The sequence below is a fragment of the Impatiens glandulifera genome, chromosome 6 (assembly GCF_907164915.1).
Source record: "Impatiens glandulifera chromosome 6, dImpGla2.1, whole genome shotgun sequence".
Lineage (NCBI taxonomy): Eukaryota > Viridiplantae > Streptophyta > Magnoliopsida > Ericales > Balsaminaceae > Impatiens > Impatiens glandulifera.
In genome coordinates, this window is record NC_061867.1 from 45,762,007 (window position 1) to 45,834,095 (window position 72,089).

The following is a 72,089-nucleotide window of genomic DNA, read 5'->3' on the forward strand; positions in this document are numbered from 1 at the left end:
TATAAATTTGAGTTTGAACTCGACTCGAAAAACTTGAACTAAAATTAAATTTTCAAACTCGAACTTGAGTTAAAATTGAAAATCGAGCTTAAATAAACTTTATAACAAAATTATCAAATAAAACACCCCACTCTCAGCACGAAGTAGATGTGAGTAACTTGAGTTGATTGATTCTCGATTTTTTTTTTAAGAAATGAAGTGATAAGAAAAAAAAATATTGTTTATGAATAAGTAAAAAAAACGATGAAACTGAAATAATATGTAAAATTGTATGATAGGATGGTTAGAATAAATTATATTATTATAATATATATAAATGGAATATATTTATGAAATGTATTATATTATATCAATAATATCATTTTAATTTTGAAGAGAGATGGAGTGAATTAAAATATTTATATTTGTTATATATTTTAGATTTTAATATTAAAATAAATAAATATATATATTATTAAGTTAAAAAATTTCAACAAGTGATCGAGCAAATATTATATAATCTCGAGTTCAATTTGAATATTAAACGAACAAGTCATCGAGCAAATATTATATAATCTCGAATTCGATTTAAATATTAAACGAGTCAACTCGAGCTCGACTCAAATTTGATATAAATAAGATTTGATTGGCTCAAGCAATTTGACTCATTTGTAAATTCTCTAAATACCTAATCAATACTCTCACACATCAATCATATAGTATTTGGCTCACTACAATGGTATAAAAACGATTTGTATAAATGAAAATGATCAATAAACAACATTTAAAAAATAAAATAAAAAATCATATAATTGGTCAATAAATTTGAGTTAATATTTTTGTGTGAAATGAAATTGGTACATAATAAATATAAATTTGCAATAAAAGTATTACATGCACTAAAATACTGTTCAATTAAATAAAAAAAGGTTTAAAACAATATAATAAATCTTATTTTAAGATGAAACAAATTGTTGGGATATTGATATTTTCAATTATATATATTTATAATTATTTATTAAAACTATATTCATGTTATTATTTATATATATATACTTTATATAGATCTTGTACATAACATATAACATAATTTAAAATATAAATTAAACAAAATTAATCTCAGAAAAAAAATCAGATGACTATTAAAATATGTAAAGATAAATTAAAGGAGAGTAGTGAATTGAAATTATAATTAAATTTCAAAATCAAAAGATTATTATTATAATAATAATGAATTAACATATAATTAAAGTACAACATTTCTAAAATTGATATAATGTTAAATATATATTATTATTAATTTGAAAAATAATTAAAATATCTTATTATATAAAATATTTTAACAATTTAGTTTATATTTCTTTAATAACAATTTTTTAAATAATTGTTTTATTATTATATTTTAATTATTTTTACAAATTTCTAAATATATAAAGTATAAACAAATCTATAAATATGATTTATTTAATATATAAATAAATAAATAAGATTTTAATTTTATGCCATTTAATTTTACTGACATAATTACTTTTTTAAATATTAATATATAATAAGTATTATTAAAAATAATTCCTTAATTTTCAAAATAGAATACATTTATCTAATTTATAATAATTAATTAGAATTCTAAAATTAAATTAGAATATTTAATTAGAAATGAAATCAATAATTATAAACATATTTTTGAGTATATAAAAAATAAATTTCATAATAACTAATTAAAATATTAAATTAATTATTATAATTAATAAAAACAATTAAATATTTATTTCTTATTTTTTTAATCTCTAAAATATTTGTTTAATTTAATAAAAATATAGTTGTTTAATTAATAAAGTTTAAAGTAAAATCAATAAAAATTAAAAACAATTAATAGAGATTATAAATTTATGTAAACAAGAAAATAAGTATTATAAAATAATTAAACTCTAATTTATTGAAACTTGTATTTTCTTAGATATCTGAAAAAAAAATATTTAAGATTTATATTATATATTATTGTAATTATTAATTTATTCTAAATATATATTTGTTATATTATTTATATTAAATAGAAAAGAGTTATAATATTTATGTATAAAATATAAAAATGTTAATTAAATAAAATAATAATTTTGTTTTATAAAGTAATATAGAGATAATTACAGTTATTTGATTATTTTATATTAAATAATAATTCAAAATAAAAAAAAGTTGACATTAAATTTAAAATATATTGATTGTCAGTTTATTAAATTATTAAATTTAAAATTTTAATATAAAAAATAAAATAAAAATATAATAATTTAAATACATAATTTATATATTTTATTTTATTAATATTAAAACTAATTAAAAATATTTTAAAAAATAAAAATTATGAAGTTAAATTAAAAATATATATATAAATTTATATTACTAAATTCAGCATTTAATATATAAAATAAAAATTGAAATTAAAATATCATAATAATTAAAATATTTTAAAAATATATTACTTTAAATATTTTAAGAAAATTAATAAATATAACTTAATTACTTATTTATTTATTATTATTATTATTATTATTATTTCTTTATTACAGATGTATTGTAAACGAGATCTCGAAACAATAAAAAAAAAAAACGTATTTATTTGAAATAAAATTCTAAATAAAAATTTATTTTATAATTAAATAAAATCTAATATTTATTTTTTAATTTTGTTAATTTATTATATTATTATTATATAATATATTATAAAATAAATATTTTAAATTAATACTTATTTAAAAAAAATTTAAAATAAAATAATATTTAATTTAAAATAATTTTATAAAATAATATATTTTTTATATAAAACAATACAAATAAATAATCAATTTATTGAAAATGAAATATTAAGATTTAATGTAAATTAAATTATTATCTAATAATATTTATTAATTATTTTCATTCTTATTATACATATTTTTATTAAACTTTTAATTTATTATATAATAATTTTATTTTAAAATAATTTAATATTTGTTTAAATTTTAATTTTTATAAAAATAAAATGTATTTTTAAATAATTATCAAATATTTCAAAATTATCCAAAATACATTTTTAATTATTTATTATTAATATTATTATAACATAAAACTCAAATATAAAAAATTAATTAAATTATTCAAAATTTTAATATTGGTTATAATAATTTTATTAAATTCTATAATTTCATAATAATTTTATTAAATTATTTATAATATAATTTATTATTAAAATATATATTTTATTTATAATTTATAATTTGTAAATATTAAATAAACTTTATATTATATTATTTTTAGTATTTAATTAAGTAAATTAATTTTTTATGAAAATTTATATAATATTTTAATATTATATAATATAATTACAAATAAAATAAAATTTTATTAGATAATAATAATATTAAAATATTTGATGTTTTGAATATAATAATTATTTATAAGAATTTTAATATATTATTAAAAAAATCAGATTTATTCAAGTATAAATAATTTTATTACAATTTTATTATTAAAAAAAAGATATATTTAAGTTTTTTAAATCATTACAATTATGTCCATCTATTTTAATTTGGTGATTAGGGTTGATTAAATTCTGATTTTTTTTAGAGATATATATTAAAAGAGAAATAATTAGGGGATAGGTTGAGTGAGAATATAGTGAATTTAAAAAAATTAAAAAATTTATTTATTTATTTTTTTTTTTTTTGAAAAATCATTGATTTGCAAGTTAACAAGTTGAGTGAGAATATAGTGAATTTAAAAAAATTAAAAAATTTATTTATTTTTTTTTTTTCGAAAAATCATTGATTTTTATTTATTTATTTGCAAGTTAACAAGTTTGAGTATGATTAGGGGAATAAAAACAAAAGAGTATGATGGGAATAAAAACAAAAGAAATGGAAGAGAAATAGTTTCAAATATTGAAGAAAGAGAAATGTTAAGCAAAGTCTTAAAAAAGAAGAAAATGTTAAGGAGTATTTCACTTTTAGTTTGTTTGAGATTTGGAAATTTTTAGTTTGATATACACTCATTTTTACTCTCTCATTATACTTTTAAATATAAAAGAATCACGAACCTATAAAAAATGTTTTTTATAAATTATATACAGGAATTAAAAATTAAATTACTTTTGAAATAATATTCAAAATAAATTTTATCTAACTATTATTAATAAAATAAAATGTTACAAATAAAATAGATAATAGTTGAATAAATAGGTTAAATTTTAAAATATCACAAAAACCACAAAATTTACAACATGAGGTTGATAATGAAGTTCTTTAACCAACCCACAACCCATTTTGTTTCAATTTTATTTTATTTTTCTTAATTTTTTACATTTAAATAGCTTTAAACCAATTTATAAAAATAAAAATAAATATTTTAATAAAAATAAAACTTTGTGTTCATTTTTAAATATTTGTGTCCTCAATATAAAAATTCTAAAATTTGTGGGTTAATTTATTTATAATTATAAGATTAAGTTCAAAGTATTAATATATATTTTTTTTGAATAATTATTATTATACTTAATATCATTATTCTATTTAATAAGTATTACCTCTATATTTAGTATTAAGGTATATGCTATAAATTTTAGATAGAATAAGAATTGACAAATAAACATATCGATAAAATAAGTGTAAATTTTCTAAACATTGCCAAAATATTAGAAGTAGAGATTGTTTCTAACGGGTACATTAGACGAGTGTGAATGCCCTTTCTCGCGTGTAACTAAGTACCGAACTCCTAAAGAATCTATTTTTCAAAGGCGTTGTTCTACACTGCAATTTTTTTTTATTTTGTATGAAAATTTATGTGACGACTCTTTAGTAACAAACTGATTTTTAAACTATTCTCTGATTTGATTTAATTGTATTTCAAAATTTTTGAAGAGATATTTATGTTTAAAATTTATTTTTTAAAAGTCGAAAAAATCGCCTCTTCATGGCAAATGTTTTTAAAAGCGTACAGTTTTCTAACAACTCTGTTGGGGATGTTTGATGCTTAACTTGAAAATAATATTTTGGTCATCCATTTTTAGAAAAATATATTTTACACTTGCACGGGTATTAAAGACCAATTTTTTTGTCTTCTTCAACGTGCATGAACTCTAGGAGCTTATTTATGTTCAGATAGTATATGGTGTGGGTTGTGCGACATCACCTATAAACCTAAATATTTACGTATTAAGAGTCGTCTACGAGTAATGACGATCTTCACCCGCCTCTTAGGCTTTTGTGGGATATGTTCGATGAATATGAACGTACGAAAAAATCCGAGTTAACGCTTTCTACCTTTCCACGATCCCCTACTATTTAAAATGAGGGACTTTTGATTGGCGGTGAGGGGTACGCCCAATTGAGAGCGCTCCTTACATCGACGATCTTCACACTTTCTTTGTCGGTAACACCACTTTCACTTAAAACCACGTCAAGCCAAAGAACAAAAATCTCTAAGACATTTCTACAAAGTCGTTGACATGTCGTGCCCAAACAATAAAACCACGTCGAACAACCAATTATTTGTCTACTATATATATATTAAATACATGTATGCATATAGATGTTATATGCGTCCAAAAGTACATTCTAAAATTCATTTGAAAATAAAAAGGGAAATTAAAATGCCTAACATGACAAGTTGTTGTCTTTGAATCTTTATTGCATATATAAGACTGTTAGCCATGTAGACTAAGAGATTCAAGTGATATCTACGATGTAAGCGAGCTCACCCAAGAATGATAACAATTTGATGAACATTACGAAGAAAACAACACAGAAGTAAGCCACAACTGAAAACCAATGAGCAAATGAACGATGAAGGACCTAAACTAAATTTATATCATCGTTTCTTATGTTATTTTCTCCTTTTGAGTTATTAATGTTTATCTCACATCGAAATACAACACGTTTTAAAACGAATTGGAAATTGGATGCCTAGTGCGTTAGGACACATACATGCATAAGAGTGACACCGCTTGTTCCCACTAAACTTGTTTTTGAACTCGCTCTTCTCGATGGTTCCACAGACTTAACATCTTCACAATGGACTGAACATGAGATCCTACTATTGATCATTTCATTCGTACGATGTCTAAAGGAGAGCTAACATCGCAATATTCCTCCCAGACCAATGGTTGAAGAGAAAACTTCCTTCGACGTTATCTTGGGGATCCAAACGGATAGTCTCAATGAGAAGATGTCTTTACTACAGGACTGCGTGAGGCAATTACTTAATCCACCCACTAGTTAAATGAACCATTTATTCGGGACCACTAACAGACCCACTATCCCACTTGAGCCCAATGTATTGATCACTCGTATGACACATGACCCTAAAGATGAGGTGCTGGTAGAATCATGGTACACTTCAGATGACGTGGAATCTTGGGAAGCTGCTCTCGAGATACTAACTAAGGCTATAACATATCCGAGATGGGAAGAAGTTACGGATGAAGAAGAAAAAAACCAACAGTACAAGGCATGCTTCGAGGATGGAATATAGGTACCAAAAATGAACAATCTCTAAAGACGAAAACATCTTCACCTGATGGAGTACAAGCTACATCACCACTACTCATCCCAGTACCATCGGTACAACCAACTAATTAGAGCGACGAACTAACGCAACTCAAGACTTCTCAAATTAAAATTAAAGCACATATTGATGTCCTAATTAAAGGGAAATCAACACACAAAGCTAAGACTTGGAATTTTGGGTAAGAGACAACTAAGATTATCTTGGTCCCTCACGGACTAAAATTATCACGTCTAACCAAGTATGTCGGGAATAAATATCCAACAGCCTATATAAACATGTAATTGAGAAACATCATGCCACTATAACTCGGGGAGCCCACGATATTCCAGCTATTCCATTATTATCTTGATGAAGTGGAACTTGAGTGGTATATTTGTCAAATCATATCCCAACACTGGACTATTAAAGAGCTAACCAATGTATTCATAAGTCGGTTCGGTAAGTTTTTCAAGGTGGACAAGCTTAAGAGAAAACTCATGAGTATTAAGTAGGGTCCAAGTAAAACTTTTGAATTGTACGTTGATATGTGGAAGGTTGTGGCTTCACTAATCGATAGACTTCCAAATGAACAAACTCAAGTGGACATGATATGCGCTAACATGAATATAGTGTACACCAAAGTCATGTCAGTCAATAAGTATGCTTTCATGAATGACTTGATTGCTTATAGAATGGGATACGATGACGCACTAAAGAAAGAAGTCATCGAGGGAAAGTCTACATACCACGACAATCCTCATTTTAATAAGAAAAAGGTTAAGGCACAAGTAAACCACATCGCCAATGCATGGCAAGGACGCCCTCAAGGATCATCCACTAGCCACTAGCCAACTCATCCCATGTCATCTAAAGGAGCTGCTTCGTTTACACCTAAGCCACCTAGGAAATTTGAAGATCTAGGCATGACAATATATGTAGCTCTCGAGATTTTAATGCAAAAGAACCTAATCCAAGTCCAGACCCCGAATCACGTTAGACATATATAAGTGAGGTTTTCGAATGAGTGGTGTAAATACCATCGGACTAAAGGGAATGCAACTAATTAATACCTTTTACTAAGAGGCGTGATTCAAAAACTCATCGAAGACAAGATCATCCCAGCTCCAAAAGCCAAGACGAATCCCCTACAATAGTGAATCTAATTGAGGTGCATGAATATCTAATAGATGGGAGTGATCTGTCGGATTTTATTGTTAAAGATGAAAAGTTGATAGTTGTTACTAATAACTGTGATGACGATGTTGAAGTCGAGTGCATATAATAGACAATCAGGGTTTGGGTTACACGGCAATAACATCGGAAGCAAAAAACATAAGGCTAAAGGAGGAAGACATTTCAAGACATGGATAATTTGACTTCTTTTGTAAAATGAATTACGCCAAACCTGATTTCTCCTATTATGAGAGTACGTAGGCAGCCTCTCACGAGGTTCGGTCCCCCAATAAAACAAAAAATAAATATATTCATTTCTATTGTAAGCGGTATTATGTTGGACCTGCTTTTTCCTTTTATGAGAATACGTAGGCAGTTTGTTATGGGTTTGGTCACAATAATATTTAAGAATAAAACCCCTTGTGTCAACACTAGGGGAACCGCAATAAGGACAATTTCAATTTCAACTCTTTTGTAACTGGAATTACGTTGGGCCTAATTTTTCCTTTTAAGAGAATACGTAGGCAGCCTATCATGGGTTCAGTTCCAATCATAATAGAACAAAAAACACAAAACCCCTATTTCAACTCTAGGGGAATTTTTATTAAAATAAAAAAGATGGTTAAAATGATAAACTTTTAGCTTAAGTAAAAGTTAACCATAGTTAGGCCACTATATCTCTTTCGAGACTTTTAGCTAAGGTAGAAAGCTAACATAGGCGGGCCAATGCCATTCACTCAATATTTTTATCTTAGGTAGAAAGCTAACTCATGTGGGTCAATGACATTCATCGATACTTTTAGCTTAGGTAAAAAGTTAACATTGACTAGATCAAACGTCAAAGCTCAGCATCGAAACTAAAGGCATAAAAAACAATCAAATGTTTTCACATGATTGATTATGATCACATTGAGACAAGTGTAGACCTTTTAATTCATCTAGAAAATGATAGATAAAGAAATGAACGCGAAGAGTAAAACAAGGATTTAGAAAATAAGTAAGGATAAAAAAATGTCAATCATTTCCTAGACTGTCTCAAAAGGAGCCAAAGTAACTCTTGAAATTTAAATAGAGTACTATCCAATTGAACTCGCTCGAAAGTCTTACGAAGTGCCCGAAACTTGTTAAAAAAGCTTGTGGAAAAATCAAAATGCCCAAATTTAGAACCATTGTTGTCAACTGAGGCGTTTTATCTCTAATGGAGGTTATGCGTGTGAACTCAATGTCTTTAAAAAATTAAGAAAATATGAGAGCTTATATTAAAAAAGACTATGTTGGTTAAGATATTAAAATCACTACTTGTTATTCATCCTAGACTCTTGTCTGGATTGTTAAATGCACAAGAACAAAAATGTATCGATTCTATGAGATATACCCTCGTCATAGAAAAGGAGATGGTGAAAAAGACACTCATAGTGGTTGAGATATTGAATTCACCACTTATTGTTCACCTAGACTTTTGTCAGGTTTGCTAAATATAAAAACAATAGTGTATTGATTCTATCAGATATATCCCGAGTATGTCTAAGGAAAAATAATTTGTGGCCCATAGTTTGAAGCACATAACTTCCAGAAGAGAAGCGAGATCAAACCTCATGGTATGTGGTTGAAAAATTAAGCTTGACGTGAACTTCAAATATTAATGCTCGATCATATGAAATATTTCAAGGAAAATTGGCGTTATCGTTCGTACTAGAGTTCAAATTCGTAATTGATAAACTATGTATCGAATAAATACACTTACAGTAATTAGTCTCCTTCTAAACAGTCAAAGAGACAATGTACTAAACCTATTTCTAAAGATGTTTTGATTCGACGTCACCCAAATGTGAGAAGACAAAGACACTAAGTACCTAGAGGGTTAAGAAGGTTTACACTTTGTTTCTCAAATGTGATTGACTAGTCACGTGATAAAAATATAGAAATCTTCTATACTAGGGAAATTTCTATTAAAATAAAATGGAAAAGTGTTTAATTACTTATCTTAAGTGGACAAGATAAGACCCAACTTAAGTGAACAAGCTATGTCGAATGACAAAGAACTGTGTTTCTTAACTTAAATGGACAAGTTAAGTCAAACATAAAAGATTTTAGCTTATGTGGACAAGTTAAACACAAAAGATGCTTAGCTTAAGTGGATAAGTTAAGTCAAACACATGATACTTAGCTTAATTGGACAAACTAAATCATTTAAAGTTTCTTAGATTAAATGGACAAGTTGAACATAAAATAACTTAGCATAAGTGGACAAGTTAAAAGACTTTTCATGTTCTTAGTTTAAGTGGACAAACTAAGCGGTAATCGGGTCAAAAGTAGAAGCACTTTAGAATTTTTAGTTTAAGTGGACAAACTAAGCCATAATCGGGTCAAAAATATAAGCACTTCAGGGTTCTTAGTTTAAGTGGACAAACTAAGTCAAATGCAAGAGTGTTTTATTTTTTAACACAAGTGAACAAGTTTAGTCAAACACCAGAACATTTTTTTAGTTCTTAGTTTAAGTGGACAAACTATGTCCTGGTCAGGTAAAAAATTAAAAGTGGTCAAGATTTAGATGAATCATATGGATAGTCGTTGCATTTTGAATTCTCCAACAAATATTATACGAGCATCATGTTGGAAATATTGTGAACGTGGACGACGCCATCAAGTTTTATCTCTATATTTTAATTGTTTAATGAATAAAACAAGTCCAAGAAAAATAATAAATTGAGAGATTCAAAAGAAGTGCCTTTTGATAAAACTTGAACATGCGTTTTACAAAAACAAAATTTTCTCCAAACTTTGTCTAAGAGGGCATTTTGTAGACACTCGTTTTTTATCTTCAATTTATATTTTTAAATAAATAAATTCTAAGCCTGCAAAAATATTTTTTAAAATCATATAAGGTTCATTGCACGAGAATTAAAAATTAAATTACTTTGGGAAATAATATTGTATCTATTATATTTAAAATAAATTTTATCGGACTATTATTAATAAAATAAGGTGTTGCAAATAAAATAAATATGATGAATTTTAAATGATTTAATATTTTATTAAGAATGTTAATTTATTTTATGTGTTAATAAAATAACTAAGCAAATAAATATGTTGTATATAATAATGTTAGTTTATTTGTGTAAATAAATAGGCTAAATAAAATAAATATATATTAATTTTGATTTATTTGTTTTTTTTGTAGGATTAAAAAAATAGAGAAAAATAAAAAGAGATTATTTGAAGCCACAAAATACCTAAATGACCAGACAAATTAATAGTAGTATTATTTACGAGTACAAATTCCAAACACAATCCTCACAAGAATGCTAAAATCAATCGGGGAAGAGACAATAACATTGAGATCACCATAAATAACAGAAAAGATATTGAAAAAAGGGAGAATTAAAAAAGGACAACGACTAAAATTAACTAAGATAATTCGCTATTTTTTAGTTTTTCATGCTTTTATCCAAAATTTTCATTTTTTTTGTGTTTGAGGTTGTTTGAGTGTTAGTTAGGTGTTCAAAACATTTCTAGCAATCTTTAGGAAGCATTTAAAACTCGTTATAACTCTCATTTTTTCTTAATTTCATTTATAAATTCCAATTTAAAACATTTGAGTTTGGTATATTATATTTACGGTTTAATTTCTTTAAATTTAAATTGTTGATTGAGATTCACTCCTAACATAATTTAAAGGTTTTTTTTGGTTGAATTAAATTTATTTCATTAACTTTATATTTAAAATATCCAAATTTTAAATTTTGAAATTGGAAAACGTTTTTTTTCTTAAGCTTCTTGCTCAAGAACGACAATCTCAAATATATCACAAAAAACAGTAAAAATTGCAGCAACAAAATGTTAAAGATGAAGTTCATTAACCAACACAACAACCCACTTTGTTTCAGTTTTATTTTATTTTTCTTATTATTTTACATTTAAATGCCTTTTGAACAATTTTATAAAAATAAATAAACATAATATTTTTAATAAAAATAAATCTTTGTGTTTATTTTTAAATATTTGTGTCCCCAATATAAAAACTCCTTGTGATTTGATTTATTTATAATTATAAAATTAATTTATAAATATAATAAATTTTAATTTATCTTATTTTCTCGTTTCTTTCTTATGTTTAAAAGTATTTATTTATTTATTTATTTGTGAATAATTATTATTATACTTAAAATTATTATCCTATTTAGTAAATATTACCTTTAAATTGAGTATGTTTTAGATCGGATAAGAATCGACAAATAAACGATAAACAGATAAAATAAGTGTAAAATAGTTTTTAAAAATGGTCAAAATATTAGGAATATGGATTATTTCTAACGGGTATAACGGCATGTTATACGTAGCGTGAATGTCTTTCTCACGTATAACCAAGCATCAAACCCTAAATAACCTCTTTTACAAATGCGTTATTATTCTACACGCCAATAATATTTTTTTCTAATCTTGTAAGAAAATTTAGGTGACGACTCTTTAGTCACAATCTAGTTTTTAAATTATTCTCCGATTTGATTTAATTGTATTTTGAAATTTTCGCAGAGATATTTATGTTTAAAATTTATTTTTACTTTTTTTTTACTCCATATTGATATTGTATGGTGGATGTCGAAATATATGAAAAATCTACTTCCAAGATGTACATGAAAATCGAATACGACTTTCCACGTCTTTATGAGAATCGAGGTGTAGTAAATTTTTGAATGAATAAATGGTTGTTTTAATTTTATATTAGTGTTTCATTTTGAATTTGAATTTAAACTGAATTAGTTTTTCATTCTATGAATGGATTGTCTCTTAAGTTGCAAATTTATGTTAAATTTTTTAGTTTATTTATTATTTGGTCTGGATTATTTAATTTATTTTCCAAACTGTTAATAATATAAAATAAGATTTATTGCATTTGTATAAAATAAGTTTATCACGATAAAGTGATGAGTTTGTTCAACAAATTTAATTGTTTAATTATTAAAATGTTCTTTTTGTTTTTAGTTTAAATATAAAAACAATAAAATTAAGTTATTTTCCTTCATGATGAAATATGTGATTTCCTATTAGAAAGAAAAGAATGTTAAAGTTTTAAATTATAAAAAAAACGGTAAAAATTCTAGAAAAAAACAGTTATCTAACCATAAAAAATATGTGGCATACTAATGGCTTCACGAGTTAATAATACTAAAATTTATGCATTATCATTCTAAATAATCTTGATATTTTTACAAGTTTTTTTATTGTTTATTTATTTATTATATTTTTTGATTCGTATTAATTTGTAAAGTGATTGATAATTAATTTAATTTTGATGGATTAATTAGTAGAATTTTTATTTTTTAGTTAATAAATGATTTTATATTTAAAATTATAGAATATGAATTAAAAAAATAATAATAAGTATTTTATGATAATCAATTTAAAAATTGGCATAAAAAATTTGTTTAGATTTAATTAAATAAAAAAAACTTCTAGGTTAAACATTAAAAAAATGTTAGATTTTTTTGATATTTTTAAGAAAACAAAATGAGTTTATATATATTGTTTATTGGTAAATCATAGCTTCGGGGTTAATTGTTTATTTATTTATTTATTGGTATTATAGTTTAAAACAAATTAATTTAATTATTAACATAATTTTTTTTGATATAAATGAGAAGTTAACAAATTATGTATTCGGTTTGTTTGGCTATTTATCGAATTGTTTTATTTGATTTTTTTTTTATAAATAGACTAGGTTATTCTATGGGAAATTAGACGAAATGATAATAATCACAGCTTTTAGAGAATGTCTCACGTCTGATAATGTTTTCAAAATGATCTTTTTGATATGTACAAAGTCTAAATTCCCTTTCGCTTCACGCGAAACATGTATTCTCGTGACCCGAAGATTGACATATAAAATGTCCATAATACCCTTAATATTTATTATATTTTCTCCCATTTTTTCATTTTTCCATCTTCTTTCTCATTCTCTCTTCTCGGTCTTCTCCATCTTCTCTCTAAACTTAAACATAAACCTACACCTAATATTTTAATAACCTAATGCCCTAGTTTCTTCCGTTTATCATCTCCAAGTAGGGAGGAGACCATCTTCTTCACTTTAGAGAGGTTGTCTTCATGGGGTCGATTTCAAAGTCTAAGCTTTCGACTTCAAGCAACCAATTCGATTAGTCTGAACCAAAACTCTTTTTCAAGGTGTCGATTCTCTTCGCGTCACGAGAATATCTATTTCGCGTGACACGGAAGAGTATTTTAAACTTTGTAATCTTGAAAAAGTCATTTATGCAAACATTACGAGATTTAAGTCATTTCCCAAAAATCGGCCTTTATTGTGATCATTTTGTCAACCTCTTCTCCTTCAAAACATTACAAAAACAACTTCAATATTCACACCTTATCATATATTTTTCACATTTATCATGTATTAAACTAAACATATTAAATGATAATTTGATTGTTTTTTTATTCATCATGAAGTTAAAATCTTCTTAAAAATATTTTAAGTCTGAGTGAATTGATATTTTAAGGTTACTTCTATTATTTTATATTTTAATATTAATATTAAAATTAATAATAAAATAATAATAATAATTTAAGTTAATTGATTAAAATAATTTATGTTAATACAAATTTTTAACATAAAAAAAAAAAAAAGAGAAAAAATAAGCACATGATTCTTCAACATAAAAGCAAAACTTTTCATGAATTCATACAAAAGCAAGAGAAAATACTAAGGAAGAGAGATCTACAAAAAATTTCTACCAATTTCCACCATGAGAAGGGTTCCGATTTTCATCTCTTCAACACTACGCCAAGCTATTCTCCCTGCTCACGAAGGTTATGCAGTTACTTGCTCCCAATATAGGTTCCTTCAGTCTGCAGAGTATAGCTCTGCCCGCGCCGCCGGTTCCTCTACTGGTCCCCGTTGGTTTTCCACTTTTTTCAATTCAACATTCAGTGCTTCCGCTCGCGTTGCGTCTCTCGGCATCGCCTGTGCTGTTGTTACAACCGTCGGATCTGTTTCGCTGTTTCAGGAGGTTCTCGCGAAAGAGACTCTTTCACCTGAGTTTGCTCCCAAGGACGTTGTTCTTTATCAATATGAAGCTTGCCCTTTTTGTAACAAAGTTAAAGGTCAGTTCTTTCACTTGGGTGTGATAAATATGATTAGTACAATGAAATCCTAATGTTATCTGCGATTGATTGAATGTTGATCCTTGTAAATGTTTGATACAAAGCAGGATTTAGAATGGGTAGGTTTAAAGATCATTACTTCAGCCCTTTGCAATGCTGTTTGAAGTTGGCATTGTCTTGTTTCTTATTATTAAATTTGTTAACATACAAGGCCGGAATACTAATATTGAATTCCTAACCTCTTAAAGGAAGTTGATGATAACTGTAAGGTTAAGACCCTTTTGGTTCAAATATTCTGCTATTTTCTTTACCAACTATGTGACAAAGAAGGAATTTGGATTGAACATAGGTTCTATTTATATTTATTGTTTGACTTTTATGTGTTACACCATGAAGTTCAGTGGTCTACTTTTCTTATTGTTAATGGCTTGATGATATGTAATATCTTGCTATTTGTTATTCTGGTTTATATTCTTGTGCTTTATCTTCATAAATTGGTAATAGCAACTGGTTTTGTCGTATATCAGCCTTTTTGGACTATTATGACATACCATACAAAGTAGTGGAGGTCAACCCAATTAGTAAGAAAGAAATTAAATGGTCTGAATACAAGAAGGTGCCAATATTGGTGGTGGATGGCCAGACGCTGGTTGATTCCTCAGGTCTGCTTGTTACCTTTTCACTGTTTCTCCACTTTCTTGTTTGACTCAAAACTTAAGTATCTAAAAAAGTAGTGTTTCATAGTATTAATTTATATCTAATTATTTTCCATTTTTTCTTTGCTGGCATTTGTCAGATATCATCGATAAGTTATCTGACAGAATCCATCCCAAAAAAACAGCTGGTTCCATACCTGAGGATGACGAAGAGATAAAATGGCGAAGGTACCTCAATTTCTGTGCTACTTTTTGCTGCTCAATGATTGTTTTTTAAAGAAATGACTTATATTTGATTCTTTATGCAATTCTGGATTGATGGTTTAGATACCTCAGCTAGAAGGTTCAAAATGTAACTATAGAAGGCTAAGACCTGAACAAAAGTAAAGTAAAGTATGATGATTGGTCACTCAAAAATAATTTTTTCAGACTTTCTGACTCAAAAATATTTTTTCTTTTACGTGGCATGAGATTTTCGTATTGGTTGCATTGCACTAAAAGAAGGATATGGTCACTCATTTGTCATATACTCTACGAGTGAGACCATTTGCTCCCCGTCACCACCACCATCACGCAACACACAAAAGAAAGCAGTTTCTATTTTGATTATCGTAATCTGTGTCTTCTGCATATATATTGATGTATGTACAAATGATTTATAGAATGAAATAAAACAAGAGTGTTAGGTACTAGGTCAAGAGATGGGCTTGACCTAGTGGGCCTTATTAGTATTAGTTAGTATATCAATTAGGTTAGGAGGAGATTGTTTGGATGGGTGGGCAATTTGCATCCATTACAGTGGCTCGTGGGTAGTTATGCTCTTTTAGGCTTTCATGGGTAGATTTTCCCAATTGAGAAAGTTCATGTGTAACACCCTAGAACTGAATGTGAGAATATATAATATTAGCACCTTAGGAAAAACAACCAGGCCATTCCAACCCAAGCTCAAAAGGTATAAGAAGGTAAAAATAAAACCCAATAAATTGATTTTTCTTAGTTCTTGTTCTCCCAAACTCAACACTGAAATCTCCCAAACTTAGACATATGCTGATATCATCACCCTCCATCACTGGTTGAGACTTGTGTTTGATTAGGACTCAAAAAGTGGCCACTGTGACACTTTGTTTTGGTGGCCACTGTGACACTTTGTTTTGTCATTGTTTCACCATTTTTAACACCTTGGACACTCGACACTACATATGTGAGAAGATAGGCCAACGCTTAGGAAAACAATCAAGTCATCACAACCTAACCCTGAAAGGCACCTGGGAAGGTAACTATAACTTAATAGCCTCAAACTTATAAGTTTTTCCTATTTCTTGTGGTTTCTGATGATGTGAGACACAACATCATGTGTAGATATGCCTTTTGTTCCTAGTTCTTATTATAATTATATAAAAATATTTTCTTAATATATATCCATATGGTTATCAATCTATAATATATATAATGACCTATCTGTTTTGTCCAAATCAATTTTAACGCCCATATACTTTTAAAAAAGCTCTTTCGCATGTTAATATGATGTGTAGTAGTTTCTCAAACTAAAACACTCACATATAAATAGAATGTTGTTAATTAAGTTCTTCCCACTTGAACACCGAGTGTAATTAGTTTCATTTTGTGAGTTTTTGAGTAAGATACTCTTTAATTTTTCTGCAGCTCAAAACACCTAAAATAGGAAGGTGTTTCAGTTTAATTACAATGTTTTGATTTCAGTACATCCACATTGTAAAAAAACATTCTTTTTGAGACTCATGTATTCTACAAATGAGATGAAATCAATTCCAGGTTTTCATTTCAGGACATCCGCATGTTAAAATAATTCTCTTTAGACTTGTGTGTTCTTTAGGGATTGAGATCCAATCTAATTCCATTTTTTTCACTACGTCCACAGAGTAAAATGACTTTCTTTAGGACTTGTGTTCTATAGGGAGCGAGATTCAGTCTATCTCCAGTTTTGTTTTTGTTTTTTTAATTTCAGGGCATCTGCATTCCAAAATTACTCACTTAAGACCTATGTATTCTCTAACTTTTTGTATTTAGTGGAATTTGGTGTAATCTCTGCCTTTCTAGACATAGGAAAATAACTACCACTGAAAATACCAATATACATTCAGTTTCCTTATGAATAATATGATGTATACTAAGTATCTAGAATTATATCTGGCGTTCTGTTTAATAATCACATTCTTTTTCTGTTCACTTACGGCCTTAAAACATGTTCTCATTAAGAGGATGTAAGATCAATCATTATAATCAGATATACTAATTAGTAATTATGCACACTAATTACCTAGAAGTATATATGGCGTTGTGTTTAATACTCACATTCTTTCTGTTCACGTAAGACCTCAAACATGTTTCCTCATTACTAGGATGTACTATCAATCACTAAAATCAGTTTTTCATCAGCCTTAATTCCTGTGTTTTTTTTTTCTCTATAGGTGGGTGGATAATCATCTGGTGCATGTTCTTTCACCAAATATATATCGCAATACATCTGAGGCTTTAGAATCTTTTGATTATATCACTAGCAATGGTAAGTATCTTTAGTACATCTGAGAGATAATTTAGCAAGCTATTGTTCTCCTAAGATCATTCTCTCTTAATGTGTTTTTTGCAAGTTATGAGATTGTCCTTTGTTTTTTCTTAGTAAATTTTCTGTACATCCATGAGAACAAATAAATATACTGTTTTCCCCTTTTTTACTTTTAAAATTTATGAAATATGTGTTACACTTTTACTTGCACGTGTACATGAACATTTTGTAATTTCTTATCCTTTGTCTTTTCATGTAGAACCTTCACCTCCTAAGTACTAAAGTCTTTTTTTTAAATAAAAATTATTTAATTCCGAGATTGTACATGCAGGTAATTTCAGTTTCACTGAGAAACTTACAGTAAAGTATGCTGGAGCTGCAGCCATGTACTTTGTATCCAAGAAACTGAAGAAAAAATACAACATTACTGATGAGCGTGCTGCCTTGTATGAAGCTGCAGAAACTTGGGTTGATGCTTTGGATGGCCGAGACTTTCTTGGTTCGTATTTTACCCCTTAATAATATCTCTTTCGCCTCATCTTAAAGTAAATAAAATAAGGCCTTGGTTGAAATGGGTTATTTGAGATTACTTCCAAATAACTCAATCTAATTTACCATCACTTTGTTCAAATCATCAATTAAAATTTAAAAATATCAAATAAGAACATTTTGGTCATTTTACCCAAATAACCCATTTCGTACATCAACCACTTCATTATTCAAATCACCCTAGATCAAACACGGCCTAAGACTTGATATTCATTTGAATTGTGTTGTTAAAAATTCTCACTGCTAATATATTTACTTAATCCACTATACAGCCGATTTAAAAAAATATATATTTATATTTACTAAAGCCTGAATTTACTCCATTTACTTCTCCTAAATTTGTTTTTACCACCCCTCCATATCAAATTGCATTTGATAATTGTATGCATACCTTTTCTAATTGGAATTAGTTTTAGTGATTTATTCATCAAATTAAAGATTTTTCACAAGTAGAATGTGTCAGATGTCTAGTAATATTCGGTAGGAAAATGAAGTGAACAATAAGACTGTCCAATATGCTCTTTGAATTGTAGGTGAAAACACAAGACTGCCCATTAAACAATTATAAAATAAATAAGAAGAGAGTATTTTAGTTGATGATTTGATTGATGATGGGATAAAGAGTTATTTGAGGGCTAAGATTCAATGCACACCTAAGTAGTCTTGCTTGAGGAATTATTTGTGATTTTTCGATGAATTGAGCTTTAGGTATGAAGTAATGTTCGGCCCTTTTAAATTCATGTACTCATAACTATACATGTTTTTTTTGAAAAAGTTCTTTTATAAAAAATCAAGGCAATTTGCATTCAACCATTACAGGGGGTTTGCCATAACAAATGATTATTTTTTCAGATTGCATCATGAATCCTTTGAGTCTATCAAATCTGTAGATATGTGATTATCCTTTTCTTTTCTTTCTTCCATATCCAATGACACCCAAATATAGTACTTGGGCTAAGAGCTGAATATGGTTGTAATGAAATTTCAAGTATTTTGTTTGAAAATGGTCATGAAGACGCGAAATGTAGTAACGAGCCTTCCGCTCTGCCAACTGAGCTAAACGAGTCTTTTTTTCAATTCTTGTTAACAAAAACAAATTTCTTAGATTTGCTTATGGTTCAAGCTTATAGTTTAAAAAATTATCTTTAACCATGTGTTGTTTCAGGAGGTTCAAAGCCTAATATAGCGGATTTAGCTGTATACGGAGTTTTGCGGCCCATTCGTTATTTGAGGTCAGGTAAGGACATGGTGACACACACGCGTATTGGCGACTGGTATACGAGAATGGAGAAAGCAGTTGGAGAGTCGAACAGGATATAAAGAAGGCTTGAATTGACAAATAAACAAGCAATTTTTTTGAGGAATTTTTTCTATGCATACATACCCCTTGTGATTTTGGGTATGGTTGCACCAATATTTGTTCAATATATATCTTATTAATAAAAAGTCTGCTGCTGGCTATAAAGCTGTTGCTATATACATATTTTAGATTAATCATTATTGAATATTTGGAGCTATTTAGACTCTATTTTAGACATGGGTTAAATACCATATTTACAATTTTTTTACCTTTTTTTTATACATGTTATACCTTTTGTTTTTATTTTTCCCAAAAAAGTTAGGTTAAGTTTGACAGGTCAGGAATCAAATTGACTTACAAATATTGTTTTAAATTTAATTTTAACTTTAAATTATCTTTTATGTAGAAAAAATATTTTTATTTAATCAAGTGCTGTATGCTTTAAAATAAAAATAATTGAAAAAATAAAATAAATAAAATTATATATAGTTGTAAAACTATGTGAAAAATATTATAAGCTATATATATATATATATATATATATATATATATATATATATATATATATATATATATAAATAAACATATTTTGTTTATATGATTCACAAAAAAATGAGAAATTAAGCTTTAAAAAGTTCTTAAAAATGATATATTAATGTGATTGAGTTTTAAAATAATATGTTAGTAATTAATTAGTATTAAGATTTATAACTTTAAAAAATAAAATTCAGTAATTAATATTTTTTTTATTTACATACAAAGCCAAAAATAGAGAGTACTATTTTAATTTTCTTTATTAATCATGACTAAACATTTATTTTTTTATATAAAAAGATTGTTATTTAAATATATTATATAAATTAATTATTTATTTTCATTTGGGAATTTTTAAATAAATTTAAATAAAAAATTAATTAATTAATTAATATTTTAATAATAATTTGTGTATTTTATACATTTAATGTTTAGTGGTAATTAATAAAAAAATTATATTCATTATATAATGATTTAGACAAAATTTTAGGTCAAAATTAATAGAAAAAATAAGGTGATAATTGAAATTAATTTAAAACAATGTTCTTAACTCAATTTGATTTTAGAGGGGATCAAATAATCTTAAGGCCAAGTCTAGGGACTGTCTTAAATAAATTAAAAAGTTTGATAAAAATAACAGTTGAATGTGAAATGAAAATAAAATATAAAAAGAACATCAATATAAATGATTAATTATTTCAATGAAGCCCACTATCATAACCTTCATTTAAACTTAAAATTTTTCTTCATTCACCAAAAGAGATAAATTTATAAGAAATGTTGAATAATTGTATATTTATAAGTGGATCGTAAATTTAATAAAAAAAAATGTAAAAAAATATTTCAAGAGATTTGTAAATACATTATTTCTCTATTTAGACTATGTTTGATATTTTGTTATAATCTCTTGTCAAAGTTAAAAGTAGAATTTTATTTTTGTTTAGTATATATATATATATATATATATATATATATATATATATATATATATATATATATATATATATATATATATATATATATATAATTTATTTGTGATCATAGATATAAATTATTTTGACATCATATTCAAATTATACTCTCTTTTTTTGTGTTTGGAGATAGAGAATGTCTGCTTTTTCCTTTTCTTTTATTTATTAATTAAAACTTAGATTATTACTAAATTTAACACATAATAAATGTAAAATTTATAGATCAATTTAAATATGAAATGTAAAAAAATCATAATAGACTATGTTAATAAAATATCATTAGAATTGTTAATTTGTAGTATTTTAAAACTAAAATATTTCTACATAATAAAAAATAGTCTAGTCTTGTAGCATTATAGTAACTTGAAGTCGTGCTTAAGAACTGAGATTCTATCAATTTATTTATAAAAAATATTATTTAATTTAAAAATATAGCTCATTTTGTATATATTTTTTTGATATCACTAAATAGAGGGATATTTATATATTAAAACAATAATTAGATTTACAAGAAGAATATGGCCCAAATAAAAAAATCAAAACAATAAATATAAAGAGAGGTGATACAAAACGAATCCATCAGTTTAGGTAAAAAATTAATTATTTTTTCTTTTTCCACGTATGATAATTCTAATTCTCTTTTATTTCAAACTCCCTCTAATTTCCTCTTAAACCTTCTCTCTCTTCAATTTATTTCCGCTCAAACTCTCTCTCATTTCTGCTAAAACCCTTCTTCAATTTATCTCCGCTTAAACTCCCTCTCATTTCCGCTCAAACCCTAACCCTAAATATCTACTTCTATTCAAACGAAATCCGCTCAAATCCTAATCTTAAGTATCCGCTGCTCTTCAAACGGGATCTGCTCAAACTCTAATCCTAAGTATCTGTTGCTCTTCAAACGTATCCGCTCCTCTACTTCTTCTATTCAACTTATTCTTCTTCGAACGTTATTCAACTTTTTTTTAAACGTTATTCAACTTCTTCTTCTCCTATCTATAAAACATTTCCTTATACAAACACTAAATGTTTTGTTACTAAATAACATTTGGTTATTGTCATAGTAAGTATGTCAACAATGACAGAGAAGAACAGTAAAACTTTAGGTAAAAGGAAAACTTTAGATAGAGATGAAAGGTAACAAAAACTTATCATTGTTGTACTGTTTTCATTAATATGTTGTCATGTGTCTTATACGATGTTGCATTTGTATAATGTACTGTGTTGTCCCTTGTTGATAAATATTAAGCTTAAACTGTTAATATTGTGTTGTCCTGTGTGTTAAACTATGTCGTCATGTGTTTTTAGTTATATTGTCTTATGTCGATTACAATACTATTGTCTTCTTTTTTAATTTTGAAAAATATTTAATAGGGTGATATATAATAGGAAGATTACCAACAAGATTGTTGTTCTCTCTGACCCTACTAGTACTTGTGAAGGCTGCTTCTAAACCAAGACTACAACTCCATTAAAAACAATATAACCTGTGAGAAAAATTTGATTTAGGGTAAAAAGGAGCCCAATAAATTTTTGTTAAGAACCTACCCAAAAGGAATATACCATCTTGTTCGAGAGCTGACGGACCTACAGATACAAACTATGAGGGATATAGGATTCGCTCAATGCTCTCATTGAGCGTCTCTAAATGTCCCACAAAATTGTGACTTCACCTTCTGAAGTTTTCAAACCCAACAAGAGTTGGTTGTCATTAAGCAACGGGAAGAGACTAAGAATAAACGAAAAGGATGTCTATAACGTTCTGAATCTCTCTCAAGGTGACATTGCAATCGAGGAGTCGATAGGGAAATATGAATACACTGAATCACCGGAATATATATCAAAGTACTGAGGGCATGGAGGTCAAGATGAGTGGGGCAACCGAATAGAGGAGCTCCTTCAACAACATTAATGCCAATATTATTAAGCAGAATCTATCCGCAGATGACAATTTCAAGTGTGATTTTGTCATTTACGTGGCATCGAGTTTTCATTCCACCATTTAGAATAAATCTTGCAGGTAAACCTTAGTCTTACACTATGTTCTCCCGTGTATTATACTATATTGTCTCGTGTACTACATTATGTTGTCTTGTGTATTACACTATGTTGTCCCGTATATTTCATTGTGTTGTCAGTAGTGTTACACTCTTTTGTCCCGTGTAATACTATTATGTCTCTTAAACTATGTTGCAGATTCAAAATTTTAAAATCCCTGATGAATATTGTTGAAATAAAGAATTTAAATTAGTGCAATTTTGTATACACCGAACTTCTTGATAGTGTTATAGAGTGGCAAGAAAAACCAACCTCGTACTTCACAGGTCCACGGTAATGGAATATCTGCGTCAAATATAGTGTAGTACACATGACAATATAGTATAATACACGGAACAACATAGTGTAAGACTAAGGTTTACCTGCAAGATTTATTCTGATTGGTGAAAAGAAAACTCGATACCACGTAGATGACAAAATCACACTTGAAATTGTCATATGCGGATAGGTTCTATTTAATAATATTTGGCATGCATGTTGTTGAAGGAGCTCCTCTATTCGGTTGCCCCACCCCTCTTGACCTCCATTCCCTCAGTACTTTGATATATTCCAGTGATTCAGAGTCTTCATATTTTCCTATCGACTCCTCGATTGCAATGTCACCTCGGGGGAGATTCAGAATGTTATAGACATCCTCTTCGTGTATTCTTAGTCTCTCCCCGTTGCTTAATGGAAACCAACTCTTGTTGGGTTTGAAAGTTTTCAAGAGGTGAAGTGACAATTTCGTTGGACATTTAGAAACGTTCAATGAAAGCATTGAGACGAATCCTATATCCCTCACAACTTGTTTCTGTAGGTCCGTTAGCTCTCAAACAAGATGGTATAGTCCTTTTGGGTAGGTCCTTAACGAAAAAACTATTGGGCTCCTTTACCTCGAATCAAATTTCTTCTCGCAGGTTTATTGTTTTCGATAGAGATGTGACCTTGAATTTAGAAGCAGCCTTCTCAAGCACTAGTAGGGGGTCAGAGCGAACAACATTCTTGTTGGTAATCTTCCTGTTATATACCACCCACTAAATCTTCCACAAAATAAAAAAGAAGACACTAGTTTTGTAATCGACATAAGACAACATAACTAAAAACACATGACAACATAGTTAACACACAAGAAAACAAAATATTAACAGTTTAAGCTTAATATTTATCAACAAGGGACAACACAATATATGACACATATGCAACATCGTATACGACACAAGACAACACATTAATGGAAATAGTACAACAACGATAAGTTCCTGTTACATTTCATCTCTATCTGAAGTTTTCCTTTTACCTAAAGTCTTACTGTTCTTTTCTGTCATTATTGACATACTTACTATGACAATAACCAGATGCTAATTAGTAACAAAACATTTAGGGTTTGTAGAAGGAAACGTTTTATAGATAAGAGAAGAAGAAAAAGTTGAATAACGTTTAAAGAAGAAGAAGTTGAATAACGTTTGAAGAAGAAGAAGTTGAATAGAAGAAACAGAGGAGCGGATACCATTTGAAGAGCAACAGATACTTAGGATTATGGTTTGAGCGGATTCCGTTTGAAGAGTAGCGGATACTTAGGATTAGGGTTTGAGCGAATTTCGTTTGAAAAATAGTAGATACTTAGGGTTAGGGTTTTAACGAAAATGAGAGAAAGTTTAAGAGGGAGTTTAAAATGAGTGAGAATTATCCTACGTGGAAAAGAAAACAAAAATAATTATTTTTTTACTTACATGTCATGCCACGGAGATTCGCTGATGAATTCGTTCTCCCAGATTCATTTCCCGTATGACCCTCTCATAATTTATATATCTTAATGCCTCTTTACAATTTATACCCGTAACAACTTATACCTATGTAATTAGTACCGTTTACCCAACACTACCGTATATAATATTAACTTATTAAGTTAAACAAAATATCGGTTCAACATTTTAACATCTAAATAAACTAAATTTAGAAAAGAAAAAAATTAGTATAGATAAAATTAATAAAATAATAAAATATTTTGTTAAAAAAAATATAAAAGAAGTAAAAATTAGAATTACAATTTCAAATTAAAAATAGTGTAATTGAGGATTATAAAATTACATTAGTTTGAATTCATATAAATTTTAATTATTAATCTTAATTTTAAATAATATATCAACCCTAATAATTAAAATTAGACTCCTCAATTTCATATTCAATTTTAATTTTAATTTCAATTAAAAATTAATAATAAATTCTAATTTTTAATAAATATATATTTTTTTTAATTTTCAAATAGAAAAAATAAATGCAAATTAAAAAAATAATAATAAAGTGTTTTGTGATTAAAATTATAGGTGTAGTTTAAATAATATGTAAAAATATTAAATTTTGGGGATATTTGATATTTTCCTGTAAATTTCTTCTCCCCTGTACTCAGTTTCTTTAATCGTGTCTCTCCTTGGAAATGCTGGTTTCACACTCATACCAGCTAACCAGATCAACTCGAATGGAAACGTGAAATTGCATCGATGATCTGTATGTATGATTGATTGATTGATTGATTTCTATTCCATCTGAGAATAATCATCAATCGTCAATACATCACTTCTCATCATCCAACAACACAGACTCAGATCTGGATGCAAACTTATTAGTCTTCATCGCCCTACTAATTCTCGCTTTCTCTCTCACCCACGAACTTACGACCCCTAGAAGGTGAGAGGATTGCTTGAATGGCTCGACTTTTTGAGTATTTCGTTGTATGTGGTCTGGGTCCGGAGATTCGAACGCTTGATGGCAACAAAGGATTCTATGGGACAGGGATAATGTATTTGCCATCACTTATTGATCAATACCCACCTCCCAATCACACTCTTTATCCGCCACCACCTCCCCAGCTTCCCACGGTTAGTCATTCAACTACGAGACCTGTTTACTATAGTCTGTTTCATATGCTATGCACTTCTGGATTTACTTACACCTTCTAGGTTGGATCACATGTTTAGAAACTTTTAGGTGATATCAGAAGTGGGATTTGTTTCAAATTCCTCATCTTTAATGATATCAGAAGAGGGTATTTCTTAAGAAGTTCTAGTATCTATCATACATTATCAACATTCCCTCATGCTTGATTCCTAAAATTAGGATCATTATTAGTAGTTACAAATAAGTGCTAAATTCAAATTTTAAAAGTTCAGATAATAAATAATATAGAACATTATCTACACTCCCTTCAAGCTCTGTTTTACATATCTCTCTTTGCAAAGTCTTAGTGAATCTAGTTTTTTATTTTGGTCTAGTGACCCCCTAACCTAGATTGGGGAAAAAACTCGAAAACACTGTTAATAGTTGGATGGAAGTCACATTTAGGACTTTGGTTGTGGGTTTTCGACATCCCATCTTAAAAGGTCTTTGATTTTGCACTAATATTAAGGACACATTCTCTTCCCTAACAGTGGGCTTGCAAGAGCGAGCTGTCCTACTTACTTCTAATAAAAAGATCTTTAACAATAGGCTTTCCGTATATTATGATAATAGTGTAACCACTAACAGTGCAATGAAGGAGCTGGTAACACCAGGATGAGGTTTAGTTTGCAAGCACTCATCCATTTTGTGTCATCCTTAGAAACATGGTTGTTTCCCACATATGGTAGTGTTATTACTTTTGATGAAGTATCAAGCTTGACTTATTCCAAACAACACCGTTGTCTTTCCAAGAGACATCAACTCCAAGTGGTTGGAGTTGTGTCTTCCCATCATATGCTAATTTATGCCTATCTTGGAAGGTCTTCTTTATCTATTTGTTTCCTTCTCTATTGCATACATATGGATTTCCCATTGTAGTAGTTAACACATCACAAAATATATCAAATCTAGATTCCCTTAAATTTTCTTTATGGTATCAGATATCTAGGTCTCATTTCGATTGTCTTCCTGACTCCGCCAGGCAGTAGTAGTCATTGATGGAGGGTCCAATAATATAATCTCTTCACGTTTTTGTCGAGCTTACCTTCGTAGTTGAAGATTCGCGGCCCTGATTCTTTGTTTAAAAAACCGTGTTCTTTCTTCCTCCCAGAAAACCTAGAGGCTGGATTTCATCTCTCCACTGTGGTCGCCTTTGGAAATCCTGCTCTTGCTGCTTGTATTCGGGCTTAGAGCTCATTTGTATTTTAGGATGTATTTTATTCTCAGTTAATAAAATAGAAAAAAAAAAAATCCATTTTGTTATTTCAAGGCTTCTGCTGATCTGATGAAGAATTCATTGCTTTTTGACATTTTACTGCGCATATACTAAGTGTCGTTTCTACTAATTGAAATACTGCAAATCTCCACGACTACAATGTGCGAGACATTTTACTCCGCATATATTCAGTGTCGTGCCTCTGAACGGATGCAGACTTCCACATCTCCACTGTGCGCGACTTTTGACATTGATCCCATGCTCGACAATTGTGTCCAAAACCACTCTTTGTGTTGAATCAAGATATTCCGGCCTCCTCATTTAGGTTGGATTTTACCCTAACATGAGGGGGGGAGTTGAAATATCAAGCTTGACTTATTCCAAACAACACCTTTGTTCCAATGGTCATTAACTCCAAGTGGCTGGAGTTGTGCGTTCCCTACATATACTAATTTATTCATATCTTGGAAGTTGTTATTTATTTTTTGATTTTTTTTTGCCTATAAATTGACCTCTCTTTGATTTTTTAAAAAATGACCTCCCATTGTAATATTCCAATTCATTCCAAATATAGGAAATATTCTCTATTTAAAATTCTACACTTTTGTCATAAAATTCATTTGCTTAAACACTTTATTTATGTTGAAGCTTTGTAACTTGTGTTTTGGCGCTCAATGATGTTGATGGTTGACTCCCGAACTGTAGAAAATAAGACTCACCACGTATCCCTATTTTAGCCAATATTAATCCAACTTTACATGTAAAACTTCAAACAGTTGGTGAAGTGATAAGCTTGCTCTTTGGTAGCTTCATTATTTGCTGACAAATCCTGAATATGATGTGTTAATTCAGCATGAGTAACCTAATTGAGTGTATGCTGAAATTTGAGAGGGGAAAGACTTTTCTTTTTATCTTTTTTTTTGGGGGGTAGAATACGATGTAGAGAAATATAATGGAAGAAATTCTACAAAAATTAATGTCTCAATCAACAGCCATGTATAGTAATGTGGTGGAATGCTGTTTACAATCTTATTTATAAGCAAAGCTAGAGTTATAAACAAATGCTGTTCTCATATTGTTGGGTCATTAAAATCTCTTTTGGATAAGACTCTCTACCTTTTTATGTTCACAACAAATGACATCTTATGCCAGTTGAGTTACTTATGCTATCTTCCTGAGAAATCAAGTTAATGATATGTTTTTATTTCCCTAATGGTTCATAAACTTTTCCTTCATTTGGTTATGGGTTGCAGTGTGTTTTGCCAGCAGGCGTGGAGCTTTATGCATCAGGATTTGATGCTGAGGATGCTTTAACATTTCCAAGGTGCTATCCCATTGTCTTAACCGGTATGCATAGACTAGATATGTTTGAAGCAAACAGTCAAAAGTGTTGTTTTAATGAATATTCCCTATATTCGATCTTTCGTTTTCACTTTTCATACTTATAAAAGACTATCTTTCTACTTGAAGATGAAGAATTTCCTTTATTTATGTAGAGAATGTGCTGTCACCAAATTCTGATCATATTGCTGTCTTGAGTTGAGTCTCCACACATAGTTTTCAAGAACACACTTGCCTCTACTTTATTAAAGCTCCATTGAGCTAGTTTACCACTAGAGAACACGTTTTCCTTTGTGCCTTATTTTCCTGATCGAATCTTCTTTGAGCTATAGGTATTACTAAAGTACCTCATTAGATATTTGAAGATACATGTTTTTTCTCTCAACTAGGTGCTATAATTTTTTGGTGCGTTAGAACTGTTATGAAATTATATTTTTCTGTGACTTTGGATATGAAATGAATGCAGAGGGTGATGGTTCAAAAATCTACGTTAGCTGTATTGCATTTAGAGACCCAGTGGATGAGGACATTGCTGAAGCATACCACATATCTGCGAACTCATATGCTGATAAATGCATATGTCTTGTCTCCCGCTCTCCCAACTTTTATATACTTCGAGATGCACTGGAGGAACTATTTGCACTTTGTTTTTCCCCTAGTGGAAGCAGGTAATCTTTGTGAGCTACCCTTTTCAGCGAAAAAAATTGTCATCTTTGTGATGAAGCTTGAGTAATGTAGCTATCACATCAGGATAAGGTGGTGAGATCAAATTCGTAGATCAATGCTAACAACTTTGAATTACTTCCTCTTCTTTTAAAAAAAACTTTGAATTACTTCCTCTTTTTTCTTAAAAAAACTTTGAATTACTTCCTCTTATTTTTTTTTTTTAAAAACTTTGAATTACTTCCTTGTATACATAATAGTATCTGCTGTTATAAATGAAAAAAGTGCTTTTCACAGTAGTACAATAATCAAAATATAATATGATCTTTCAGACCTTCATCTATGTCATGTCATGTCCATTTATAGAAGAATTCCATTTCAGGCTGATTATTGAATTGTAGTTGATCCACTGGGTATGAGTGGCATTTATTGCATACTGCATGGACCTGTTCCGAAATTTGTATCTTCTGAAAATCTTCTCAACTATAACATATCTTAAAATTATTGAAACTGCAGTCAACATATAACTATCAATAAAGGAAAATGCTCCATGACTACAGAAGTATCCTTAAGAGAAATCTTCTAATGTGGTATGAATCATCCTAACAAAAGTCTTATCCCTCGTGCATACAGCAATTACCTTTTCTTATTGAAGCTTCATATAAAAAAGACAAATATTGTGGAGTAAGTCATTAGTATTTTAGTGAGCTTGCACAACAATTAAATGTAATCCTTAAATGACTCTGATACGAGATACAGCTTCCAAGTTCCAAGGGCTAATCAGATCAGACAAACACATGGTCAGAAGATTTGTTTTTAGTCAGAAGATTAGCATAACTTAGATTAGGATAACTATGAGCGCGTTAGATAATTATGTTGTAATTTTAGGCTGAATAGGATAATTGATAGATTAATTAGTGCTTGAGATTCTTTTCGAGGGCCGCGTCAGCTCGAGCCATGATCACTAGACTCTATCTCCCCTGAAGTAGGAGGTTAGCCACAAGTTCCTAAGCACTCCAAGAGTCGACCAACATTGGACTTGCATCAATACCTTCTCCCTTTCCCTCTCATGCTGCTCTTGGTGCTAGATAGAAGACCATAAATTAGAGCTTTGTTGTATTTGTTTTTAATTTATTTTACCCACTTCAGTAAAGAACAGTAAGTAGGGAAACTGAAATAAGAGGCAAAGAAAGTGAAAATAAAAATCAAAGGGTAACATCCTAAATTGCCTTGGTATATATATAGTCTTTTAGGTGACATATTGAAACAATTGAATGAAATAAGGCAACTATTGGAAAAATTGACAAAACTATAAGGAAATCTTAGATAGATGTACCTGGAGAACTACAATTCAGTACCTGGAGAACTTTTAGTTTTTTGCTACTCAATATTACCTTGATGTAGATTTGCGAACTGAATTGATGGAACTGGGGAAGTAATAATAACTCAGTTCCAGCTAACTTTGACTTATGGAGCATTCATTCATGGCGTTCTGCTTAATGTGGGGTCAATCTGAATTTTGTTCTTCACATATTCCCTATTGTTGATAAATATAAGTTTGAAATGAAAAATGTCAACTTTTCATTTAAAGTAAAACGCAAGTTGCGTTTTGAAAGGAAAAGAATATGTTTTGCTTTGCTTTGCGTTGTTTTGTGTTGAATTGGTTTAGTTTCGTTGTAGGGTGTGTAAGTGTTGTGATTTGGATGGTATTGTTTTTTTGATGATTATGTACATGCTTTTTATCACTGTGCCGATTTTTTAACAAGCAGACTAATAATTATGCTTCTTCAGAAATATAAAATTCTAGCATCAGTTTTCTTTCTTTACTAAGAGTGTTTATCTGCAATTACTATTTTATCATTGCAATAAAAGAGTAGCTAATGTGGGCGTAATAGTTCTTACTTGTTGGGTAATATTCACATTACAAATGCGCTTTGTTTCGCTCTCACCTTTTCTTTTGTAAGATGCAAAAATTTAGTTGCCTGTTTCTAGTTTCAACCAACAATATTGAACGAAAAGCAAAACATGTATAATAGATTATATAATATTAGAAACTATGTGAAACCTATTGCTGGATACAGATTGGGTACACTGCATTTTTACAACTGTTGCTGTCTTTCTTGTTCTTCAGCCATCCATTGTTTGACATGCTTTAGGCAGATGTTTATTTCTGTCATAATACAATTGCCTATATTAGATGACATTTTCTCTAGCTTGACCTATTCCCGACATGCATCTGTCTGGAAGTATTGTACAATGCTTTTTGCTTTTTATCTCCCACAATAAATAATGTATTCCTATGTTATCCTATTCCATTTGTCTAACATGCTTAGTTCTTCGATAATTCCAGCAAGCCATTATGGGATGTTATAGCATCTTTAGTATCAACGGTTCCTCTGCCTACTCCAGGAAAAGACCGCGTTCTGTTTGCTATTGAGAATAGCTTGCTATCTGTAGAGGTTCCACCAGATGATGTTCTTCCACATGCTGATGTATGTGCCTGTGACTTCCAACACTTCTCTTTTGTCTTCATATTTAATTCTGCTTCTCAGTTTAGGGTTTATGTGAGTACTACCACTTTAATTTGCAAATTTTCTATTTGCTGCAGATACCCTTTCAGCCATTGCTGCAATGCTTAGACATTGACAATTTCCTGCTACTATTTACTGCTGTGTTACTGGAACGGCGGGTTCTGATTCGATCAAACAAGTAATTCTCCAACTTTATAGCAATTTAGTTGGTTGTTAGTTGTTACTCTCCTGAACTACATCCGGTTTTGTTGTTTCTATCACATGAACTTTTCAGATCATAAAACATCGCCAGAATTTTATTTATGGATTTGCAGCAGCTTTAACTTTTCTGGGTTGTCATCCATTCCTTGTTGTCATGTTCTTGGCTGTAAATTGCTGCCTTTCTTTCTTTTCCTTGGTTTTGCCATCTTTCATTTCTAGGTTTCTTTCATTGTTAAAACACTGGGGATTTTGATACTACTACATGTAGATACAGGTCTTTGAAGGAAAAAAGAAATAGAAAAAATAGGTTACATGCATTGGTAGGCTAAGTAGCACCGATACTCCAAAAAATAGGCACCATACATTGATATCGCTCATTCAACTAGGATAAGATCAACTCAAATTCCATGGTTTGGCAGTCTTCACCATCATGCACTCCTTAGAGCTAGATTCTGCCAAGATGCTGAAAAAACATGCTTTCCTTTTATTCTAACTCCAATAAAAGCTAAGGCCTTGTTCAGATTGGGGTTATTGAGAAAATCAGGTTATTTAAAAAATGATGATTTTGAAGAGGTGATGATTTTTTTTGGTAAAAAGATTTAAAGGGTATAAATATATAATGATAAAATAAAAAATAATATAGGGACTTTGACCGGGCCTTCCCGAAATACTCGGTCCTGGCCAAGACTTCTTCCATCTTTGACTTAGCGCTGCGCCTTTCTTCGGCCGCCCAGTGGATCGGGACATTATCGGTCCAAAACCGGCCCAAGGCCCAATCCCTGGTCGAGGTATTTTAGTATTTTGGTTATGAGTTGAGTGATGTGATGGATGTGAGGAGGAGTGATATGATGTTTTTTGGTTTTGTTTTTTTAAATAACCAGAATCCAACAAGGCCTAAGTATATGACCTAACACATAGTCCATTTGGCCAAGGCTTAGGCTGTTGGCATAATCAATTATTTTATATCCAATTTCCCTCATTAATATATGTCCAAGTTCTCAATATCTCAAAAATGGTGTTGCACCATCCGTATCCATTGAAATTATATTATTTGGATGGTTGAATTGACCTGCAATAACTATTGAATTTAACTCTCAGGTTCCTTGGATTGTATGATTAGCTTTTTTGATTCCTGATCTAATGTCTTTATCTGGCCCTTATTACCTATCTTCCTTGTTGCAGGTATTCTCTTTTAACTCTTGTATCTGAAGCATTATGCCACTTAATCTACCCATTTAGATGGCAGGTAAGAACTTCAAATGGTTTTCCTTACACATACCTTTTAATGAATTCTCCTTAAATGCAAAATTACACATTGAGTCATTGGTTTTAGCTGTATACTTCCTTAGCAGAAATGCAATTGTAAATCACTTAATCTGATTCTTCTACCTTTCTTGTGCTGAAGCATGTCTACATTCCATTATTATTTTTTAGTGGAGTGGACTATATTGATGCGCCTACACCGTATATGATGGGTCTTCATTCAGGTGTTGATACTTATGGTCTGACAATGGACGGTGTAAGTTCTCCCATCTTGTCAAGAATTTCTTTTTGGTATCTTGTTTTTCCCTGCAAAATATTAACATAGTTAACAATACCACTTTGTGCATCATACCATATTTTCAGCTTCTTTCTAAGGAGCAGGTTGATTTTTCTTTGGTCTTATGACTATTCTCCTCCTCCTTCCTCCTTTTTATTAGCTTGGATAGTTGTTTGTACTTAGTAAAAGGCGCTTTCATAACCTGTGTCATTTCGTTATATTTCTATTAATAGAAACTTTAACTTAAAAAAAGAATTGACAACTGGTTCTTCGTAACTTAATTTTAGTCAATTATAGATGCTGTAGTAAGAAGTATTGTGTTTTCTTGATTTTTCTATTACTTCCTGATTGAGTGTATAAGTTTGAGCTCAAACTCTGCGCTTTCATCTCTTCTATTCAGGTTGTTGTCGTGGATCTTGAGCACAACCGCATCACCACATCGGAGGAAATTCCTCCTATTCCAGAGCCAGAATTAAGTGCTTTACGAGCTGATTTGATGAAACTGTTGTATCCAAATCTTGTTGCCATTGACGAATTGAAGTCTAGCTTTGGAAATTTATCTCTGCAGTCATCTGGAGGGAACAACAAAGCCTGGAGTGAATATCACGACCTTCAACTAAGGTGATTGCAAAATTTTGCAAATTTTTATCTTTGCTTCCTCTAACCAGTTTTTTTCTTTCTATTTCTTAGCACTGTAACTTTCTGATTCCTGCTTCATGAAGATGTCACCAAATTATTTGCAAATTATCTGAATGCATAGACACTGACATAGTTGAGGACTGAACTCTCAAGTTTCCCTAGGCAATGCATCAATTTCATAATATATATCATGCTTAGTCCTTGAGAATTTACCAAATTATCTGACTGATGCACAATGCCTTAATGTATTTTCTGATGATTGTAGTTTAAAGTTAACTTAATAGGTTGTTTGTTAAGGATCTCATCTTACTGTTTTCCATGATAAATTAACTTAGAGTTGAACTCTCTAAATGGCATTATTTCTAGTTTTATAATTATCTGAAATATCAAAATGGAAATCAAATTTTCCATGGAATGAATCAGGGAATTCACTCTTTTGATAGATTAATTGAACTTGTGTGCCTGTGGTCTTTTCTACATCTTTTTGGTCCATATTTTATCCATTCATCTCTTTTTATTGTCATTTCTAATGTGTTGATATACTCCAACCTTGCTGTTACTAAAAAGGTAAATGGATTCCCTGGTACAAATGGAAATATTTATTATGCTACCTGTGCACTATTTGGCTTTCTTCGGCAAATTATATGTTTAACAATTGTGTTGCATTACGTTGTAGCAACTTAAGATCTGGCAAAGGTAACATTTATGCAGACTGTTCTCAATATTTACTATGATGATACTGGCCACCAAGTAAATTTTCTGCATTAAGTTGTCAAGCTATAGTGAATATATTTGTTGATTACGCTTTTTTGTTTATTTTGTATAATGGAACATTCTGTCATATGTCAAGGCTCTTCTAAAAAGTGCTTTTTCAAATGATAACTGATTGGACAAATCTCATATTCTCGTGGAATTGTATATATTGCAGGTTTATATTCTTGAATTTTTTTGCATCAATCTTAAGTGGCTACAGGAACTTCATAGTATGAAACTTGACCTCATTCTTTTATCTCTATCCTCCAATTTCTATATTTTGCATGACAATTCAGTCAGAACATCTTCTTTTCAGGAAAATACTGCAACCCAAGTTTTCAACACACAGGCGTTTTTGAAGAAGCGCTCTCGATATACCAACCAACCACCAGATCCTATGGTAATGTTACATCAACCCATTCATGATTACATTTTGATACTGATCTATTTAGTACTTTTCAATTGCATCAATTAGGAAGAAAGTAAAACTGAACATAGTTCAATAACACCACTCAAACAGGAAGCTGATATTATATTGGAAGTTATTTGTACTATTTTTATGTGCGTTCACTTTAACTATATTAACAGTGCAATCCATAACTTTGTTGTTTAAGTATATCCCAGATAAATTAGGAATATTAGGATTATTCTAATATTTAATGTGAAGGATACTTATCTTGTTATTCTTTATCTGTAAGTTAAAAGATAATTATCCTAGAAGTATGAGATCGGTATTTCTTCTGGTAAAGATGAGTATCTGGCAGAAGAGATGATCATCCTTGCACAGGGAGACCCAACTTACAAGGAATGGAAGATTGATAATCATACAGTTATGTCTTAGTTAATCAACTCCATGATAAATATGTTATGGGAAGTCTACTTGCTCTATGGAACTGCAAAGGAGATATGGGATGCTTCCAAGGAAGTCCACTCCGAGACTGATAACAAAGCCGAGGTGTTTCAGATTGAAGCATCTCTCCATGATAACAAGGAGATATGTTTGTCACACTATTCTGTAATGGTTAACAACCAGTAACACAAGCCAAGAAGGAGATGTGATGAAAGATTAATAGAAGGAGATGGGATAATTGAAGATTTAGGTGAGAATAGATTGAAAGGGATGAGAATATAGAGTTTGCCTTTGCTGCCATAGTTCATCATAATCCAACCTATCCTAATCTTACCCCTTATGTATTACTCTCAACTTAGTGGGTTATATAATCCAACCTATCCCATTCTTTAACTATTAGATCGTAACAATGTCGCTCCTTCAGAAGCTTCCTTTTTTAGTCGCTCCTCAGATGGGTTTTTATTGGCAGTGTTGGAGTTTTATTATATAATTTACAGTGTGTTTTTGTGTTAGGTTTTGTTGATGAGTATTTAAGTCTTTTAGTAAGCCGATATTTAATGTCTCTTGTGTTCTTGCAGTCAATACAATTAGTTACTATGGTTAATGTGACCTTCACGTTTATCATTGAATAATGAAAAAAAAGTATCCTTTTAAAAAGGAGTTACTAATTTTCCATTCGTTAAAAATAATGTTTAACTCTTGCATCTTGATCTATTGACTCAACAGATAACTCAGTTTTTGGAGTCTCAAGGTTTCATAGATTATTTAGAAAGAGGTGTAGGTTCCAAAGAAAGTAACAACAATCTACTTGACAAGTTACAAGATGCCACTGGAAGAGGTCAAAATCCAATGTCAATCCTTCCTACATTATTGGAAGAACCTGAGGTTGTAACTATATCAGATGCATCTGGTGTGGGAGTATCAGGTACTTTTGAATCATTTCTTTAGCTATTGGTCATGCTTCAGAAGTCTAATGCTAAGCATGAATCATTTCCATCATCAGGCTCTGGTGCAAAATATACTTATGACAGATTTCCTTCAAATATAAGGCCAGAAGAGCAGGAGGAGAGGAGGCGACAAATCCTAGAGGCAGCTAAAGGGGCTTTTGAGTATTCAGGAAATCAGTCTCCGTAAGTTCTGTGGAGATGCATGCAGCAATACACAATTTTATCTTTTCTTCATGTTATTGCTAATTATGTTATCCTATCTAGATCTTCTTCTTTGCATAGCAACAAGGACTCTAAAGCAGAAAGCTTAAGTCCAAGGGAAAGAGCTGTAAGTTCATTCTGGACCTATTTTTTTTTTCCGTGCATTTGTTACTGTATGGCTTTAGAAGCCTTGATCAGATGAATTTATAAATGCAACCTGTGTCTTTCAGGCTGAAAGGGAGAGAATGGTTCTAGATATTAAAGTGAAGCTGCAGGTATGAAACCTAGTTACGTATTTATTTATTTGAGGTTATTGATATTTTTCTATAAACATTTCCCGAGCTCACTTTTGAGGGTCTCATTTGTATGATACTACAATATTGGGGGCCTTTATCCTTACTGTTCATAGACATTCACATGTTTGAATTTTGTTTGGATTTTCCTTGTTTCTTTTGGGGTTCCTAACAGGGTTTGTGGCTGCGTCTTCTGAAACTGGGAGCAACTGATGATCCACTATCATCATTTGAATATGGAACTATCCTTGGTATGCTTTAATGAGAATTAAATCCTACAGTTTCCAGTTATGTGGTTATAGTTCCTCATTTTGTAACTGTCCTGATGAAAATGCATGATTTGTTCTTAGTTCATGTACAATTTCTTCAATGCTTTGTATGCTACTAATGAGATTTCTAGGTAACAGAAATCTCAAAGGTAAAAAGTGTTGCCATTGTTCTTTCTCATTGCTGACAAGTGCAATCATGTATTTTCAAATGCCTCAATTTATGATATAAAAGAGGGAAATTATATATTTCTGAACGAATAAAACTAGAATGTATGCCTCTAGTTATACACTCTATACCCCATATTTAAGAATAAAATCTAATTATGTGAGATGTAACGGATCAGAGGATTTGGGGATTTCTTAGTATTGAATTGGATTACTTATGATCTATGTGATATACATTTATACATTTTTTTTACATTCCTAATTTGTTACACTTGTCATTGGATATTATCTTTGGTGAGTATATCTACGACTTGAGATCTTGATGAAATGAGAGAGTTCCACTATTCCATTGTCAACTTAATCTGAGACGAAGTGTTTGTCAATTTCGGTGTGTTTCATTTTATCGTGATGAACCAGATTTTTAGCAATGCTGTCACAATGTAACTTGATAGCCTTGTCATTGATGATTCCAAGTTCCTACAGAACTCGATGTATCCATATACCTTCACAGAAACTGAGAATGAGAGCTAGTAGCTCGGCTTCAACACTTCTTCTTGAGACAACTAATTGTTTCTTGCTTCTCCATGTGACCAAATTACTCCAAACATAGGTGCAATAGGGTGAAGTAGATCTATTGTGATATCTCTAGTCCAATCTGCATCTGAGTATACTAAAATCTCTGCTTTCATTCTTCAAGAACAATAAGCCTTTTCCCTGGAGTGCCCTTGATGTACTTTAGGATTCTATAAACTGCATCAATGTATTTTTGAGTAGGGAAGTTCATGAAAACTTACAACACTCACCGGAAACCGAATATTCAGTTGTGCGTGGTAGAGATAGATGAGACAACCCACTAGGTGTTGGTATCTCCCTTTATCAATCAAGATGTCAAATTTCTTGCTACAATCTTGTTGTAAGAGTGCATTGTGGTGTCAATCGGCTTACAACTGAGCATTCATGTTCCTTCAACTGGTGCTGTGAATATTTATGTTCAGACATAAATATGCCTTTCTTTGATCGTGCCAATTCCTTTTCTAGCAAAAAAAGGACTAATACTTTCCTCTTCACATCTACAATTGGACTGAGAGGATCACTAATATCCTATATATATATATGTATAAAGCTTGTGTTGACATCTACATATAGCTTTGGAGAAACTGCAACAATTTCTTTTTTGAGCAAGTGAGTTCCAAGGCAAGAATACTTTTGGATTTCAGAGGTCTTTGATGTCAAATTCCATAGTTAGAAGCTTTTTTATGTTTTCAAATTCTTCTTTGTTGTGTCTGGTGAGAATGATGTCGTCAATATTTTACGATAAGTTTTGCAATCTTTTCTTTACAGGAACATAGCGTGGAATGATAGTGTACCCATTTTGTGACTAATTTTGCAAACTTGTCAACATCTCTGTAGGAGAGATTGCTTATGGCCTTAGAATGATGTTTGGAGTTTGCAAACTTTGTTGTTGGAAAAAGAAGTTTCAAGTTGTCGTGTACTTCCAAGTTGTTGCCATAGATCTGTTTTCTGCTTTTATATCCCATAATTGTTTTATGAAGTATGTTTTGTTCAAATTCCTCATTACTTAATCCACCTTCTTGCTTAGGGCCCAAACATTGGATCACTTGACATGTTCCTTAATATGTGTACTTTATAAGATGATGCATGATCTGGTCTAATTCTTCAAGACCTTTGGAAAGATAAATTGCTGGATCTTAATTGTGATCATATATATCTTATTTTCTTGATTGTAGCACTGATCGAGTCTGACGCAGAGGGTATTGGAGGCAGTGGTTTCGTGGAATGTATAAGGGAACACATAAATTCGGTACATTAAACATAAAGAATTATTGGTTTATTAATTTCTTCTGCATGCTGATCTGTTTCTCTTTGTCTTAGGGATGGATGTGTCAATTGACCGAGGAACAGTTTATTGCAGTTAAAGAATTGGTATGCGCTAATTCTGCACTTCCATTGAAATGATTATTGCTGTCCCTGGACTTATACTGGAACATGTGAATAAATGATTTTTTACTTTCACCTGTGATGCATTTAGTAGTTTCATAGACCATTGAAATGGTTTTAATTTATACCTGTACATGCCAATAATTTTTTTTTATTTTGAAAAGCAATTATGTTGTGCATGTGTGGGATACATAATCAATTTGTACCTTTTATAAACTAGATGGAGTCCCCTTATATATTTCTTATGTTAATAATACTAGATAGTGCTTTGAAAATTATTCTGAAATATCTACAGTTTTATAACTTTTCTATTTTGAGTCTCCTTTTGTAATTATTTTGCTCAGTGATGCAGGTTGATGTTTGAAAAAGACCATTGGAATACTTTTACTTCATTCTTATATATGTATATATAAACTAAATGGTAATATATGTCCCTATCTATGCTATAAGTTGAACAAGGTTGCATGTAGATACTAGTATGGGTATGGGGTATAATCTTTTCTTTTTCTCTTTATGAGCTTGATAAACTCCTTTGATTTCATCTACAAGTTATTAATACTAGATTGCATCTTCTTTCTATGTGTATGTGTCTTTTGTTCTTATTCTAGCATTTTGTGTTTGTAATTCACTTTGCTAACCGCAAATTGACAAATTTCAGCTCAAAACTGCAATCAGTCGAGCTACGTCTCGTAATGACATGGCAACCGTCAGAGATGCACTCGAAGTGTCCGCAGAAATGTATAAAAAGGACAGCAATAATGTTTCAGATTATGTTCAACGACATCTTCGCACTATTTCGATTTGGGAAGAATTACGGTAGGTTCTTTTTATTCAATTTTAACATACTCTTTAGTTTTATATATATTCTCTTAGCGAAAGATACAAAATGCATTTTCTTTTGAAAGATAAAGTTTGTATTAATTTTTGTTTTCTCAAAGGAAAGTTTACAAGGGATCAAAGGATAATTGTTTGAGTTCGGATTCAAGTAACCTACAATTGGTGATCCATACAAGATTTTTTTTATAACCTAAACTCGATTTCTACAATGGTTATCAAGAGTCATTTGTTCCTATTGCAAAATTGAACACAATTCGTGTTCTGGTCCTCTCTATCAAAATTAGATGTAAATAATGCATTTTTAAATGGAGAGCTTGAAGCGGAAGTATATATATGGAGACTCCACTAGGGACATAACCGGGGATAATTGATTTTATTTTATTTTTTTGAATATAGGAAACTAGCATGACCCCCACAGTTATTACCCCCACTTCAACTTAAGGCGTTCTAAGTGGAAAACAAACCAGTGATTTTTGATCTCTTAGACACCGACTCTTACCAATTGAGCTACCTTAGTGGGTTCATAAAGAAAATAACTGGATGAAAAATCCAATCACTATGAATAAGGTGAAAATATATTAATAAGAACGATAGTAGGTGAGACCTAGAATAAGGGGGTGAGACCTAGATGAATGGGGGATGGGATACAAGATATTTCATTGCTCATTCATATCATAACTTATCCCTAATGTCTACCTATTGTATACTCACTCTTTAATATTTGGAAAAAATATCAACCTTTTATTGAAATCGAGAGTGGACAGTTTGCAGAAAAAAAATGTGAAGAAAGAAAAAATCAAAAATACAATAAAATTAGATTCTGATAAGCTCGAGATAGTCTCATCCGGTGCACAAAAATTTCTCCTATTTCGTTATTTCCATAATATTTACCACATAATAACTGGGATGCACTTTCATTCATGGCTAATAACCCCTCTTGAGCATCTCGAGATCCATTGTTCCCAAAAGTCGATAATGTTAATATTAGGAGGCATGACCCAAGGAAGTTGGACAACGTTCTAAAGAAGGGGCCAAATGGAGGAGGCCATGGGACAATGAAGGAGAATGTGTTTATGGGCCTAAACTAATTCCAGCATATGGCTCATTGGACTTGTGGAATAATAACATGTGACAATGCTTCCCCTTCAACTTCTCGCGTCCACCTGAGAACCAGTTGCACTTGACATGAACACCAGTTGTGTCGTCATTGATCACAACAAGAGATGAGCAAATATTTGAAAGGGCTGGAGAGCAGGGGTCGTATTCTTCGACGCTTCTTAAGCTAGCATATGGAACTGTCGTCTCCATTTCATCCTGTGTAGTGCTCTTCATATCCTATTATACTACACCCTCCATAACTTTTCTCGTCCTCGAGAAAAGTTGACATTCCTCCAATAAATTCAGAGTTTTTTCTCTTGGATTCTTGCCATCGTCCACAAAATGCAATGCCATGACAAACTTCACAAAAAAAATCAGGTGGTTTTCCCCAAAGGTCTCTAACGCTTGCCTTGTCCCCAAAACCCAAAAAGAAAACTCCACATAGATTCTTGCTGCCAAATCTTTCACAATCATTGATGGCTCTCTCGCAGCATAAAGCCGGTAGGTGTCACCTATTTCCTTATTCCATAATGGATCCACTTTTAAACAAGTTGGGAGGTGTAAGTTCAAATTTATACTGTCATCGTGGTGATTCAAAGTGCTTTTCTGTATCTTCACCCTCTCGTCTGAATAAAGTTCTTCTCGTCCTGCGTCTTGTTTTTGTAGTATGTTCGAATTTATTTCTTTACCAATGACATCGCGCCCGTTTCCTGAGGGAAGCTGTGCGTAGACCATCTCAAGTGGAGGTTCGGCCGAAGGTCTCTTAATCTTATCTTCTTCATTTCCGATCTTTCCATTCAGATTTGCGTATGGCAACAACAATGAATTTTGTTGAACTGATTTTCTTCATAGAATTTTCTAGTGATAGCTTTGATTCCACGGAAACACTGAAAATATTTTATTGATAGCAAAGTTGGACACAAGAGATATCCTGATGTTCCTTTCTATGGGCTACAAGATACATCTAAAAGGCCAAATGAATCTGTAACCTAAACCTACACACTGATAATTCTATTGAATGCGATTTATTTGTACAGTAAGGTATGGTGTTACAAGGGGCTTATGTCCTAGGGTTGAATAGTGGATAGTGTTGGTTATAAATAGATTAGTAGTGAAATGAATTAATTGAATATTCTCGATAGAGTTTCTCTCTATTCTCTCTATCAGTTAGGGTTATATCTTCCTCCATTAATTAGCTAAGAGCTCTTATCTTCTCTTCGTTCTCAAATTTCAGTTCTCTTATTCATGTAATTTCAAGATTTATACAGAATTCTAATAAAAGGTATAACATAAGGCAAGTGCATAATAAACATTCCATGTGATTAGTTCTTCTAATAATGTATATACTGCAGATTTTATGATGTTGGTTTTAATGCTTTCTTGGTGCAAGAAATAAAAGGCCCTTTAAGTTGTCTTTCTTCCAAAATATTCTTCATTATTTTATTTAATCCTAGTCTTCAGTTGAGGTATTAAAGAATATTCATATGGTCTTGTATTTAAACTTTAAAGAATATATGGTGCCCACGATTCATCTGGTTTAGTCTCTTTACTAATAGTTGTGACTATCTTTCAGGTTCTGGGAAGGATATTTTGAGTACCTAATGGAGTGCTCATCAAACAAGTAAGAAGATATATTATTCTAGTTACTTTGAAGATTAGTCTCTTATAGGATTTTAGTATTACCCTAAGTACACTCTAATTTCCTTCAAAGTTTTCCTTAATTTTTCTATGAGATGTCATTATTCATGCCTCATTTCTTCATTTCCCAAATCGACATGACATTCATTCATTATTCATCAACCTTATATTGGGCTGCTTTGGTATAAAAAATAATTTATGATCAGCGTGATCTTGAAAAATCTATATTTCTTATGTTTGTCAAGAATCATAATGATGTAAAAAAATAATATGATCATGATCTAATGATGATCATGATCAAAGAAAAAAATCTCTATACCAAATGAAGCAAAACATTACACTATAATTTGGTTCATGATCCAAGAAAAATCTATGCTAGAAGAACCCACTTTATATCTGACATGTATCTTTGAGCAGCAGTTGACATACACACTAGTTGCTTAGACAAAAGACAACACACCTCAGGTTCGGTAAAGATATCATCTCTTTATCGAGATGGAATCTACAAAATTCTTAAAATCTTATTCTACACCAAGTCATGCACCGCATGCTAATGCATGCCAACTTAATTTTCTTTTTCATGAGATACTGATTGTCATGATACATCATCATAGTTGCACTATGAGGAAAAGGGGGGAAAAGAAAGAACTGGTACAATGGGTATATACTTTATTAGATTATGAACCCTTATAATAAGCATTTCCTTTTATGTATGATTAGTTGGTATTAATTTATTCATAATTACTTGTAGCTATTCTTGCTCTCTCTCTCTTCCTGAAAGAATGCCTATTGGGCTTATTTAACTTTTCAGGTCAACCAACTACTCTACATTGGTGACAACCCAACTTATCATAGTGGCTTCACATATGGTAGTATTTCTAATCTAGTTCTTATTTCATTGTTATTTATGAGGATTTTTTCCTTTTAAAATGTGATGTACCGTTTCTTTTAGGGTCAGCTGACTTGCTGTCTCATATTAATATCTATACTGACCATTTAATTGTTGTTCCTTGTTTCTTTTGTAAGGCTGGGTTGGGTATTCATGATACTGATGCTTGGTATACAATTGAAACAATTGCCGGGAAGAACAACATTGGATACAAGCAAATTGTAAGTCTTTGTGATGTGCTTCTTTTGTCCAAATTTTGGGTATAGTAGTTGAGTTTCAGCATGTTTATATTCTTTTTTCAGTCTGATGCAGTCAACTTCATTTCCTTCATTATTCCATGAACACTTGATTTATTTTATAGATTATCCAACTTCTGATAGATTGATTTTAGATTTGTAGTAACATATTGTTTGATTGTCTGCAAGCTATTGCATGTCCCTAGCAAGTATCAATGGGCTAAATTAGTGCATTGAACTTCCTTTAACGTTATATCTTGTAGATTTTAATTCGTTGTATTTAATGGAATATAAGAGAGGGAAAATTTAAAGACTTGACTATCCTTTAATTTAAACAGGCACAAAGGGTCATGTATACCCCTTAACTAAAATACGCCTAAAATACATTTCACACTCCCCCTCAAAGATAAGTATGCAGACAACAATAAATGGGAAGAAACCATTGGTACTGCAGCCAAACAATCATAGACAATCATTATTACTATGAACCTTCAAAATAAAAGAAACCAAACATAACTGACACAAACATGTAGACAACCTCTATAAGAATTATAAATTGAATTATGCACTAAGAACCGGATGTAAATAAGTGAATTGTTTGCTAACAGACTGAATTATCTAGAGAATGATACAGAAATTGGGGGAAGTGCAAATATCATGTACAATGGACACTCAATAATTAAAAAAGTACTCACAGAAAGAAGTTCAATGGAATAAATCAGACAAGAGACGGCAAAGAAAAACTTGAGAATCTAAAAAACTTCTTGTTGAGGAGTTTGACATAAAATATAATTTTATATCAAACGTTTTTATCGATGTGGAACTGACTCAATCAGAACGAGGGGTATTTCTGCCACAATGTAAGTGCATGTTAGGCTGCAAACTTATCGACATTTCATAAGATCCCTACAAAAAGATTGTCACTAACAGGGATATTGCACCAAGGAAGAAATCAAGGACTTGTGACATGACTTATCCATCTCTCACACACAACCTGCCATGATTTTCTCAGTTAGTGTTGCTGAGTTAGTATATATAAATAGTCTTATTGACCAACATGTAAATGTTGTCATTAGAATCTTGAGATATTTCGGCTACTCTGCATATGTGTGGAGAAATTTTGTCACTTAAGAAGCAGTATGTGGCCTCAAGGAACAGTGAAGCTGATTCAAGCTTGTGTACTCACATGCATTCCTTGTGTTGAGAATGGAGTCGTGGAACTCACATACATTCCTTTGTGAAGTCAAACAATAAATATCCTCACAAAGGCTCTCCCAAGAACCAACTTTGATAAATTATGTAATAAGTTGGTAATGGTCAGTTTGTACAAGCCAACTTGAGGGGAGTGTAGAATTGTTCAAAGATACATATCAAATTAGAAAATAAATAAAAACAAATTGATATATTAGGTAGATTTGATTTGTTAACATATTTGACTATACACTATTTCCTTAAATATTGAATGTCAAGTGTATAAATAGATGTTTTTACTCTAGTTTTAATTAATTCATAATTAATACAAATTCTCTCCTCACTTATTTTCTAAATCTCACAGACCTGCCTTCTTCTCTGCTGATGTTGATTTGTAATGGAATTTTTTTTATCTTATTGCAGATAAAACTTAGAGGATTTTTATCCCATGCTCAGCAACTCTTCGTTAGTTACTGGGGAATCTACTCTGTGAAAAGCCAATCTGCTTCAACCTATGGTTTGGCATCTCCTCGCCCACAGGATACTGATGAAAATCAGCAACCTACTGAGGCTTCTGTTGTTGGAAGAAGCTGGGTCCAAAGTATGTTCAGCAGGGATACAACATCGAGAGCTAACTCATTCAGTCGTGTCCGCAAATGGGCATCTGAAAGTGGGAATACAGGTATGTCCTTTACCATAAATAATGTCAGTTACCTCTTTGTGTAGCCTTGTGTAGGAAATTTTTTATAGTGAATCTAACTTGTCTTTTGGGCATATCAGCCAATGAAAGTCGAACTCCTCTGAAGATAGAGATAGGTGCTGGAAAGAAGATCCAGACCAGCATACGCATGCTAAGGGGTCATAATGGTGCAGTCACTGCTTTACATTGTGTGACAAAAAGAGAGGTTTGGGATTTAGTTGGTGACCGTGAAGATGCTGGGTTCTTTATAAGTGGTAGCACTGACTGCTCAGTAAGCCCTAAATGCTACTGTCTTCTCAATTTCCGTGTTTCATAAAATTAATAACTCAGTGTTGCAAATTCCTAGCGTATTTTCATTTCTTTATCGTTCGACTGGTTTTTTTAGTCTATTCTACAACCCAACACTTCTCCCTACCTATTTGGGAGAACAACTGTTCGATGGAGTTAGTTATATGTGAGAACTAATGCTCTTGATTATTGAAGATGATATGATACTCAAATTTATATATATATTAGGTTATGATTTTAAAAAACTTCTTCCATTATGCATAGTAAATAATTCTAACTGTTCTTCAAATTATATGAACTAGGCTTCAAGACGTAAGTCCTTGCAAATTAGGTTTTTAAGTTTTAACCAATGCACATGTTTGCTAGGTGTATTATAACTTTAAAGCATTGTTGCATTGGATAATGAGATTATATGTACCTGACTTATTTTATTTATTATAAATGAGTCATGTGAACTGCAAGAAGTAAAATCGGATGAAATATTCAGATCAGATATAAACACATTTCTGGCTGCACATGTGTGTATAGAGAGATGGAGTTCCCTCAGCCTTTATTTCTTTTCTTGAAGGTTAGTTATATATGAATGATGCTTTTGGTGTTATTTCTTCCCTGTGGCAGGTTAAAATCTGGGATCCAAGTATTCGTGGCTCTGAACATAGGGCAACTCTGCAAGGACACACAGGGTATGTCAATGCAATTATAAAAGGTTCGTAATGCTAAAACAAAAGATCTCTCCGAGATCTTTTGTTTTAGCATTACGAAAATATTCATTTTTTTCCTTTTTCTCCAAATGTCTACTTGGCAGTGTTACCCTCTGTGAATTGTGAAAATATATAATTAATCCATGATTATTCATGTTTAACCATAGAACTGTTCGTGCGATAAGTTCTGATCGAGGCAAAGTGGTATCAGGGTCTGATGATCAGTCTGTTATAGTATGGGATAAGCAGACATCTCAGCTCCTGGAAGAGCTAAAGGGACATAATGCACAGGTTTGTTGTTCAGATACTTTTATTCATAACCAAATTTGTGTAAGCCATTTGCAGAGTTTGAGGTTCTCAATGCACCAATTGACCTCTTTCTCGTGATTCCTTGAGTCACTCCTTTAAACATGGTCATTTTGGCACTGCCTTTCATTCATCCACTCATCTCGTCCATCTCTCTCTTTGAAGGCTCTGTTTTTCTTGTCTTCAACCACCTTTGGTTGTGCTGCTGACTTATTTTAATATTAATTTCTTGACTTTCTATGGATGTATGAGCATTAGTAAAATTTAATTTCAAATTTTTTATTTTTTATTTTTTGCCACATCTTTTCTTCTTTATCTTGAATTAAATTTGCATGTGAAGGTTTGTTTAACAAAAGATAGTGCAACGTAGAACACGTGTGGACTTGTGATGCATGTAAGAACATAAGTTGTAAGCACCTTAGGTGAAATAACTGGGCTACTACTGCCTAACCCCACAAGGTATTGAGGAAGGTGAATGTAACCCTGATAAGAAGTTAACCATTTTATAAATTCCTAATAAAGGGCATTATTACCTTGTCAGCTTAGTGATGCATTATTATCTTGAAGAGGTGTGGTGACACTTTATTAATCATTGAATTGTTGATAGTGACATATTCACCATACTCTCAGTTGTATATGTAGTTCATAATTTTGGCTAAATGCCCTCATCCAAAATTGCATGGGACATTAGACGACAATAATTTATAGGTTATCATAATCATGATCATAACATTGCTTGGGACATTATACTAACAGAAATCTGCCTGACTGAACTTACATTTTTATTATAGTTATCCCAATGTTTATTTATTTATTTTGTGATGGATTTTACTCTCCATACTCTCAGTTGTATATGTAGTTCATAATTTTGGCTAAATGCCCTCATCCAAAATTGCATGGGACATTAGACAACAATAATTTATTGGTTATCATAATCATGACCATAACATTGCTTGGGACATTATACTAACAGAAATCTGCCTGACGGAACTTACATTTTTATTATAGTTATCCCAACCCCAACGTTTATTCTCCGGGGACGGCTAGCATAACCCCGCACTGCCATGACCTCCAATTTAAGTCAGAGTGTTCTTAGTGGAAATTGAACCTAAAATTTTTGGTCTCTTAGGTAAAACCCTTTGTCACTTGGTGGGTTAGTTATCCCAACATTTATGAGATAATCAAAATAAATCAATGCAGATTCTCTAAACAATTCAAACAACTTTTATCATACAAATTTCCATCTTCATTTTGAATCTTGCATTATTGATGAGGCAAAGTTAAATGGAGTTAATGAATTGTTGATTATACATCTATTGCAGGTTAGCTGTGTGCGGATGTTGTCGGGTGAACGTGTGCTGACTGCAGCTCATGATGGAACAGTAAAAATGTGGGATGTGCGAACTGACACCTGTGTGGCGACAGTTGGCCGATGCTCCAGTGCTGTCCTATGTGTAGAATATGACGACTCAACTGGAATCTTAGCTGCTGCGGGAAGAGACGCGTATGTAAACTCAAAAAAGAAATTATACTTTTCTCATCATGTTTCTAAGGTTTGTAAACTAAAAAAAACTAATTCTTCTAAGTTATATGTTGAAGGGTTGCGAATATTTGGGATATCCGTGCTGGTCGACAAATGCATAAGCTTTTAGGGCACACAAAATGGATTAGGTGACTTAGATTTGTGCTATAAGGCGAGTCTCTTTTCTGCAGGTTTTATGGTAAAAGTGAAATATAACATTATCCTCTATTATGCTCTTATGCAGGTCCATCAGAATGGTCGGAGACACTTTAGTTACAGGTAGTGATGATTGGACTGCACGAATATGGTCTGTTTCTGGAGGAACATGTGATGCTGTTCTAGCTTCCCATGCTGGTCCTATACTATCTGTTGAGTACTCGGCATCAGATAGGGGAATTATAACAGGTTAACCCCTTTAAGCTATCTTCCATTACTTCCCCAAGTTTCTTGACTTATATAATAACCCAAGTATGTCTAATGTGAAATTAATGACCATCCTTTTCTTCTTCTCAGGCTCAACTGATGGGTTGCTCAGATTTTGGGATTATAATGATGGTAAGATGCACCTACATTTTTCAGTTATTATTTTCCAAATTTCTTGTTCCTTCCTATTTCTAAAATGCAAATTGAGTCATAACCCTAGTGCGAAGCATGTGAATTATTTTCTTTTTTTATGTTGACGATTTTCCGTCAGTTAATAAGGCTGCCTATAAAGAAACCGTAGCATGAATGAATAATCAGATCAGGTTTCCTTTTGATTTTTTGTTCTTTCTTTGGAGTGGAGTTTTAGGTCATAGGGCTATAGACTATTCACTAGCCTCAACTACACATGTAATAGTTATCACTTTAGTTTTCATGAATTATTGCTATAGAATGAATGGCTTTTGTTGGAAAAGAAAATCAATGTTGCTTAATATTTTGAATTGGTGATACCTTTCTTCATTGAGTGCATATCCATTTTTTGTCCATATTCAATCAGAAGGTTTTAGTATCAGGAAATAGAGTTCACCTTTTATAACACCAAAGCTTATAATTTATTCTTTCTAAAATCTTAGGGTATTAGAAAACAAATGGGTGACACTGTATACGAAAACCTTACAAACTGTAACAGAATTCATAAGCTGAGGGTGCATTTGAGAAGACTGAAAATTAAGTATTGATACTGAATTTGAAGTGCTGTATGAAAAATATATGTTGAATAAACCAAATATCTAAATTTTAAGTAGTTGATATATATGTTGATTTGATAAAATGTGAAGTTAATGTCTGGAAAGTACTTAAAGACTTGTTTACCCGACATAATTTGATTAATTTTTAGGGGTTAAAGTTTTATTTTAGACGTTCTTACTATATTAATGAGTCAGTCATCCATAACTTACTGCATTAAGTAAGATTTGCTAGCTTAATTTAGCTGAATATAAAAAAATAAGTGATTTTAACAAACATTTATCAAATTAACTTAATATAAATAAGTACTTAATCATAAATATTAAGTGATAAGCTTAAGCTGTGTTATTAATCTAATCTCAAGAGCATCTCATTTTCTATATTTGATCAAGTCTATTATTAATCCCTGTTCTTCATATTGCAGAAGAGAATCTAATCAATCAATTGTAAATCAACCAAAAAATGTTTTATTTTTGAGGAGACACAAAAGAAAAGCACCTAACATCATAAGAGGTGCACCGAAAATAACAAAAGGGTAGTAAAGACCCTATACAATGTACTAATCAGAAGCAAAATGACTATTAAACGAAATAGATTGGGGAAAGTACCCTAAGATATTATTCCACCTTTCAAACGTAATTTTAATCGCTAAATGTCTCAAAAGAAATTCAAAGGTCTAATTCACGACCAATCAAAAGAAAACGACCAATTTTGTATTTGCCTGAGATGGAGAACTCCACTTGTTATTATTATAGATAGTATGAACAGAAAGTTAAAAATAAATTACACTGATTGATGCAGGTGGCATAAGATGTGTGAAGAATGTCACCATTCATGGCAGTTCCATATTGTCCATTAATGCCGGAGAACACTGGTTAGGAATTGGTGCAGCTGATAACTCCATGTCTCTTTTTCATCGACCTCAAGAAAGATTTGGCGCTGCTTCTGCCACTGCTTCTAAATTGGCTGGCTGGCAACTCTATAGAACGCCACAGAAAACAGTAGCTATGGTATGTATACAAGATCATCTTTATTCTTAAATTCAAACACTTTTTATTTATTTATTTTTCTACAATTGGCTTGGGATTTTATTTAGGCTTTTTTCATGTGGGTTATTTGAGGTTAATTTCAAATAATTCAAATCATCGACCAAAATAGCTTCTATTCAAAAATATATGTTTATTTTTCATTATATATTTTATACTCTTAATGTTCTTTTACCCAAATATCCTGATTTCCAATAACATACATCAACAAGGTTATTAAAATAACCTTTAAATCAAACATGTTCTTAGTAACTGACATCTTGTTCCACAAAAATGTGAGAAGACTGGCTCTAGGATGTTGACTGTAGTTTTTTACTCCTAATGTCCCCTTACCCAAATAACCTGATTTCCAATAACCTACATCAAACAAGGTTATTTGGAAATAACCACTTGGTTATCAAATTACATTTAGATCAAACAAGGTCTTAGTAACTGACATTTTGTTCCATGAAAAATGTGAGAAGGCTGACTCTAGGGACTTGAACTGTAATTTTATTGGACAACTTTTTATACTTGCAAATTTGATTGTTTCAGGTAAGATGCGTAGCTTCGGATCTTGAAAGGAAACGAATCTGCAGTGGTGGGCGCAACGGAATGCTAAGGCTGTGGGATGCAACCATCAATATCTAGCTGTTCATCAGATATTTTTATTAAGTGTGAGATGTTGAGTTTCCAATATTATGACATAGATTTTGTTGTCAATATAATGAGAGTTCTATTTGCAATGATCAGGGATAATTTGAAAATGATTTATAGATAAATAGAGAAAATCCTTCAGCTTGTATTATATTGATCATGTTATTACAATATGTTTGATGTATTTTAATCTCATTCTAATTCTATTTGTTATATGATTTGGTATTTCTTGATTCTTATATTCTTATTATGGTAATATGTATGTGGCATCTTTAATGTCTCGAAGTATGTTAAACTTAGATGGTTATACTAGTGTAATTGTTCTTTATTTTTGTGTCATTGCATTGATTAGGGGTGACCAAAATTTGGGTAAATCACAAAACCAACCCAAACCCGGAATTAGTAGTTTATTATTGCTTTGTTGTAGATTACATCAAAGTTGTTTATTTGTTGAGTCTCATTTTAACTAAAACTTAACTTACTGACTTAAAATATAATTCTTGTATTGTAGGTCAGTGATAATCAGTCTTGAAATATACTTGAGTGTTAATTTTGCTTCTCAATAATAATATATTTGAATGTCATGCTCAAGAAAAAAAAATAGAGAGATTAAAAAAAATTATGATCTCTAAATAAAGTTTGTTGTGGTGGTCAGCCACAAGATGATTGTGTGATGAATATATAAAAATAAATTAAGATTTTCTCCCTACAAATTCTGAGTTATGATTATTTATCTAGACATATTGAGCCAAAGGAATCAAAAAAATTTGATTGTTTCAAATGATGAAAATGATGAAAAGTGAGTAGGCTAAATATTGTCCAACTTAAGATATTTTTAGCAATTCTAATAACCATATTATTTTCTGAATCAACATTTAAAATGAGTGTCATTAATATCTATAGTTCATCATTGTTTACAAAAATAGTAAGTACTAACGTGTATTGGAGATTAAGTGAAAATAAGAGACAAGTAAGATCTTACATTTAGATAAGTGTAATATACATTTTAAATTAAAATATTTTATTTTTTTAACTTAAAGTCCAATGATAAAAAAAAATTGTGTTTAAATCTTAACGATGAAATTATATTTTATTAATTTTCTATTATATTTTATTTTTATAATTAAAAAGAATTAAAAAATATGAAATAATTTAATAATAAAAAATAAAAAATATATAAATTAATAATTTTTAGAGTTATTTATACCACTAACATTTAGCCCGGGAAAATACACGAATGATGATATAAAAAATTAAGGAAAAATATTACGGTTTACCTAATTCGAACATACTTATAACATTTTTAATTTTATTTTAAACTGTTTTAAGTTTATGGACGGGTCAACCCACAATCCGATTCAAGTATCAATCTACTCTCGACCCGGCACTCCAGACACTTTAAAAATTAAGCATCATTATATATAATTATATATATATATATATATATATAGATTAGTTGGTTAAAAAGTTAAACTTATATTGTTAAAACGTTCCGCGTTCATCTAATTTAGTGTTGAATTTAAAATATAAAGTGTTATTAGTCTAATTGATTAAAGAGTTGTATTTATTTTTGTTAGGTTGCGAGTTCGAAACATACATATAACATTTTTAATTTTATTTTAAACCGTTTTAAATTTATGGGCGGGTCAACTCAAAATCCGACCCAAATATCCATTTACTCTCACATATATATCCAAATTAAACACTTTAAAAATGAAGTATTATTATATTATATTATATTATATATATATATATATATATATATATATATATATATATATATATATATATATATATATATATATATATATATATATATATATATATATATATATATATATATATATATAAAAGTTAATCAAAATTATACTAATAAATCCATCCAAATTATATTAATTATGATCATTTTACATATTTTACATATATTTCAAAAACTAAAATATTTTTTATTTTTTACTATTAATTAATTTTTAAAATTATAATAAAATTATTTATACTTTAATAAATCTGATTTTATAAGATAATATATTAAACTTTTATAAATAATTATTATTATCTAATAAAGTTTTATTTTTAATTATATTAATATATTATTTAAATTTTTAATAATAAATTTTAATTTATTTAATTAAATACAAAAAAATAAATATTTAATTATTTTAATTTTTTAAATCTAATATAGCTAATATATAAATTAAAAATAAATATTTAACTAATATTAAATTTATTTTTTTATATACTCAATAAAAACATAACATATTTATTATAATTGATTTGGTTTCTTATTAAATATTATAATTTATTTTTAAAATTATAATTAATTATTATAAATTTTATTATTTACAGATTAGATAAATGTTTTTTTAAATAAAGAATTTTCTTAATAATATTTATTATATATTAATATTTACCAAAGTACTTATATTATTAAAATAAGTATTTTAAATTTTTATTACTTTTTAAATATTAAATAAATTATGGATTTATTTATATATTTAGAAATTTGTAAAAATAATTAAAAAAATAATAAAAAAAAAATTATTTATAAATTAACATAATAAAATATATAAACAGAAATTTTAAAATATTTTATATAATAAAAATATTTTATTTTAATTTTAAAATTAATAAATATTAAATATTTATAATTTAATCAATCTTTTTTATTAAAAATATTGGAAGACATATTTCTCATTTATCGAATTTTATTATAATTTTGAAAAAATGAATACATAAAAATAAAATTATTTTTTAAAATTTATGTAAAATATCAATTTAATAATATTAAAGTTTATGTTTTATTATTCTAAATAATCTTGATTTTTTTTTTTATAATGAAGCTTCTTGAAGAGTTCAAGAAATTTTAAATAAATATATTCTTAATCTTTTAAAATTAATTTTTTTTAATATTATTATTTTATTTTATTTTTATTTTTATTAATATATTATATAAATTTTAATAAAAAAAACAAATTAAATTTTAAAATAAATATTTAATTATTTTAATTTTTAAAATTATGTAATATTTTTTTAGCAAAAAAATTAAATTAAATTAATTACATATTAAAATATAATATTTAAATTTAAAAAAAATAATTTTGATTTTTAGTTTTTATTTACCGATTATATATACTAATTTAATTTATATGGATAAAATATTATAAATATATCCTAAACAATTTTTATACAAATCAATATAATATATTTTTTATTTATATCAAATATTATCAAAAATTTCCTAAAAAAATTAACTTACGTTTATTTTTTGAAAACTACACATTATTTATTGTTTTCAAATTAAATTATAAATAATAACAATCAAATTACTCAAACTAATATATAAATTAAAAATAAATATTTAACTTTTTTTTATTAATTATAATAATTAATTTAATATTTTTATTAATTATTATGAAATTTATTTTTATATACTAATAAAAACATATTTATTAATTAAGAGATATAAATGTTTTTTTTAATAAGTAACTTTTTTAATAACATTTATTATATATTAATAAATGTTTTTTTTAATAAGAAACTTTCTTAATAATACTTATTATATATTAATATTTACAAGAGTTCTTATATTATTAAAATCTTAAATTTTAAATTTTAATTATTTATTTTAAATATAAAAAATATTAAAAAAAATTGTTAAAATATTTTTTATTTTTATTTTAAAATTATTAAATATTATATATATATATATATATATATATATTTGTTTTTTCTCGTATTAAATATTTTTTATTTTTATTTTATATGAATATTTATATTTGTTTTTTCTCGTATTAATGTAAGAAATTCTAAAATGATTGTATATATAATATGTATAAACAAGAATAAATATAGGTATGATGATAGAAAACATATTTATTTATAAAAATAGATAAGAGACAAAAATATAAAAATTAATTACGAGAGAGAATCGACATATACAAATATATATAATAATTCATATATAATAAAATAAAAATTATTTTTATATTTTATATATATAAATATATATACATAAATATTATATTTTTTCATAGTTTTATATATATATATATATATATATATATATCACATTTTTACACATAATAAAAAATATATTTTTTAAATTTTTTATTTTAATTATGCGACTTTTATAAATTATTTCATATTTTTATTATATTTTTCCTAACTAAAAAAGAGAAAATAATAATATATCAAGGTGTTGAAGTCTCTCGGTCGGAGTGTTGAAATTCCTCAGTCGGGGTGCTAAATTCTCTCAGTCGGGGTGCTAAATTCTCTCAGTCGGGGTACTAAAGTCCCTCGGTCGGGTGCGGGAATCCTCAGTCGAGGTGTTGAAGTCCCTCGGTCGAGTGCGAGAATCCTCGGTCGGGGTGCTAAATTCCCTTGCCCGGGTGTGGGGATCCTCGGTCGTAGATTAGCCTGAGGCTAACTTTCCTCAGTTTTGGCTAATCCTAGGCTAGGTTTTTCGGTCCTCAAGAACACCAAACTGCAGGTCTGCAGTTTGGTGATTTCGTTTAAGGCCCGGATCCTTTGATCTAAGTGCATGGGAAGCTTCACAAAGTTTCCAAGATCATTTTGAACATTATCCCGGTGTTTCATTTGATCGTGAAGAGGTTCCATTTAATTTAAACAATTTTGGTAAAAAAAAATATTTTTAGTTTCGAGGCTTTAACGAAGCGTAAGAAACTTGTCATTAGCTTCCTTATGCTTCATAAACATGAACATTGACTATTCATTTAGACCAATTAAATAACTGAAATTTTTATCTTTTATAAAAAAATTAGTTTTTGATCAAACATGATCGGGATGCATTGGAACTGGTCCAAATAGGTTCCCAACATCATTAGAAACATATTGGGAAGGTTTATGGGTTACTATGTTCTTGAGAAATAACTCAATAACAGAAAACCCGATTTTGAAAATTTTCAAATTCAAAATTGGGGTTTTCTGATTCAAGATGATTGATCAGGTTTTGTTTCAACAAAAAGGTCATAAATGATCATATGATCTTTTCCAATCAGGAAATCGAACAGTCTGTATATAAAACTGTCAAAATTGAAATATAAAATTTTAATTCAAACTGATAACTTGGATTATAGTTTAATTGAGAGCTTACATGGAGTTGGAGAATACTAAGGGTGTGCTTGGATGAATGAAATTGGAATTAGAATTGAAATTGAAATTCTAATTCTAATTCCAATTCCACAAGAATTGACATTGGATTACAATTTAATTCTTATATTTGGAAAAACTATAGAATTGTAATTCAATTCCAATTCTCTTATTTTGAATTTTTATATTCAAATAATTTAAAGAATTAATTAAAACCTAATTAGGGGTTAATTATTGTGATAATTAATCTCCAATTAAGGAAATTATTCAAAATTCCAAAAATAATTTAAGGATAAAATATTGTATTTATTTTATTCAAATTAGACAAAAAAAAAAGATTAAAAATATTTAATTGTTATTTAATCATGAATTATGTTTAATTTATGACTTAAAGAAATTAATAAAATACCCAAAAATTTCCAAAAATACCAAAAATAAGTAAATTATGATCATAATTGTTATAATGATTCCAGAAATATTTTTTTAAAACTTTTGGTGAAGAAATAGATTTAAAAGGGATTAAAAATCGATTTTTAATAACCTTTTAAATAAAAATAATATTGGATAATCCCGTGTAGTAGCATTTTTGTTAAATTTTGCAGCAAGATCATGAACCATCAGATGAGCACCCCAGATCTCATCCAACAGTCCAGAACGCCAAACCCCCGCTACAACGGATCCAGCGCGCAACCGCCCACACGGGATCAACTAACGGGACAGACTAACCCCCTTAGTCAACCAGGCTAACTACAGACGGAACCAAACGGAACTCGGCGTTCCGTCACTTTAAACAACGCCAATTCCTTTGTCTTCTTCGCTGGGACGTAGGGCTCGCCGGAATCTTGACCTCACCGACATGATTCTTTCATAAGGGACATGTCACTCCACAGTTGTCCTTATCCCTTAAAATTTCGGCCACATGCTCCTCTCATTGACGCCTACACTTTGCCCTTATCCTTCCCTGAATAAGGTTTCCAGTTGTCGGATAAAACTTAAGGGATAAGTTTGTCGGAGGTTAAAATCGTCTCAAATTACCCCTTCTCAACCGACCTTCCTGTTAGATTAAGTTAAATAAAGAAAAATGAAAACTAATTAAAAAAGAAATAATTAGTTAAGGAAAAACATCTTAATAAACTTAGGTGAATAAGTTTAATTCAATATGACATAATTTTAATGATGTAGTCTGAACAAAACTAAGCTGTAGTGTTAACAAAAACTAAGTTGTGGTCTGAACAAGAACTAAGTTGTTTAATTTTCCTTTATGCAGGTACAATATTCTAAATGGCGGTAGGCGGTGGCGGAGCGGTAAGTGACTGCCTACTGCCTCAGGTGCCTAAGCGGTTGAATATAAATAAATTTAAATATAAATATAATAAAGATGTTCTATAATTATCATTTTATCAAAAAGTCAAATTAATATTCTCTAACATAGTAACATCTAACAAAAATAAGTATGTAGACAAGTAGACGAGCTGAAAAAGAGATAGATGTTTAGATGATGAAATGATATGTAGATGATAAGGGAGGTGAGGTGAATGAGATAAGAAACGGAAAAGAAGAAGATAAATGAATTGAAATGTAAAGAATCATTTCAAAATTTATATGATAAAGAGTGTTTTTATTGAATTTGTATATATATATATATTAATATTAGTAATTAATTAATTAAAAATAATAAATAATTAAATAATTTGACCGACTCATGTATAGGCGGAGCGGTGTTGGACCGCCTACCGCCTAGGCGGCCGCCGCGGCCGCCTCCATCGCAATTTAGAACACTGTGCAGGTATAACTCAAAATACGTATGTCTTCAGATGCAGACTGAAGCAAGCGCGAGCAGACGTAGTCTGAACTTTATTAGACGAGTTGTCTGAAGAAATGCGCGAACAGACGTAGTCTGAACTTCATCATACTGGTTGTATGAAGAAGTGCGCAAGTAGACGTAGTCTGAACTTCATCAGACGGGCTGTTTGAAGAAGTGCGCGAGCAAATATAGTCTGAACTTAATTAGACGGGTTGTCTAAAGAAGTGTGTGATGTATTGCTTTAATAGTCGTCTAAAGAAGCATCTACTTATCTACTCAGCTCATCAGCTTGACAATTAGAAGTATCCATTATCAGTCGTCTGCCAAGACAGCTGAACACACTTTAATTGTCTATTTGCCACATATTCCAATATTCCAATATTCCAACCAGCCCATGTTCTGTATTGTCCCGTACACCACATTCTTCTGAATATTCTGCAATACGATCCAATACGCCACTATCAAACAAATATTCTCTGATGTACGGTCTCATACTCCTAGCGTGTGTCCAAAAAGAAGATTCGATCGTTGGTGCACTTCATTATAAAAGGTGATCCAAGGACAACGATGAAGCTCTTACAACTCGAACTCTAACTCTCCGATTAACGAATTCTTACGAACACTTTGCATGAATTAAGAACTACTAAGAGATGTGTTTACTCTTGCTCCAAGATCATTATATAATTTATCTACTGTTCTTTCTGTGTGAAATTTCAGTATTATAAGTTGAACAGAAGTTGTTATGTTAAACAGAGAGTTAGCTAGGAGTTCAGAAATACGAAGTTGTTAAGTCATGTGTATCTGACTGGGTTTGTGTAATGTCTATACAAATCAAATCCTTTTAGTGAATATCGTTCTGGAAACAAAAGAAGGGGTGACGTAGGAGTTTTATCTCTAAACATTCATAAAACTCCTTGTGTTATTTACTTTACGCATCGTTCAAATCGTTTATATGCCACTTCAAATCGAGCAAGCATTTCCGCACTTGAAGTCGTTCAAGAGCTTGTGAATATTTGTGAATAATAGAAACAGATTCTTAATCCCTAACAGGATTAAAATCGAATTGAAAGTCATAAGCTATTAACTGTATTTAGACCCCCCCCTCTCTATAATTGACAATGATCATAACAAGTGGTATTAGAGCCATGTTTTCTATTCTCAAGCATCATCAGATTCATGAACCATGTCTCTCCCAAGAAAGATCCATATATTCACGAAGGAAAACTATGACCACTGGAAGATAAGAATGCAATCGTATTTGGCCGCCCTAGATGATGGCATGTGGTATGTCATCACTGATGACCCAATGAAAATAATGAAGGCCAGTTCCACCACTACCTCCGATGGTACTCTGTGATGAAGGAGAAACCAAGGTCTGAGTGGACCGCTGAAGAGAAGAGGAAGAACAACCTAGACAACATGGCAAAAAACATCATCTACAAGACACTAGACAATAACATGTTCAGTAAGATAAAATCATGCACCTCTGCCAAAGAAATCTGGGAGAGGCTAACTCAGTTGTGTGAGGGAAATTAACAAACCAAAGAAAACAAACTCATGGTTGCAACATAATATTTTACAGCATTAAGATGCGTCACAGAGAGAAAATGACTGAATTCGATGAAAGATTTAGTAGAATCACCGTTGATCTCTCTACTTTGGGAAAGATATATAGCAACAGAGAGGTTTCAATCAAAGTTATGCGTGCTCTGCCCAGAGAATGGGACATAAAGACGATGGAAATGAGGGAATCAAAAGACCTCAACAAAATGAAACTACATGATCTGTTTGTCGATCTGAAGGCTTATGAGTTTGAGATAGACTTTAGAAACGAAGAGGAGCCATCCACATCATCCATTTGGTGACTAATGATGAGCCACCTGTCGCCAATGCTGCGAAGTTTGCTAAGCTGATTAGCAGCGATGCCATGACTCTCTTAGTGAAGAAATTCGGCAAATTCATGAAGAAGACTCATCCTAACTCAACCTCTTCAAAAAATAAAAACAATAAGAGTGATTACAAGGCTAACTTGAAGTGTTTTTAACTATAATAAACTATGAAATTTCAAGCCTGAATGCAGAAAGCCGAAGCGGGATGACAAGAAGAACAAGAAGGAGTAGAAGGCTCTCATGGCTGCTGAAAGCAAATCCAAGTGGGCCGTCAGTGATTCTAACGATAGTTCATCAAGCGAGAGTGAGGATGAAGTCGTTGCATGCTTCATGGAAGATGACGATCCTGAGGTATTTGACTTCTCCTCAAACGAGTTCACAAGAGATGACTTAACTACTACACTCAATGACATGGTCATTGAGTATAAGTTGTCAGACTCTTTCAATGAGATGAGTTTGAAAAACAAAACTGTTAACACCTCTTCATCTCAAGCATCTGAAACAAAAGTTTTTTAAAACAAAATGACTGAGCTTTCATCTGAGAATGAGAAGCTTAAAGAAAATATTCAAACTATTTCTTCTGAAAATCAACATCGAAACTATGTGGTCAGTTCATGGACGAAGTTTGGGGATGTAGTCAGACAACTGATCAGTCAGACCTGCCGGATGCAAATCCAGTTTAGGATTAGACTATAGAAACCCAGACAAGACCAATAAAAAGTTGAACACAGTGAAAGGTGAGCTTAAGACTATAAACTTTGTTAAGGGACATTTAACTGAAAGTGGAACTGATCCAAGATGTAAAAACTTAACTTTAAAGGATGAGGTTAAATATATAAAGTCAATTAAAAGCTAGTTGAAGCTCAAGAAGAGGGCATCCAACAATTCTGGCAAACAAAAACTTGATAGTAAATCAAGACGTTTTCAACAAAAACCATCATCTAAAGTTAACGGATCAGATGCTGACAAGAAGACGTCTGCCAGGCCTAAATCATTCGCATTAGTCACAACTCAAAATAGAAGATCCATTAAAATAACCCAAATATGGATCTCCAAGGGATTAATCAATCGTTGACTCAATTAAATGTGGGTACTAAAAGTTGTAAATATGTATATTTATAGGTGATTCAGGACAGCTACCTGGAGGAGTCTGTTTGGTATCTAGACAGTGGACGGCTTCTAAGTAAAGTGACAAAGTGCACGAGGCCTAAGATCACCTTTGGTGACAACAACAAAGGTAAAACCGTGGGTAAGGGTAAGATTATCCATGGTGACCTTACTATCAAAGACGTGCTACTTTTTGAAAACTTGTTCTATAACCTGATTAGTATTAGTCAGATGTGTGACAATGTCTATAATGTTGACTTTAAAAAACATGCATGCCTAGTTAAGGATAAACAATGTAACACTCTACTAATAGGAAACAGAGTAGGAAACTCTTATAAAATAAACTGGAAAAATAAGACGTCTAATCCTTTATGTATGATAGAAAAAATGATCAAAATTGGCTATGGAATAAAAGATTAAACCATCTTAATTTTAAAACCATTAACAATATATGTTCAAAATATTTAGTTATGGAATGCTTAAGTTGAAGTTTTCAAAAGACAAGGTCTGTTCTGCTTGCCAGATTGACAAATATGTCAGATCAACTTTTAAAAATAAAGGGAATACTCAATTCGACCGGTGCCTAGAATTATTGCACATGAACCTGTTTGGTTCAGTTCCACTCATCAATTTAGGGGGAATGAGATATACCCTTGTCACGATTGATGATTTTCACGATTTATTTGGGGAATGAGATATACCCTTGTCATGATTGATGATTTTCACGATTTATTTGGGTTATTTTTCTAGCATCTAAGGATCAAACAGTTGAGAATTTAATTAAGATCTTTAGAAGACTTCAAAATGAAAATCTTTAAGCAACATAAAAGTTAGAAGTGATAGAGGAACTGAGTTCACCAACAGGCGTCTGTCCTCTTTCCTTAAGGAGTCAGGTATTAGACATGAGTTTTCTAGTGTTAGAACTCCACAACAAAATAGTGTTGCTGAAAGGAGGAGCATAACACTAAAGGAAGCAGCGAGATCTATGTTAGCTAACTCAGGTGTCTCTCAAAAACTTTGGGCAGAAGCCATAAACACAGCATGCTATATACTCAAAACTAGATGGCAATGGTTACTCGTATACCCGATACTCGTGGGTACCCAATGATCGGGTTCGAGTATTATAAATCGGGTTCGGGGTCGAGGATGGACTTAGACCGATAGACTTGACCCGGGATCGATCCTCCCTAGTCTTCGACCGAACCACCCGAGTTTGGGATTGAGCCTCCCGATCTCAGGACCGAGCTCTCTAGTCCCTTGACCCATGCGACTGAGCCATGGTCTAGACCACATCGGTCTTGACCGAGCCCGACCGAGTCTAGATCGGCCAAATCGAATCCAAACCCTAGGGCTCCGATCCTAAGGCCTATTTGGTTCCCCTTTTCAAAATCCAAAATTATTTTTGTAATTTTAGACCCTGGACCCGTTTTCAAATAATTCCGAAATGTTAGAAAATGATATATTTTTTTATATTTTCGGGATGTTTCCTAAATCAATGTTTTGGATAAGAACCCCTTCGGAATTTATTTTTAAATTGTTGGGTCAAATTATTTTGACTAAGTGTTGAAATAATTTACCCACTGATATTTTGATGATGAAATAATTTATAAGTTTCAATACAGGTGTATTGAGACAACATGTCTCTAGACTTGGATCTAATGAGGGCCATTACACCGATCTTGATTTTCATTCGCATAGAATTAGACTCACAGTCTAACTCATCGGAGTTAGACGTGCAGTCTAATAGACGTGTAAATTAGACGTGAGTCTAATAGAATTAGACGTACATCCTATTTCATCGGAGTTAGACGTGTAAGTCTAATAGATGTGTAAAGAATTAGACGGATAGTCTAATAAATACACGGAATTAGACGTGAGTCTAATAGAATTAGACGTATAGTCTAACTCATCGGAGTTAGACGTGTAAGTCTAATAGATGTGTAAAGAATTAGACGGATAGTCTAATGAATACCCGGAATTAGACGTGAGTCTAATAGAATTAGACGTACAGTCTAACTCATCGGAGTTAGACGTGTAAGTCTAATAGATGTAAAGAATTAGACGAATGGTCTAATGAATGCACGGAATTAGACGTGGCAGTCTAACTCAGTAGAGTTAGACGTGCCGGTCTAATGGTTATTATAATTAGACGGGTTGTCTAATTAGTGAAAGTTAGACGTAAGTCTAACTCCTTCAGATTAGTCTAAGGTAGAACCGGAATTAGACGTGGCAGTCTAACTCAGTGGAGTTAGACGTGCCGGTCTAATTTATTATAATTAGACGGGTTGTCTAATTAGTGAAAGTTAGACGTGAGTCTAACTCCTTTAGATTAGTCTGAGGTAGAACCGGAATTAGACGTGGCAGTCTAACTCAGTGGAGTTAGACGTGTCGGTCTAATGGTTATTATAATTAGACGGGTTGTCTAATTAGTGAAAGTTAGACGTGAGTCTAACTCCTTTAGATTAGTCTGAGGTAGAACCGGAATTAGACGTGGCAGTCTAACTCAGTGGAGTTAGACGTGTCGGTCTAATGATTATTATAATTAGACGGGTTGTCTAATTAGTGAAAGTTAGACGTGAGTCTAACTCCTTCAGATTAGTCTGAGGTAGAACCGGAATTAGACGTGGCAGTCTAACTCAGTGGAGTTAGACGTACCCGTCTAATGGTTATTGAAATTAGACGCGAGTCTAATTATATTAGACCAGGCGGTCTAATAGACGTTTTTCATTAGAAGGAGTTGACTTATTTCATTAGACTGATTTTCCCAAATTCGTCTAACTAAAATACGTCTGATGTTCTGTTCAAGCAGTACGCTTGAATCTAGCATTTCTCCTACCCACGTGCTATAGCTGTACCCTACTATTGCTCCACTTTCCTGTGAAGATTAGTACAACTGCTATATGCATCCAATCAAGGAATGCCACGTAAGAGAATTTTCCTCACATTACCCGTTTTGCAGGTACATCCCTGATGGAATATTCGGCGCACTACCAGTTCGGTACGGCCACGATCCTTGTGCTCAGAACCTGATGTGTACAATGGAGGCTTTCCCATGGAAGAGCGCCACGTATCATTCTTGAAGATTCGACCGTTAGCTCCTGCTCAGTATTTAATCAATCCTAAGAACAACGGACAATCTGCCTCAACAATTCTTACGAACAAGCAATCTGATTTTGAAGAGAGAGACTACTCAATCATCTTGCAAAACTTATTCTGTGAAGCTTCTTTCTCATTGTACTGTGTGTGAATCGAGAGAGAGAGCTAGAATCAAAACACCATTAGCTGAGTGATATTCTTCATTTGTAATTGAACAGAAAGTGTTCTGTTCAATAGTGAGCTAAGTGTGTGTGTGTAAACTGTATTTGATTCTCATCATATAGTGAATTCTTCCGGTGGTTGGAAGAAGGGGTGACGTATGAGAGTTTCTTCGAACATCCATAAACAAACTGGTGTGTTCTTCATTTCTGTCATCTTTTCATATTTCATCTTGTGCTTCAAACCCAAGTAAACAATTTCGCCTTGAATCTGTTTCAAGTGTTTACACAAGTTTGCGTAGAATAGAAATAGATATTAATCCCTAACAGGATTTCTATCAAACCGTTTTTCATAAGCCTTTTTCATTAGCCAGACCCCCGTCTCTATTGATAAAGCCGATCCTATCAATTGGTATCAGAGCCCTGTTTCTATTCTCAAGCCTTTCCTGAAAAATGTCGAACATACCCAAAGATGCCAGTGCTACAGCCATTCCAACCTTCTCTCGTGAAAACTACATTGTTTGGAAGAAAAGAGTTCGTGCTCATCTCATCTCTCTTCTCTTCATAATGATATGTGGAGTGTGGTCACAGAAGGTCCTATCAAGATTGATAAGGAGAAGGCCGACTGGACTGCTTAAGAAAAGAGGCAGAACAACCTCAACAACATGGCTCTTGATGTTCTGTACAGATCTCTCGATGACAGTATGTTCAATTACATCATCGAATGTGACATTGCCAAAGAGGTCTGGGACAGACTCACTCAACTGTGTGAGGGCAACGAGCAAACCAAGGAAAACAAGATCATGGTTGCCACTCAACAGTTCGACAGCTTCAAAATGCGTCCTGGTGAAACAATGAATGATTTCGACACCAGATTCAGCAAGATCGTCTACTCTCTGTTCATCCTAGGCAAAACCTATAGCAACCGGAAGCTTGCTATCAAGGTCATGCGTGCTCTTCCAAGGGATTGGGACATAAAGACTATGGCGATGATAGAATCCAAAGATCTGAACAAGATCTCTCTCTTTGATCTCTTCGCTGACCTCAAAGGCCTATGAGTTCGAGCTGAACTGTAGGATGGAAGAAGATCAACCCTCGTCCGTTATTATTGCCAAGGAGTTGGTGACTGTTGAAGAGCCACCAACTGCTCCGGGCGTGAAGATGGCAGCTGAGCAGCTGAGCAGCGATGCCATGTCTCTCTTTATGAAGAAGTTTGGCGACTTCATAAAGAAGAGCAACTCTAACTCAAACTCTTCAAATTCTAATGATAATAGAAAATCTAAAGCTAATGTTACTTGTTTTAACTGTGGTATTAAAGGTCATTATGCATCGGAATGCCGGAAGCCAAAACGTGAAGATGCCAAGGAAGATGGAAAAGAGCTGAAGGCTCTTATGGCCGGTGATGGAAAGAACAGAGGAAGCAGTCGTGGCTCGTACTTCTCATCCAGTGAAAGCGATGAAGAAGATGTGGCTTGCTTCATGGCCAGAGAAGATGAGGAAGGAACTCAGGAAACTGAGGTATTTGATTTCTCCTCCGAAAGGTTTTCAAGGGAACAACTGGTAGCTGCACTAGATGAGATGGTCATCGAGTACAGAAAGCTAGCAGAATCTTTAAATGAAATTAAATCTTCATCAGATTTAAATGAACCAAATCTGTCTAAAGAGGAAGAGACACATGTTTTTGAAAAGAAGATTGAAGAGATCTCATCTGAAAATGAGATGCTCAAGGAACAGATTCAAACTCTTTCATCTGAAAACAAAAGGCTTAACTATGTTGTCTGTGCATGGACAAGGTCTGGTGATGCTGTCAAATATCAGATCAGCATGTTGAAACCTGCTGGATCTAGATCCGGATTGGGATTTGATAGCAATGATCCTAACCTGTCTTGCAAAAAGTCAAAACCAAATGACAAACTTAAGCCAATAAGTTTTGTCAAAGGAAGTATGACTGAAATTGAATTTGATCCTATTCATGAAGAAGTTGCTTTAAAAAATGAAATAGTTTATGTTCCACCAATTGTTAGTTGGTTTAAGAATAAGCTTGAAAAGGGTAATAAGTCTGGTAAATTAAAACCTGACTCTAAGTCAAGGAGTTTTAAAAGAAAACTAAAACCTTCTTCAAAAGTCAAAGGATCAGTGGCTAGCAGGAAGTCATCTGCTAAGTCAAAATCTTATGCATTAATCACAACACAAAATGGGAAATCCATCAGAATAACTCAAATATGGATTCCTAAGGGACTAATTGATTGAGGACCTAATTGAGTGTGGGTACCAAGATTTGTAAATAGTTTATTTTGTAGGTTATGCAGAAGGAAAGCATGAAGGAAGCTAGAAGAGTACTCCTCTGAGTACACAGCTTGGAAGATCAACAATGACACTTGCCATTCTAGAAGAATAATTGCTTTTATTTGTTAAAAATGTTTTTGGTCTTTGGACCACAAAAATTGTTTATAAAACTCTAATGTCCATATTCATTTTTGAGAAGAAAAATCTATTTGGAATTAAAGATATTCTCTAAACGAATATCCTTAATCAGTCTAATTAGACAAGGTTGTCTAAAAGAAAAAGTATGTACTTAGACGTATTTTTGCTCACAATCCATACATCTAAGTCTATATGTTGAGATTTTATATCCACGCAATTAGACGGACACGTCTAATAGACGTTAGACGTTTTTACGTCTTGAGCAAAAGGATGCTCACGTCTAATAAACACACGTCTAACACGTGTTGTTTATGCGGAATTAGACGTATACGTCTAATAGACATTAGACGGATTTGTTATAAACACGGAATTAGACGTATGCGTCTAATACACTCATCCGTCTAATAGACGCTGTGTTATTTGTGAGGCAAGAAAAACGTTTAACTACGTGCCGATTAGACTGATCAGGGACAGCTGTCACACGCTGAGAGCTATCTGCTTTTCCCGCTCAAAATATCGAACAGTCATCTCTTAATAACATGAAGACACATGTCTATCAAGTTTAAAGAAAATGACTGATATACCCTCATTTTTAATGATTACTTCTTGAAAAAGGACGTCTAACATTTATTAATGGGCCATACCCCTAGAATAGACGGTTATTCTATATTTTCATTTTTCATCTATATAAGGACATTCCTACATGATTTTGAAAACTTTCAATCTCTCGAAATCTCTAAGAACCCTAGTTTTCTTGAATTTCTCTCACTAAAACTCTCTGAAATATCGTATCGATTCACATTCTCTCAAAATGGTGAAGAAAATCACGCTCGGTCAGTGTACTTTGCAGGTGGATTTTCCATCGGTGTATTCCTTTGATCAGCCGGAGATAGTGAAGATGTTCCAAACCCTAGAATATTCTGGGTTGAGGAAGTATCTGGGCGGACCGTTCATCTTCTATGAAGACGAAGTTCATGAGTTCTTCAAAACGGCAGTTATGGTGGATGATTCCATCGTAGAAACCGTTAACGGAAAAGAGATCTCTTTTGACGAAGCGGTGTATGCGGAGTTCTTTGAACTTCCAACGGAGGGTCATCTGTTTGACTTGGTGCTCCCTTCAGAAATCATGGAGGAAATGAAGACTTCCTTCTCTGCTGACGGTTCTAAGATCCATGTGAATAGATATAAGAAGGTATTCAAACCCCACTTTATTCTCCTAAACAACGTGGTGGCGAAGGCGCTGCAGGGGAAGGCCGGCTCTTTCAATCTCTATAGTCAAGACCGTTTTGACTACATGTGCGCATTTTCTAAAGGAATCCAAGTGAACTGGGGTCATACCCTGTTTCAGAATCTGTGTTACTCCATCAGCCAGACGAATAAGGAGAGTATCACGTATGCGGCTCAACTGAGCCACCTGTTGAAGTTTTTGGGGGTTCTTGTTGGTGAACCGGCGCAGATTAACTCCACAAGAGTTTTTACTGCTTCTACGGTGGACAGCACTCTGATTAGGATGAAGAACAACCTAGAGTCTGCATCTGGGGCTTCTAGTTTCCATATTGGTGGAAGGCCTTCCACCCGATCAAAGCCCTCTGCTTCTGTTATGTCAACAGGAGCAAAGAGAACCAGAACTGTGAATGAATCGGAGGCCAGTTCCTCCAGCATGAAAAGCCCAAATTAGAAGGACACAGAATCTGTTGATTCAAGGGTGAAGCAAGGTCCAGGCGTACTTGCTGCAACCCCGATGACATCGTTATCTACTCCCTAAACCTTCTTGAGGAAACCTTCGAGGTCTTGTGCCTCAAAGGAGAAGAAGACAAAGGTGCCCCGCGCGTCTAAATCCGCTAAGGTAACGTCTTCTAAGTCTTTGGCTGCTGTGCCAAAATTTGTTGTTCCCGAAGTGGAACAAGCTGAATCTGTTTTCTCTCCCTTGAGAGAATTTGCTGAAGGGCCTGCTGTTGAGTCAACCGGTCCAAATGTTGAATCTATTAACAAGGCAGAGTCTCCTGTTACTCAATCTGATCATGTAGCCGTCGGTGCTACAGAGTCGTTGATACCAGAACAAGGTGATGTTCCTACCCATGTTGCTGGTGAACCCATCATTCTTGCTCCCAAGGATTCCTTGGTGGTCGGAAAGATTGTTTGTAGAGAGCTTCTTGCTGAGCTCTGTTTGAAACCTCAATCGGCCTTCGAACTGTTGCGGGCCAGGAAAGGGCAAAAGGAATTGTTATTGGTGAACCAAGACCAGCTCCAAAACCTGTAGAGGTTGTTGGTAAAGGGAAGTCTACTGCTTTTGAAAAGGTATCTGAAGCAAGAGGAATCGTTGATCTCATTCTGGATCAAGTAAAAGTTCTTTCATCTGAAAAGTTAGGAATCTATAATTCCTGGTGTACTAAGAGGCTGTCCTCTAAGTACAACGACTCTCTGTCCATAACGAAAGAATGGAAGAAAAGAGTGTCAAACGAGAAGAAAGTCCTGGAATGGGCAAGAACTTTAGATGTGGGTGAAGCACTGAACAAAAGAGAACTGGTGGAAGCTTGCATTCTTGGAAAAGCCCTGTTTCCAATCTATGAAGCCAGGAAAGAAAACTTCAACCCTGACGTAAGAGGAGCTGATGTTGAAGCCAAAGTGCTGAAGAAGTTGAATGATATCATGGAAAGCTATGTTTCTGCTGCTTCTAGATACATTCATGGCGTCGATTGCTCTGGCGCAGAACCGCTCAACGAAGAAGAGGCCATGGATATTCCAAGCGCCGATGAATCAGATGCTGCTCTTCTGATCGAATTAGGGACCCTGTCTGCCGAAGAGAGACGCATTCAAGATCATCATGTTCAAGAGCTTCCTAATGAAGAAGAAGAAATGGTGAATGTTCAAGAGCCTGAACAAGCTTTTGTGACAAATGTTGAAGAAGCGATCTTAGAAGATGTAGCTGAGAAGGCTTTGAAAGCTCCTATTGAAGAAGATGAAATTGTAACTCATGTTGCGAGAACAGAGGGTGTTCAAGAGAAACTGGCCGAGGTCACTCAGCTAGAGACTGCAAGAACTGAGGGGGAACCCTCTAAAGAGAAAAATGATGAAGAAGAAAGTTCCTCGTCTGAGGAGGAACATGATGAGCAACCAAAGGTTGTTAAGACCTACTTATTTCCTGATGGCGTTGTGGGAAGTGTTCACGAAAACATAACCACTCCCCGTCACTATTCTGGAAGTTTGCTCGAAAGATTTGAAAGGGCACAAAGAGAAATTGACGAAGAAGAGGCACAAGATAAAGCGGCTAAGGATGCTGAAGTAAATCAGCCTGAGCAATCCTTGCAGGTTCATACAAACTTTGAGCCTATTCAAAGTATGGCTGTAGAGTCTGAAGAAGTATCTTCTCACGAAGGTCCATCTGCTGGAGGAGATAAAATGTTAAGATCTATGAGGTCTATGCTCTCCTAAATGCAACAGACTATGTGTCAGTCAATGATCTCTAGGGAAGAGGAAAGAGCAAATTTCAGCAACATATTCAAGATCCTAATTGAGCTGGATAAGACCCTGAAGATGAATACGTATGAGACCCATGTCTCGAATGTTAAGTTTTCAAAATTTCAACAGGAAAGCTTCAACCACCAAAGTGAACTATTTGACATTGAGAGGCACATCAATGACGAACGCCACAAGGAAACATTGGATGAATTCAGTCTGGTGAAGAATCAGCTGGTAGAAATGCAAGGCTGCATGAACAGAAACGACAATGAACGACAAGCATTTGTTGAGACCATTGCCAGGAAGTTTCAAGCGAAGGAAGATGCTTTAGGCAATACTGAAGGTGCTCAACATCGACCAGTTCAAGGTGAGTCAAGCAGGAGGAACGATGGTGTAGCAACCGGGACCAGATCCAGGCGGGCCCCAAGTTCTGATGACAATCCTAGGCCAACCAAGAGATGTGGTGGTCGAAGTGGTTCTGAGCGTGGTGGAAGAAATGGTGGCGGCCGGAGTAGGCTGTCTAATGTTGATCAAGGTGGACGTGGTAGTGTTGCTGAGCGTGGAGGAAGATCGAGTGCAGGAGGTCGTGGTGGTCGCGGCTATCCTCATTTCATGAACATGCTTCCCGGGCAAGAGATGAGTCCAACCGATCCTCGAGTGAAAAGGGAAGAACAATGATCTCTCCTCTTTTACTCTGCTTAACTTTATTGAACATGGTTTTTGATAAGTTTTTCAAATACTGGTTCTTTTGAATGATTGGTGTAAGTGAACAAGGTGTTTGTTTATTTATGGGATGAATGTATGTCTTGTTATATGTATGCAGGTTTGCAATTTCTTCATCAAAAAGGGGGAAATTGTTGGGTCAAATTATTTTGACTAAGTGTTGAAATAATTTACCCACTGATATTTTGATGAT

At 31.7% G+C, this 72,089-nt stretch overlaps 2 protein-coding genes across 3 annotated transcripts; both read left to right on the plus strand.

Moving 5' to 3' along the window:
* The first annotated feature begins 14,361 nt into the window (after nt 1-14,361).
* LOC124944132 (prostaglandin E synthase 2-like) lies at nt 14,362-20,100 on the plus strand. Its single transcript, XM_047484606.1, has 6 exons — nt 14,362-14,784; nt 15,312-15,446; nt 15,581-15,668; nt 17,888-17,982; nt 18,314-18,481; nt 19,697-20,100. Exons 1-6 carry the CDS (start codon nt 14,427-14,429, stop codon nt 19,849-19,851), a joined length of 999 nt encoding a protein of 332 aa, XP_047340562.1. The 5' UTR covers nt 14,362-14,426; the 3' UTR covers nt 19,852-20,100.
* A 5,680-nt stretch (nt 20,101-25,780) lies between these two features.
* LOC124941072 (DENN domain and WD repeat-containing protein SCD1) lies at nt 25,781-52,352 on the plus strand. 2 transcript variants are annotated; one of them, XM_047481331.1, is made up of 31 exons: nt 25,783-26,246; nt 28,774-28,867; nt 29,328-29,529; nt 31,875-32,016; nt 32,133-32,233; nt 33,439-33,502; nt 33,662-33,775; nt 34,197-34,417; nt 35,364-35,418; nt 35,505-35,588; nt 36,765-36,963; nt 37,042-37,168; nt 37,250-37,313; nt 37,417-37,461; nt 37,655-37,730; nt 39,662-39,735; nt 39,807-39,857; nt 40,531-40,688; nt 43,381-43,428; nt 44,257-44,314; nt 44,472-44,555; nt 46,185-46,443; nt 46,542-46,732; nt 47,368-47,432; nt 47,618-47,741; nt 49,079-49,260; nt 49,356-49,427; nt 49,523-49,683; nt 49,792-49,833; nt 51,247-51,455; nt 52,026-52,352. In XM_047481331.1, the coding sequence occupies exons 1-31, from the start codon at nt 26,073-26,075 to the stop codon at nt 52,119-52,121; spliced, it is 3,636 nt and encodes a 1,211-aa protein (XP_047337287.1). In that variant the 5' UTR covers nt 25,783-26,072; the 3' UTR covers nt 52,122-52,352. The 2 variants fall into 2 exon arrangements, with proteins under 2 accessions (XP_047337288.1, XP_047337287.1); XM_047481332.1 differs by lacking the exons at nt 49,792-49,833; nt 51,247-51,455; nt 52,026-52,352 and having other exon boundaries at nt 25,781-26,246; nt 49,356-49,450; nt 49,523-49,655.
* Nucleotides 52,353-72,089: the final 19,737 nt, after the last annotated feature.

Bases quoted from the DNA above. Each gene is read 5' to 3' on its own strand.
- LOC124944132 (XM_047484606.1), top strand. From the start codon at position 14,427: ATGAGAAGGGTTCCGATTTTCATCTCTTCAACACTACGCCAAGCTATT. The intron at 15,447-15,580 runs GTCTGCTTGTTA...GGCATTTGTCAG, and splicing joins GACGCTGGTTGATTCCTCAG to ATATCATCGATAAGTTATCT. The intron at 18,482-19,696 runs GTTCGTATTTTA...GTGTTGTTTCAG, and splicing joins GGATGGCCGAGACTTTCTTG to GAGGTTCAAAGCCTAATATA.
- LOC124941072 (XM_047481331.1), top strand. From the start codon at position 26,073: ATGGCTCGACTTTTTGAGTATTTCGTTGTATGTGGTCTGGGTCCGGAG. The intron at 28,868-29,327 runs GTATGCATAGAC...AAATGAATGCAG, and splicing joins CTATCCCATTGTCTTAACCG to AGGGTGATGGTTCAAAAATC. The intron at 34,418-35,363 runs GTGATTGCAAAA...TATATATTGCAG, and splicing joins TATCACGACCTTCAACTAAG to GTTTATATTCTTGAATTTTT.